This window comes from Barbatula barbatula (assembly GCF_947034865.1).
Source record: "Barbatula barbatula genome assembly, chromosome: 25".
Taxonomy (NCBI): Eukaryota; Metazoa; Chordata; class Actinopteri; order Cypriniformes; family Nemacheilidae; genus Barbatula; species Barbatula barbatula.
Window position 1 is genome coordinate 17635053 of NC_136788.1, and position 70094 is coordinate 17705146.

At 42.0% G+C, this 70094-nt stretch overlaps 5 protein-coding genes and 1 long non-coding RNA gene across 17 annotated transcripts; 3 read left to right on the forward strand and 3 right to left on the reverse strand.

Moving 5' to 3' along the window:
- The first annotated feature begins 8130 nt into the window (after window positions 1-8130).
- adpgk (ADP-dependent glucokinase) lies at window positions 8131-13732 on the forward strand. 5 transcript variants are annotated; one of them, XM_079450161.1, is made up of 9 exons: window positions 8131-8319; window positions 8413-8505; window positions 9194-9448; window positions 9562-9787; window positions 10245-10307; window positions 10442-10562; window positions 10971-11167; window positions 11298-11396; window positions 11470-13732. In XM_079450161.1, the coding sequence occupies exons 3-9, from the start codon at window positions 9216-9218 to the stop codon at window positions 12019-12021; spliced, it is 1491 nt and encodes a 496-aa protein (XP_079306287.1). In that variant the 5' UTR covers window positions 8131-8319; window positions 8413-8505; window positions 9194-9215; the 3' UTR covers window positions 12022-13732. The 5 variants fall into 5 exon arrangements, with proteins under 5 accessions (XP_079306287.1, XP_079306286.1, XP_079306288.1 ...); XM_079450160.1 differs by having other exon boundaries at window positions 8149-8505; XM_079450162.1 differs by having other exon boundaries at window positions 8161-8505; window positions 11473-13732.
- Window positions 13729-19048, reverse strand: bbs4 (Bardet-Biedl syndrome 4). 6 transcript variants are annotated; one of them, XM_079450151.1, is made up of 16 exons: window positions 18942-19048; window positions 18691-18742; window positions 18171-18250; window positions 18006-18069; window positions 17760-17871; window positions 17553-17625; window positions 17338-17391; window positions 17089-17216; window positions 15523-15577; window positions 15315-15383; window positions 15084-15236; window positions 14845-15016; window positions 14693-14762; window positions 14466-14610; window positions 14169-14376; window positions 13729-14085 (listed from the first exon to the last, which is right to left on the reverse strand). In XM_079450151.1, exons 1-16 carry the CDS (start codon window positions 18963-18965, stop codon window positions 13940-13942), a joined length of 1605 nt encoding a protein of 534 aa, XP_079306277.1. In that variant the 5' UTR covers window positions 18966-19048; the 3' UTR covers window positions 13729-13939. The 6 variants fall into 6 exon arrangements, with proteins under 6 accessions (XP_079306277.1, XP_079306281.1, XP_079306278.1 ...); XM_079450155.1 differs by having other exon boundaries at window positions 18151-18250; XM_079450152.1 differs by having other exon boundaries at window positions 18561-18742; window positions 18942-19007.
- Window positions 19049-19149: 101 nt separating this feature from the next.
- Window positions 19150-22324, reverse strand: adck2 (aarF domain containing kinase 2). Its single transcript, XM_079450150.1, has 8 exons — window positions 20999-22324; window positions 20698-20844; window positions 20496-20624; window positions 20334-20429; window positions 20015-20260; window positions 19808-19936; window positions 19666-19719; window positions 19150-19582 (listed from the first exon to the last, which is right to left on the reverse strand). The coding sequence occupies exons 1-8, from the start codon at window positions 21833-21835 to the stop codon at window positions 19442-19444; spliced, it is 1779 nt and encodes a 592-aa protein (XP_079306276.1). The 5' UTR covers window positions 21836-22324; the 3' UTR covers window positions 19150-19441.
- A 1908-nt stretch (window positions 22325-24232) lies between these two features.
- srpk2 (SRSF protein kinase 2) lies at window positions 24233-39305 on the reverse strand. The gene is made up of 15 exons (XM_079450468.1): window positions 39054-39305; window positions 35012-35160; window positions 32938-33046; window positions 32522-32609; window positions 32309-32411; window positions 30673-30779; window positions 30261-30426; window positions 29117-29142; window positions 28733-28979; window positions 27823-28638; window positions 27551-27651; window positions 27360-27467; window positions 27094-27163; window positions 26659-26751; window positions 24233-25779 (listed from the first exon to the last, which is right to left on the reverse strand). The coding sequence occupies exons 1-15, from the start codon at window positions 39089-39091 to the stop codon at window positions 25595-25597; spliced, it is 2406 nt and encodes an 801-aa protein (XP_079306594.1). The 5' UTR covers window positions 39092-39305; the 3' UTR covers window positions 24233-25594.
- Window positions 39306-44164: 4859 nt separating this feature from the next.
- LOC306890790 lies at window positions 44165-45607 on the forward strand. Its single transcript, XR_013786307.1, has 4 exons — window positions 44165-44817; window positions 44901-45054; window positions 45194-45270; window positions 45396-45607. It is a non-coding gene; the product is annotated as an uncharacterized lncRNA (long non-coding RNA).
- A 3056-nt stretch (window positions 45608-48663) lies between these two features.
- pus7 (pseudouridine synthase 7) lies at window positions 48664-59278 on the forward strand. Of its 3 annotated transcripts, none has more exons than XM_079450686.1 (17): window positions 48768-48834; window positions 48992-49077; window positions 49161-49473; window positions 49628-49712; window positions 50041-50154; window positions 50414-50558; window positions 54849-54960; window positions 55074-55151; window positions 55239-55367; window positions 56793-56918; window positions 57007-57068; window positions 57531-57691; window positions 57786-57912; window positions 58244-58345; window positions 58593-58722; window positions 58852-58943; window positions 59023-59278. In XM_079450686.1, exons 3-17 carry the CDS (start codon window positions 49181-49183, stop codon window positions 59157-59159), a joined length of 1893 nt encoding a protein of 630 aa, XP_079306812.1. In that variant the 5' UTR covers window positions 48768-48834; window positions 48992-49077; window positions 49161-49180; the 3' UTR covers window positions 59160-59278. The 3 variants fall into 3 exon arrangements, with proteins under 3 accessions (XP_079306811.1, XP_079306812.1, XP_079306813.1); XM_079450687.1 differs by having other exon boundaries at window positions 49171-49473; XM_079450685.1 differs by having other exon boundaries at window positions 48664-49077; window positions 49171-49473.
- The last annotated feature ends 10816 nt before the right edge of the window (window positions 59279-70094 follow it).

Genomic DNA, 70094 nt, shown 5'->3' on the forward strand with positions numbered 1-70094 from the left:
ATCGATCTCATGATAATGATGCGCATTATACTGCAGTATTGTCGTTGCTTCGAGGGCTGTAACAGGTATAATTTCAAAGACAGAATGTTGTCATATTGAGGTCATACATCAGAAACTCTCTCTCTCTCTCAATCCACTGAGCACAGCAGGACGAGAGACGCAGAATGATCCAAAAACATCCTCAGACAAGCACAGTAACTTCAGACAAAGCTCACAATCCTCCATGAGCGGGGATGCAGGCATCAGATGAAAGAGTCGTTCACTACTCTCACTATCAGTCCCAGCACGATGCTGTGAAGTCGAGGATGAGCCGGGTTCACGCTGAGCTCTCCACTCCCTCATACTGGGCTGAAGAATTCTTCAAGCTTCTCTCTTTTTAAACACTGACATCCAGTCATAAAGTAGGCCACCAACTCTAAAGCGCATTTAAAGACGTGAAATCCAAATGTATTTCTTACACAGTCTTGCTCTCTTTGTGTACTCTCTACCAAACATTGGTCTCCTCTGAAAGGACTTCACATGAAAGCAAATGTTAGGATTTTCACATGTGAAGATGTTCTCCGGGACAGAATCACAGAGAAACTCAGTGACGAGGATGGAAGCTGAAGGCACAAGGATGAAATGAAGAGCGAGGAGAGAAGATGGCTGTGTCAGTTAGCAGCATGTATATTTTAGCGTTGGCGCTGAGCACGCGTGTCTCTACCCTTCAGACGCAGCGGGCGGTCGAGAGATGATGAGGGTTGTTTGTGAAAAGACGAGCATTTAAAATGCCAGACTGACATTAAAGAGCAATGCACATTCTGTCACGAGAAGATTTCATTATAATTGGCCTTCAGAGATGCTGGATTACCCACAATTCCGTCTGTGGGACTGTGCACCCATAAAAGAGGGTTTAACTTGGATTCTCTACATGAAATCGGATTTCCTTCTCCTGTCAATGGGTGTTTTAGGCCAACAAGTAAAGATCCAGAATCATACAGTATAGTTTTCTGGAATGTTGACGCCGCTCTTTTTTTAAGCGAATGGAGACTGAAGCTGTCAGGCGTTCTTCTCTTTGTTCCGCAGAAGAAATTCATGCAGCTTTGGAGTGACGTGAGGGCGAATAAATGATGACAGAATTTCGTTTTTTGGCAGTAAAGCTTTTTTCCACTTGTCTTGTCTTGTTTTATATCCGCACTACTTCAACATGTTGAGTTGCTGCTCACTGGAGGCTTTAGACATTAAGTCATGGTTTTCTGTAAAGCTGCCTTCTTTGAAATAGCTCTGTGAAATATGTATGTGGAAAAAGCACCATGAAAATGACTTGTCACCCAGGTTAAGACTTGTAAGGTGTCTTCTGTTGACAAGAAGGGAAAGAATGAACTCACTTTGTTGGTGTTGCTGTTCTAAATGACTCTGTGATTAAGTTTATTGTCATGAAGAGTCAAAGTTACTCAGAAGAACAGCTGTTTGCTGTAATGTGCGGATGAATATGTTCGGTTTCCAGAGGTGGGGCAAGTCACACATGTTCAAGTCTCAAGTCACAGTGCAAACAAACCAAGCAAGTCCAGTCCAGTCCAGTCCAGTCTAGTCCAGTCGAGCCCTTCTAAAGATCAAGTCAAGTCACTGTACCAAACAGAAACGAGTTTTTAAAAAAATTCTCAGAGATTTACTTAATTATACATTTAAAATGATAATAGTTTAAACACTTGGAATATGAAAAAATATGAAATTAGTATTTTAATCATGAAGCTAGTACGAGGTGGGAAATGACTGTAATAAAGAGTCAGTCACAGAAGGGTTCATTCAACTGATTTGTTCTGAACAGTTGATTAATTCATGAAAAAGCAAGAATGCGTCACACGGTTTCTGTTTTCATCACTTTGTGCTAATAAGAGATTTGACTTCAACACACTTCAGAGATCTTCATTCTATAAAAAAATGTCACGTGTGATGGTGTTGAGATCATTTGTTACGTAAACATTACATAGCTCTTTTCTAGGCACTCAAAGCGCTTTACATTAAAGGGGGAATCTCCTCAACCACCACCAATGTGCATTTACATCCACCTGGATGATTCCACGGCAGCCTTATTGAGTAAGAACACCCATCACACAACAGCTTATTGGTGAAGACCAGACAGAGTTGAGCTAGTCCACTGCAAACATTTACTGATGCTAGCGAACACACTACATTAAGAGTGAAGGGAATGTTGAATATTTTCTCTTACTGGATGTATGTTAAGCTTTCCTGTAGCTCAGTGTTAAGAGCATTGTGTTAACAAGGTTGTGGGTTGGATCCCAGGGGATTGCAGATACCTGTGTAAATGTTGATCAGAAGGTTGCCGGTTGGAATCTCAGTGCCAGCAGGTCATGACTGAAGTGCCCTTGAGCAAGGCACCTTACCCCTGATTGCTCTGCGGTAATGTGCCACTGTAAAATAAAGTCACTTTGGATTAAAGCATCTCCTAAATGTAAATGTAATGTTGAATATGTTATGGGACAGCGCAAAAACATAATACATGGCAGAAACAAACACACACATGCATTCCACAGGAGAAGAACATTACATTTATGCATTTAGCAGATGCTTTTATCCAAAGCGACTTACATTGCATTATACTACACATTTGATTCTATGTGCAATCCCCTGGGATCCAACCCATGACCTTGGCATTGCTAGTGCCAGATCTAACCACTGAGCTATAGTTCTTCAGAGACATCATGTTTTCAGAGTCCTCGCAGGAAAGCTCATTTCTCATGGATCACTATCACAATGTTACTGAGATCAGGATTGAGTGTGTCTGTGTCTTTACCAAACAAGCAGAAATTTCCCTTAATGTTCCTGCACTTGGTCTTTTATGGGTCTAATATCTTTCAAGTTCTATCCCGCCTGTGTTATTGATCCTGTCAGCAAATACACGCTGACGATTGATCTGAGATAGACAGATGCACTTAAGAGAGAGAGAGAGAAATTGCCCAGGGATCTCATACCATCTTATAGAGATTTGTGGAGCTGTACATGTGTATGAATCACTTTGATACTCTGGGCAACTTACTTGATAGCAAACAAAGTGGCAGAAAGATTGTGTCACTCTGGAAACAAAACAGCATTTGATTGATTCATCAACAAATAAAAATGTATACGGGTACTGTGGTAGGCTAACTGAGAGCACTTTAATGCACCAGTGCATTGTTGTTCTTCTGTTGCACAAATTGCTTCTATTGCTTTCACTTTGTAGGTGGCTTTGGATAAAAGCGTCTGCTACTGTAAATGACTAAATGCAAATGTAACTCAACGAACCAACAACAAATCAAACTTCTCAATGTGCGTTCTTAATACATTTTAATCGGTCGCTAAAGCAAAATGTGGTTAAGTTGACATAAGCGCGGCCTATTCATTAAAGATAATGAAACCTGCTGTTGCAATCACATGTTTGATCTAATAAATGTGACAGCGTTTACAACAAATAAAGATTCATTTCATCAAGAAATGTTACATGTAGCACACACTGGGATGCTCTTGTGAGTAAACCGTTCTCAAAGAAACAACCATCTCACTATAATATAAGGATGTATTCAAGAGACAACACACACTCACGTAACTGTGAAATATCATGATGATGAACAGCCACTAAACCCTCTAATGGCTGTAATTAAACATTAACCTCTTTACAATATTCATCTAATGGAATCCATTCAGAAAGAGTTGAAGTCTGTAAATGCTCTCATCATTTCAGAAGCTCTTATTCACAGGAAATCTCTGAAAGCCGACGGCTGACCCGTGACATCCAGACTGAAGTCTATTATATCACTCGGAGAGTAAATTTCCTCCGTGCAGGTCGAGGCGTCTCTGTGGTGTCACGTGGACAATAAAGAAGAAGAAAAGAGGAAAGCGTCTGAGGAGGAGAAAATGAAGAATATGTGACATGTAAATGGAGCAGTAATGCCTAATTTATGGCATATAGACAGAAAAAAACCTGAGAGACAAAACATTGGCTTATACCTGTAAATGAATATTGTGCATCAAAAACAACACATGACAGTGTCCCATTTACAGACTTACTTCAGCTATAACTGCTTATAAGACAAAGTGGTTCAAACAAAGTGGTCCTTTACTAATAAAACAGGACCAAAACAAACAGATCAGAAAGAAAGAAAGAAAGGTTTATTTTAGACTTCTGTTTGATTGTGTTTTCATTTGGTGCATGAGAGCCTGAGGGAGTGAAGAATGACCTGCATAATTAAAGCGACACAAAGGAAGAGAGAGTATTGACTAATTCATGCTGAACTTTCAGAGACATCTCAGATTAAACAGCGTTTGATCATAAAGAATGCAGCATTAAACCTGACAAATGATCTGGAATCAGCTGATTGTGGCAGTTTTCTGTACATCGCTGGAAATCTCTCTAAACAGCAGGATGGGTTTTCTTGTTTGACTGGGTTTAATATTAACGTGAGTCTAAAACTTCAGGAACAAATACACATCTGCATTGTTCCACCACGTCAAACATGCTGTTCTTCCATAAAGAATGAAAATAACCAAACGTCTATGATAATATGATTATATGACTTGTGTTATACAGAAAGAGAATAGACTGATGTGATGTGACTGACACTCATGGACGTCTATAAAGTGTTGCAAAGCCGTCAATAGGACAGATCATCTTTATGTTTCACCCTGAAAGTTTGTCACTGTAATCTGCTGTCACTTCAGTCATCCTGATATTTGAAGAAATATTTACAATATTCCATATACACATGCACACACGAATTCTACTCAAAATGACAGACAAGCAAGAATGAGTGTCGGTGAAACTCTCACATGAGACACAATCCTACCTAACCGGTCTCAATGGGATTTAAATCTCCGGGTCAGGACTCAAAGGCTTTAACTTATTCAAGCAAACAACCTGCAATCAGAGAAAGCAATCTGAGCTTCACCACTGCATTAACCAAACCAATCTGTTATTGAACTGTACACACCGTAATCCCACATCATCTAACACGTCCTCAAATAACCCCCTCCATCAGATGACTTCACACACGCACACACTGATGATCTGCACGTGTCCAGTGATCTTTGTTTGTAGTTCTGCTAACTATACATTCAAAAGAGAGACTTTGAGTGTTCATTGACTACTTTACATTATGAGAAGCTTGTTGCTTGGCAACCTACAATTACCTCTCCAACAATAGCACACATGTCATCCCACAGCTTCACATTTCCTTCCATCCCACCCTACAAATCCGTCATTTGTCACATTTCTTGTTTTACGGTATCACACATGTATCACCTCATCAAACGCACACACACACACACACGCACACACACACACACACACACGCACACACACACACACACACACACACACATAAGGGGTACAGAGGTGCTGCCTTCATTGTGAGTGATGCAACAAACTTAGGTCGCTGTCACACTGTGATGTGGAATTAATAGATCACACAAAGATGATCACACACACACACACACACACAGACACACACACACACACACACACACACACAGAGAAAGGGATGAGTTAATGAACACATATTAAAAATATTCCCCAAAAAACTGTAAACAATATCAATCCCAAACAGTGTTATAGACAGAATCAACACATTTATATTTTATTATAAAATAGACAATTCTGATTATTTTATATTTGAGTCGTGCACACTCTTTGAAGCGCATGATTTTGTGATACGGGTTTAAAATGACACATAATGAGTAAACAGTCTGTATTCTGGCTACACACGGTCCCTTTAAATATTCATTGTGTTTGTGTTGGCTGTTTGTTTGACACCACTGAGCATGATTTAAAGAGTCTTTAAGAGTCATTATGGTCAGATAAATGAGTGTTTGAATGGATCCGGGGGTAAAGAGTGATGTTGAATTATTAATACCTTCATGCTGAGATGGCAGACTTTCTGTGTGTGTGCGCGCGTGTGACTTCTGTATGAAATCGGGTTAAGCCGTTCATCTCCTCCTGCAGATTTGCAGTAATGGTTTTCATCGGGTCTGCTCCTGACTCTTTGATATACCTTTAATCTGCCGTTAGTTCAATTACTAGGAACTCCTCGCGCGTTCCCTCACCATCTTTTTTCTGCACTTATATCAAAGACCTTCAACAGCTTCCTGGACCCTCAGAGAAAAACACATGAAGACGAGACTATTAGTCAGAAACATATCAAGAATACAGAGATCAAAGCCCACACAGAACACCTCTGAGATCTGAAAGATCATGCTGAAATCTTCATTTTCACTTTCTTAATTCTGATAGAACAGCAATGGACCGGCTTAGAGTTTGCATTGTTATACTTTTACATAATGGAAATACAATGAAACTTCAAATAGTAAAACTTCAGTCTTTTTTTCATACAGTATGTGTTTTATGAAAAACAGATAGATCATCACATGAGGATAATAAAGAATTGTGTGAGGTGTACGGCAGCAGACACGATTTACAAATGAGATGCACAACAGAAGCCATTAGAATTCTTCTCTGTCTGGAACTTCCGTCTTTATTTCTCCTGAAACATTTCATGTATTTCTGTGCACTTACTTTAGAAGGACAAATATAAAATGTTAGCTTGAATGCACTTAAAGTCACTGTGGCGAATGAATATTATGAGGCCGAATCAAAGAGATGTTTGCAGCCCATTTTACTGGAATATTATGACATATTTCTCAGAGAAGGGTAAATGAAAAAAAAGAACGAGGAAGAAGGTAGCATATAAACCTACATACTCTGGATAAAAGCGTCTGCTAAATGACCAAATGTAAATGCAAATTTACTCTTTGTCAATAAACGGTTTAGTTTGTCTTCTATAAGGTTAGCAGAGTTCAATGCAGTCAGGATAAATGAAACAATAAATCTCCTTTAGTTACAGGGAAGAAAGATGGTCGCCTGCTGGTCAACAACACAACTCAATCACTCTGTCAGATCTCCACCAGCGCACATCATATCATATCTAACATTTTACATACGTTTGCAATACCAAAAGAATACGCCAGCGGGGTGGACATGGACATTGGCATTAACACTCCTGTCCTTACTGAAGTGAACTAAAGTGAATACATCCAGAGGTGAAGCCAATAACACCCAGAGCGCAGGAGAAATCCCTCATTCTGATGTCATTATTCACTTTATTCCACACAATCAGACAATACGGTTGTGTCATCAGCACAAGCAGCTGATCTGAATGAAAGTTTAATGCTGCTGAGTGTCTTCTCATTTATTTGATAAACTGCACCACTGCCATCCACACATCCAAAATCTATAGCAGGTAAATGAGATTCTGTCTCTGGGGTTTACAACAAACCATAACTGAAAGTTGGAAAGAAAACTTTGTGTTCTACTTGTAATTGTCTATTGACGAATGTTTCATTAAAATACTGTGAGTTTAATTGCTGGAAACAAACCATCACACAAGCATCTATCTATCTAAACATTTCTAGTTTTCTGCTAGTAATGAACTATAATTCATCAAACCCTTTGAACAACTTTCAGTCATTAAACGATCAGGTTTTCAATACTTTAAAGGTTTTTGTGATTAAGCCCACTTCATATTTTAAGGCCTTTCAAGGTCGAGTTCATTTATTTTACACATGAATTAACATTCAGTCATTTAACAGATGCTTTTATCCAAAGTGACTTACAGAGAGTTCGGGGAGAAATAAGCGATATGTCATACAAGAGCAATAATACAATAGATGCTAATACAAAGATACTTGTTTCAACAAAAGCCAGAACACTACCTGTTATTTTCATATTAATTTTAACGATCAAATAAAAAAAACACGATTCTAGAAAGGTTTACTCAAAGTTATCTTTCAAACATTTATTAAATTATTAATAACAAATATTCAACCTTTACAATGAACATGTCAATTATACACATAAAAAGAAAAGGGGAAAAGTTAAATAAAGAAAAGCTGTAAAATTACATTATGAAACAGATATTTTTATTAATGAAGAACAATTTGAACAGAGTGATATAAATAAGAAAAGCTACATAAACGTACACAAGAACGTTTCAAAAGAAAACTTTTACATAAAAAGCTTGTATTTGTTAAATCACTTTATAGTTTTCCTTTCTTTGATATGTTAATTTACTCAAAGTGATCAGAACTTCCTGATCTGAGTCCATCAGACGTGGCGCCGGTAAAGACACTTTCACTCGGGAACAGAACATCCTCTTGCTCACTTTTCCGCTTACGTCACTACGCTCGGCGGAGCGTCTGATTGGTTACCCGCCGGCCGCTTCCGTGATATTCGAGTCTCCCGAAGCCGAAAAGACCATCAATAAGATTTCAGATCATAACCGAAAACATCGCGTACGTTTAAGAATATAAAACAAACAACATAACATTCATTAAGTGAGATGATCCCTCAGATATATGACGCGTTGATTTGATACTTACTGTCAGTTGGCACGTGAAGAGAGTGGAGCGGCTAATCTCTAACAGAGAACCCTTAACTAACAACTGAACCTTCATCTTCAGTCCTTTAGCATCTGTCAGGTTAGTGAACTCTTGTTGTTTACTTGATGTGGATTTATTAGCGTTTGTGTTTGTTGTGTAAACTGATGGTTTGTTTGCTACGTAACGTTAGCTGCCTCGTGTTAGCTCATTGAATGAGCTCGTGCGTGTCTCTTACTCATCTCTCGTGTAAATACAAAACCACTTGAAATGAATCAAATGTTCACGATAATCGCGATCAGCGGTGTTTATTTTATCCGTCGAGTACACGTGACGCTCGTGGATGACCTGCTAGCATCAGTGTGTTGAAGTGACATTATTAGCATCTTCTAAAGCGCTTCCGTTTTCAGACATGATGTTATTTACAGCTGTAGTCATGATCATTATTAATAGCACGTGTGTGTGTGTGTGTGACTCCTGACAGTTCCTGTAACTTCAGCTGCTAACAGACTGAATCTAAATGTCCTCAAACATCAGTAAACTGTCAGTCATTCGTCTTTGTGCTGTTGTGTACTGTGGTATTATGTGTTCGTACAGCGGAAGTCAATGAGGTTCAGTGTTGTTTTTTTGTCAAAGTTCTTCAAAAGATCTTCTTTTGTGTTCTGTGAAAGAAAGAAATTCAGACAGGTTTGACATGATAATAAAAGCATCAACTGCATGAAAAAATGTCAGAATGTGACGTGCAGAACAGAAGCCTGTCATCGTGTGTGTGTGTGTGTGTGTGTCACAGGTGGTGTGTGTGTGTTGTGGTCATGTGGATGAAGGCCCTGCTGGTGGGGTTGTTGGCCTTGGGGGTGGGCTATCTGTACCACACAGATCCAGATCTACCGGCCCGCGTGCTGAATTACGTCAGCGAATCCCTTCCGCAGACTCAGTCTCCCGGCGGCTCCGAGTCTCGCCCACCAGCTCTGGAAGAGGTCATCGCACACGCCTGGCAGACTCTGATCACGGCTCCGTCCCGCCGCTGGAGGAAAGTGGCTGTGGGGTGAGTTTTGACTTGAGCTTTGTCTGTTGTTTTCATTCACTCATTCATTCATCTGACAGGTTTGACTGGATGAACGTCTCAGAGAGATGTTGTTATGGTGTGTTCTCCTTTAGGGTGAACGCTTGTGTAGATGTGGTGGTGTCTGGGGTGGGACTGCTGCAAGCTTTAGCTTTGGAACCGAGTTCTGGAACAGATCACGAGGTTCTTCACAGCAAAGAGGACCTGAAAGAGGCCTTCATCCACTACCTGGGGAAGGGTGCTGCTGCAGAGCGCTTCTTCTCAGATAAAGAGGTTTTTCAACGGATCGCGCGGGCGGCTGCAGAATATCCTGGTGCTCAGGTTTGTGTTGAATGTTTTCATAAGATATTAAAGTGCCCACAAACAGCAATGCAGACGAACACTAGTGTTGGGACTTTGACCTTTGAAAGTGTCCATCCATCATGACCTAAAAACTGACTGAAGCAGAACACCAATCTTCTCATGTGTTGATGTTCAAGTGTGCAAGCTGAATAGTTTTTTCGCGGGTGATTATTATGACACTGATGTCGAGTTTAATTTTGGGATTCGGCTCTTGAGATCACACAGATGTAATTGAAATACTGGAGAGATTTCAGGAGGGAATGGAGTTTCTGTGTCACATGTAATTCTGCATCATCATCATCAGTAATGAACACAATCGTATCAACGGCAGGGTTTCATTGCTGACCTAAATGCCATTTCTTGTGTATTGTAATAACAGCAGACCTCTGACTTAAACTGTGTTCTGATCCGTAATGATGATGCTTCTCTCGTGCAGATTTATGTGGGAGGAAACGCCGCTCTTATTGGTCAGAGACTGGCATCAAACCCTCAGCTGGTGGTGAGTATGCGATGTACCGCACACATACTGGCATCACAGTCAGGCTTTGAGACAGAGAACCATCCAGTTATAAAATGTGCAGTATATTGAGATTCCCAGCCTGAGCTCAAATCTGATTGGCTGTTGATGTTTAGGTCCTGTTGTGCGGTCCGGTGGGGCCCAAACTTCATGAACTGTTGAATGAGCAGATTGTGGTTCCTCCAGAATCTCTTCAGGAGACAGACGAGTATCATCTCATCCTGGAGTATAAGTCAGGTGTGTATCAGAGCATGGTTTGTGTTGTGTGTGTGTCGTGTTGTGTTGTGTGTGTCGGGTTGGGTTGTGTTATGTTATGTTGGGTGTGTCGTGTTGTGTTGGGTGTGTCCAACAGATGCATCCAACTTTATGCGGATATGTGCAGATAGCTTGGCGACATGTTACGTTAAAGTACGGTGAGAGCGATTCAAATTCATACGGAGCAGTCTGCACTTCAATCCTTCTCGTGGTACTTTAATGTCAAACGCCGATGGATTTGTGCAGATCCGCATTAAGTTGAACACTGATAAGCTGGTTCAGGTGGGTTTTATCAGAGTTGGAGCAGATCTCGGCATGTGAATGGATCTTGCAGTCGGGAACCCCTGTTCTAACGACCTCGTCTCTCTGTCTGTCTGTTGCCCTCTACAGGTGAACAGTGGGGTTCATCACGAGCCCCTCAGGCTAACCGCTTCATTCTGTCTCATGACGTCTCAAATGGAGAAATGAGAGCTCTAGAGACATTTGTATCCAGTCTAGAAGAGTTTAATCCAGATCTGGTGGTTCTGTCTGGTCTGCATATGATGGAAGGAATGGGTCGAGATCTCTGGGAAAAACGCCTGCAAGAGGTTTGAAACTCCGTCTACAGCTCTTAAACAAAAAAACGATTTGATTTGACCACCTAAAGGTCATCTTCAAGGGCAGTGTGGTTGGTCTTAGCTTTGTTTCTTACATTAGATGTGTTTGTGTTGTCGGCAGGCGGTGGATGTGATCTCCGATGTCAGGAACGAGGTGCCCATCCACCTGGAGTTGGCCAGTATGACAGACAGAGATTATATGAACCGAATTCTGCAGGAGGTAAATGTGTAGGTTTAACACAGATGTGTGTTTTTACCTGTGTCAGGTAACATCACGGAACCTCTTCTGTTAGCAGGTCATGCCCATCGTGAACTCCATCGGTCTGAACGAACAGGAGCTGTTGTTTTTGACTCAGTCTGGAGGCGGTCCTCACGCTGACCTCACCTCCTGGGACGGGATTCCGGACGTGGGCCGCGTCAGCGACATCCTCCTGTGGGTCCTGGAGCAACACGGTCGGGTGGACCGGGAATCCGAGGCCGATCTGACCAGGATTCACTTCCACACGCTGGCGTATCACATGTTGGTGACGGTGGACGGTCACTGGGCCAATCAAGTGTCAGCGGTGGCCGCTGGGGCACGTGTGGCCAGCGCTCAAGCCTGCGCTTTACAGACGGTGGACGTGTCTAAAGTCGTCCTCAAAGCTCCCTTACACTTCTACAGCTCTTTCACGGAACCCAGAGAACGTCTGACGGTGGATCCGTCGAGCCCGGTGACCGTGTGGCACAGAGGGAACGTGTCCTTCCATCTCACACCAGTGCTGGTGTGCAAACAGCCGCTGAGGACTGTGGGATTGGGAGACGCCATATCGGCAGAGGGGCTTCTATTCTCAGAGGCTCTTCTGTAAGACGTCTGTGTGTAGAAGAAACCTTCTCACTGTTAAATCTTCATCCTGACTGGAGCGGATTGAAGAAACAGACTTATGACATCACAATGAAAACTGGAGTGGAGGATCTCTCTCTCTCTCGTCCTGGAGACTTTGTTGTCACGACTTTTCTCTGAAACTCTTATTGTGAAAGACTGCACTGATCGGAAGCCAGGCATACTCCACCTGATTTATTATTTCTTTTTATGTTGTAAGGCACAAAAGGATTTCTTTTACAGCAATGTCCGGACCCCTTTTATTAGTAATGTTGAGCTCCTGAACTGACAAAAGCAGAAGCCTGTTTTATGTGAGAATTTGAACTGAAGTGGATCCAGCCTCTCAGATGTCATTCAGATAATAAGAGTGCGAACATTCAACATGAAATATGCTTAGAATGAGTAAATAAGGATGTTAGACTATATGAATCTAGAATAAGAGACTACACACTACTCAAGCTTTTGTGTTGCACAGAAATCATGTGTAAATAACAAAATAATCGATGTTATTTAACATTTATTAGTTATGATGATGATAAAGATAAAGTGAGATTATACGGTCTTAAAAATCTGATGTCAGAAGTAGAAGAAATCGCACCTCTACACTCTTTTATTTGCTCTATAAAAGCTGTTAACTGTTGATGGTCTTCAGCTTTATCCAGTGGTGACCGAGTTTGTGTGTGCGTTTAACATCCCATGTAAGACATGATATGTGTTCAGTACAACATTGGTCAGCTCTCACAGAAACACAGTCCGGTCAGTTAACAGTAATCATCTTGCAGCTACTCCGGTGTTAACATTAAGGAACTGTTTTGAAAGAACCTTGTGGAAATATACATCAGTATGTCGTCATCATTACGTCTTGCAAATGTGTTTCAATCGTCATTGAGGTGAAATGATGCTGATACGTTCTGTACACCGATTGAATCTGAAGCGGTCAATAGTTTAGTTTAGACGCACACATAATCGAATTGTGTTAAAGGGTTTATTGTGATCATGTTATTTTAATGACATTTTCTCTCAACTTTATGGATCTAAAATGATCTTCAGGGTGCGGGTGGTGATATTTCATCATGTATTCATATTTTAAATGCTTTGATCTGTTTACATTGGACTGTTGGTGTACGTTATGATTCATTCATATGTTCTGTCCTGTTTTGTAACGTCATACAGAATGAATTTGTCAGTGCGATTGACTGTTTTTCTTCTTGAAGGTCATTAAACTGTAGCCCTGTAGTTGTTTTTGGTGATTTCGGTTCATTCATAACCTCTCCATTGGAGGTGAATTGTTGCTTTAAATAATTTCATGACTATATTCAGAGAAGTCTGTGGTGTTGGGAATCAATAATCCGCCTTCTGTTTTTTTTTCTTTGCTTTAACACAAAGTGCTTTTATAGTTTCTCAGTCTTTGGTTTGACATCTGGAATTCACACTCCAACCATCTTTAGATTGGAAAATGAACAATATTATATGTGGAGGCAGTTTTAAGTGTAATAAATTATAAGAGAAATGTTTGTTCAAAAACTGTCAAGATGTCAGATAGAAACTAGCAGTACAATCATACAAAACACTAGCGTTCATCTTGAAAGTGTTAATGGGTTAAAAGTCCTTGAATCATAATGTTAAGATTGAATATGTTCAGCTCTGTTTCCTAGAACATGGAATATTTTTATACCAATAAAATATTTCTGCTGATTCACTGATGTCATGGCTCAGTTTACTTTCTGTTCGCCGAAAGTATGTTATAATGAAAAGCTTTTATTATTTCACAAACCTTAAGGCATAATACGCTTCCACATTCAAACGTCGAAAAAAATCCACCGCAGGTCATGAAATAAACCTGATGCTTTTATTAACAATCCTCTACATTCACACGTGTGCTTGTGCTTAGGATGATAACTTAACTATTCAGCCGCTGCTTTGACTTTACTCTTCTTCTTTTTGAGTTTTGCTGTTTCGGGCGTTTCATCCACATCATCATCATCATCACCAGGGTCTCGAGGAGGATCTATGGGGGGAGAGGGAACGTTCTCAACGTTTACCTCAGCCTCTGCATGTCAAAAGAAAGAGAGAGACACAGTTCAGATGGATGATTTGTAGTTTAACAGATCTTCAGATCAGTGCCTTTTCTACCTGCGGTGTTCTGAATACTTTTGCTGTAACCTGCGGCTGAAGACATGGCCTGACCTAGAGTCTGGTTTGTGCCCAGGGGCTGCTGGGAGCTGCTGGCTTTATTGGATGAGGACCGTTGAGTGTTTTTACCGTCTTTATCTGCTTTGCTCCAGTACACAGTTTCACCGACCTGTAGAGCCGTCGCCATTTTCTGAGCCATTTCAACCATCTGTGTGTGAAAGAATCAAACCTTTGAAAGATCAGTCAGTCCCTGGGTCAGTTATTCTGACACATTGTTTGGCTTCGTGTGGTCGGTACCTCTGGGTCGAACTCGACGTTGCTGTTATTTTCCACCTGAGCGTTGACTTTCCTCTCCATTTCTTGGTACTGCAGGAGTGCGGCCGTTTTATCGTCCTGGTTATACAAGAACACGGCAAAGTTCAGGTTCACCAGCGGGTCTGACCTGTCAGGGACGACATTCGCTCACTTTATCAACCCTCCTGCATTCGTCAGATTCACATTATCCAGCATAAAGAGAAACATACTCATCCGTCTGAACGGCCTGCTCGTAAGACCGCCGGGCGTTTTCAGCATCGTCCAGGTTGGTCAGGGCGACTGAGTGTCAAAACGCAAACATTAATCCCATGAAATCAAATAAGAATAATATGTGTTTGAGGTACTAAATGTGTGCGTTTACCTGCCAGCAGCATGTAGAGTTCGCTCATGCGCGGCCGCAGATTGACGGCGGCGCTCAGAAAGTGAAACGCTGACGCATACTGCTGCATGGTCAGATGAACCAGACCCAGATTATAGAGAATCTTCCAGTCGAACGGAGAGAGATAGTTGGCCCTCTTCAAACAGCTGATGGCCTGACAGAGAGAGTGGATGAGAAGGAACACTGAAACATGAAAGCAAATCTTTTTCTTTATAACTCACGGCCACATATTTCTTTTTTCCAAAGAAGCACATTCCAATGTTATTCCAGAGCGGTGGACTCTCTGGGACCGCGTGTGCCGCCACACGATATTTATTCATGGCCACGTCATAATCTCCATGTGCCTGCATCATACTGCCGGCTGCCAGGATGGCCTGTGGACACACACACACACACACACACAGTTACTGACACAGCACAACTGACAGATGTTCATAGTGAATGTTTCAAACCTTGAAGTTATTGGGGTCGTATGTCAGAGCGTTCCCGAGGTGCTCAAAGGCTTTTTGATATTTGCAGAGCTGAAACAGAGAAACACGTTCATTAGCGCTGCGCTTTATATTGGGAAAGAAAAGTAAGAATAGACATGAGGTTAATGTGTTCAATGAGAATGGCGTAAGCTTAAAACTGCGCTCATGACACACAACACGTGTTACACACCTGCATGTACAGAAGCCCCAGTGTGCTCAACAGCTCCGTGTTCTCAGGAGAAAACCTACAACACCACCATAACATTGATAGTTTTATAAGTTTGAAGAAATCACAGAATGACGTCTCACACACATTCAACTACTGCATAACTTTCCTGTAATGTTAGAATTCACACACTAAACCCTGAAGTTCATCATGTGTGTGTGTGTGTGTGTGCTATTATTTCAAGTCAGGTTGGAAGGCATGACGAAGCTCTCGCTGTGAGCCAGGTCTCCTCTCGTTCCTGGCAGCCCGCCGCTGCGTCTTCTACTGCAAGTGTGTAACTTATTCATCACCACAGCGGGGGGCTGCACTAATGAGACCATCACACACACACAGCCTGATAACTTCTCCAGCTCTCTGAAATGTAAGCCATAGATACACAGTGTGTGTGTGTGTGTGTGAGATGGGTATTTATCGCTATTTGTCCTCTCAGGGTACAGAGGAAACCAACATCAGTAATAAAGTCTGTAAGATCCTGTGATTCCCATGGAGAAAAACACATCAGTTAGTCTTTTTACTGCTGTATTTTCTTAAGACACTATATAATTGAACCCAAAATGAGAATTGTAGTTGTCTTTCCAAACCTGTGAGACTGTGAAACACAAACAAAATGTTTTCAGTACAACGAAAGAGAACGCAAAATAAAGTCGACATGTTTACACCCTGAAATGTGTTGATGCCACAATAACATGCAACACAAATCTGTTAAATCTGACTGAGCCACGCACGCACACACACTACAGTAACAAGATCTTTTGTGTAATGACGGGATTGATTCTCATTTCGAGTGAACTGTTCCTTTAAGAATAAACACGTACATCTGTTTGATCTATTTCAGCAGGACATCTGTTAGAAAAACAACAAAGAAAAGCACAATGTAGAGAGGAAGAAAGGAGAGCGAGGACGAGCGAGATTGGGTCGGTCAAAGTGAGACAGTAAATCTGATTCATTTGAGCTATGAGCTCGCCACTGATCCCAGCATGCTTTGCTTTCCCGGGCATGCAGAGAGCATCTCTGTCTACCCTTAGATACAGTGTGCTGCTAAACATTTCAGAGAGAGAGTGAGAGACGTTCCCTGTGCATTGTGGGTAAGCCACTACAGAACACACTTCAGATGTAGGTGCGTTTGAACTCGTCGAGTCATAGGCTACGTGACTAGAGCAACACAAACTAAACAAAACACGACTCTGACAGATCTGTGAGGATATTGTGAGGACTGGATTTTTCTAGCTCATATCAACAAAATGAGACGTTTAGAAGAGCATTTACTGAAATTAAACTGCAAGATGAGTTCATTCATAAATCCCAATGAAGCACCAGCACACAGACATCTATAAACACTGACAAAATGACCGTTGAACTGTGTGAACACAATGCTCATCACACACACACACACACCGTACGGACGCTCTTGACCTGAAGAATGAAATGTTTGGCAGGTTTTGAACCTCCACGATAAATAAACTTCAGAATGAACATTTGACTAACTACACGAGTCTGTGTGTATGACTGTAGTTGTGTTTGCAGACATACTCCACAGCGCTCTTGTACACTTCAATGGCTTTCTCAGTGTCGGCCTGCAGTAAGTGCATTTTTCCCAGCATCATGAAGGTCAGATCGTGTTTGTTTTGCTGTAACGCTGCGTTTAATCTCTCTTCTGCCTGCAGATGCACACAAACACACACACCGGCTCCATTACATGAGGAAATCAAATGCATATGAATAAAAATAGAATATTCACGTTTCTACGAGAATGAACACTAAACAATGAACACAACTTACGTTCTTGAAGTCTTTAATGTAGATGTAACAAACACCCAGATTGTGACTGATCTCCTGCAGATAACATCATGACAATTCAAATGCATTCAAAGTTTATTCACTGCTTTCTTATCATCATCATCTTAATTCTGATTCAGCATTTCATTTTACAGAATGTTTACTGTTGGCTGCTGTATATGACACAGAGACACAGATAAGAAAGAGATGAGATTTACCCAGTCCTTCTGATTCAGACGACCGGCTTCATTATAAACCTCAATAGCAGCTTTGTGTTTCCCTAAAAGAAAACTAAAGGACAGAAAACTCATGAGTACACGTGTGTGTGTGTGCGTGTGTGTGTGTGTGTGTGTGTGTGTGTGTGTGTGTGTGTGTGTGTGTGCGTGTGCGTTTGCGTGTGTGCGTGCGTGTGTGTCTTCACTCACAGGGATCGTGCCACTTGCTTCAGGTTGTCTGAGCTTTTGGGATTCAGAATGGCGCAGCTTTGAAACAACTCCAGCGACTCCTGAATCTTCCCTTCTAACCGCATGATCAGAGCTACACACACAAGAATGTAATTGTTTTTGTTTTGGGTTTAATGTTCCTCACAGTAAAGGGTAAAGCATTGGATTCAGGCGGTACTGTATGATTCTGAATGTGAAATGAAAAAGCTCTCCAGTTGGTTAACTGACCCTGAACATACACGGCGTATTCACACATGCCTTGAGTGTCATGCATCTGTTCTTTAATAACGGCCTAAAATCAGAAGAAACACAAATCAACATGTGAAAATACATATTCTTTACGCTTTCAAACGCTGTGTATCATGCTCTCTACCTTATGAATCTATGTTTTACCTTACAGGTGTCATAATCTTTACGGATGTAATGCAGATGAATGAGCCAGTTTCTCCTCTCCAGGATGGGAAGTTCAGGAGCTGCACATCGAGAGAAATGAACTGTGTTAAGATTCATATAAGCAACAAACAATGATTCTAGAGCTTTTCCCATAACTAACTGATAATGTTTGCGTAACGCATGGACATCAAAACTAATGTTTGCTCTTCTCTTATATATTCTAAACCTAACGCTGCATTTTCAGCATGGCCTAAGTGTGTGAAGGCTTGGTTCATACATTCATTCTTTCAGAAGCTGTCCGTCCGAGTATGAACCGAAGCACTCGATTCATAATCACAAAGTCTGAACTGAACCCAGTTTGTGTTTTGGCTGTAGAGAGAATCCACTAACATCTCATAAAGCTCATGTCAATCCTTTCTATTCCTGGAGCGGATCATAATCCTCTTCACAGACACAACAGCGCCACCTGCCGGATAAACACGATACTTCTAGAAACAGCAGATTATTGATATATTTGGACCTTTCTTTGGTCGAGGTTTCTTGACGTCTGCGGTCACAGGAATCTGCTCATCCTACAATGAGAAAAACATCACATCACATCTGACAGAGCGCTCGAGCTCCAACAGTTATTTCTTCAGAATGCTGAACGCACACGACATCTGTTCTGTTGTCATATTGTACTGTTGATAGTGTTTACATGATCATATGACACACCAAATCTTTCTTTATTAATACTTCAGATCTTTCGTCGATATAAACACAATTTCTCACCGTTTTTGTCGTATCGTCCGCCATCGTTCGTCTCTCCTCCTCACTTCCGGTGACGCTTCCGTCACCAGGGCAACGCTCGGCCGTCTTCGACCACGTGAGCTAACTACGGATCACTGCTGCAGATTAAACTGACTTTAAATAAAGGTCTGCATTAAATAGAGACGTTTCTCAGCAAGCGCATTAACACATTATTAAATCATCAGGAATCTAAAACAAACTTTTTATTAAGACATGGATTGTTACAGACAATTTTAATAACCCTTTACAATGAACACAAATAAACAACAAATAGACGCGTGTTTATAAACAAGGTGTGATGCCTGATTTTGGGACAGAAACTTTTTTTCTGTAAACATTAATTCAGTCCAAACTCAGCATCACGTCACGTTTCGTGAAAGGTAGTGAAGGAAAGCTATATTCTTTATAACATTGTGAGGTCAAAATGATCCAAAGTACAAACATTCAGCTGATAAAGTAAAGAAAACATTGAAGGTGTCACATCAGAGGAGAGACGTGCTCTTCTTCAGCAGAATGGCTTTGGCCATCTCCAGAATGTCCAGGTGAGGATCCAGTGACCTTCCCAAACCTTCCAGAACCATGATGGCAAACACCATTGATGCAAAATTACTCTCCAACTTCACCTGCCAGAGGACACACAGAACACACATGGATGATTTGACATGAAAAAACCTTTCTTCACTCGGATGATATGTGAAGTTCTCACCTTGTGACGGATCAGTAAACCAAAAACTTGAGACAGCAGCTCGGCTACCCGAATCTACAAAGCGGTTTCACAAACAGAATGAGTTTCAAGCACACGTGTTACGTCCAAACATCAGTGTTACAGCGAGGGTTCCAGTTCAAACCTTCCCCAGAGAGAGAGTGTCGCTCAGAGCACCGTCCACTAGTTCAGCCATTTCTTTCTTGAAGCGCGTCACATCCTGACACTCGCTGGCGCGCGCGTGATGAAGAATGAGCTCTGCCACCCGCTCGCCCTGACACCACAAACAACAAATGACTTGGAACCAAGGTAAAGCGCCGAGCTCACAGATTTATTTGCTAGAGCGTCTCACCCGTTTCAGAACAACAGCAGTGAACACGGCTCTGAAGTTACGCCGATCCTCCTCGCTGAGCTGAGCCACAATACCGGCGTCTAACAGCACCAGCTGCAGCGGCGGACCACTCGACCTCACGCTGACCACCACCGTGTCCCACAGATCAGTGAGGGTGACCCTGTCCTGCGGCTCCTGTCCTCCGCCCATCTGGACCAGAATGTTCCCGGGATGGAGGTCGCCGTGGACAAAGTTATCTACAAACACCTGCAGCGAGCACCACATGCAAATGTCTCTCAAAGCATCACCACAAACCATAGGCACCTTAAATCTCACCAACCATTTTCAGAAGCAGATCTACACCCATCCTAGCGATTCTCCGCTTCACAGCCGCTGGCACCTCGGGCCTCAGATACTTCGAGATGGGTTCACTTTCCTGCAAAAACCCAAGCGCCTTTAGAAAGAGCAATGAGTTAGGGAGCCATCGCAAGAGTCACCTCACCTCGTACGTTTCTACCAAGACGCCCTGCGTGACGAATGGCCGGAGCGGTGTGGGAAATTTCACATAGTCCAGATCTTGGAAGTTCTTCTGAAACTTTTCCATGTTTTGGGCCTCGAAGCGGAGATCGATCTGCAAACAGGAGCACGCTTGTAGTCCGCTGTTGGCGTTCGTGAATGTTAAACATCGTGAAGGTGTTTTTCACCTGTTTGGTCATGAGCTTCTCGAACTCCTGAACCATCTCAGGCAGACTGAGCCACTTGATGCCTGGCAAACAGTCGAGGAACAAACTTCCAGCTTTCATCAACATCAGATCGATCTGCACTTGTCTTCTGACTCCAGGATGAAGAACCTGATGACAGAAACAAGACCACAACACAAGCTAAAAAAGATCACAACATATCACACAGGACACACGAGAGCCGGTTTGGTTGTTGCTCCGAGGTGGTTATAAACCAGATCAAAGGATTATTTCCAAACCTTGATTTTGAAAAACAAAACCTAACCTTTATAGCCACAGGTATCAGACGCTCCTCTTCTCTCTGGCCGGTTGTTCTGTCCACAGTTTCTTCTTCTTCATCCCTGTTCGTCTCCCAAAGATCGCTCAACGCTCCTCTAAGACCAGGGATCTCCCAGGCCTCCATGACATTGTTCTTTTCCATATCCTCCAGCAGCTGTCGGAATGCTGGATCATCCACCTTCCCCACCCTGGCCTTGGCACGGTACACCTGTGCCACGCAGCCCGAGCCGACGGGATCCTTACTGTCGAATACAAACGTCTGCCTCCAGCCTTCACCAAACGCTCTCCGCAGACACTCTTTGGTGTGAGCCCATGCATGAGGCTTGACCCGGACGTGGAGCCTAGAGAAACGATCGCAGAAGTCCTGCGAGAAGATGTCCCGTCTGGTGCTGGCCCACTGACCCAGCTTGATAAACGTGGGTCCGGAGGTCTCTGTGACCCAAAGCAGGGCGTCCAACCAATGCGACGCCCATGGGCGAGTCAGAGGATACAGAAGCAGAAGGGGGCCGAACTTCAGAAGAAGCACCAAAGCACGCAGGCCCAGACGCAAGAGGAAAACCAACCTGTGGACCTGAAGCCGGGCCACAGATTTTCTCTCTGGGGTCCGGCGCTGCTGACACAGTGCCCGTGGGCCGGTGCTGTACAACACGCTGCCTGCGCTCCAACACAACAGCCCCACTTTGGAGACTTTGGAGAGCTGAAAAAACTTGGAGTTGCTGAGAAACCTTCTGCTGACCGGCAGTCGAACGGACACAGACAGCATGTGCACAGCACACCGGAAGTTCTGGAAAAGATGCTTTGTGCACAATGCAGACATTCTCATTTAATATTGACGTGTGTTTATTTGCATATGTAGACTCTATGTATAGTTATGACTTGCCATAGTTTAACAGTATGAAATAATAGCGTGACCGCGCGTGCTGATGTTCGCGTTGTGTTCAATGTTCTTCAATCACTCGCATGACTGTCAACTAACATTTAACGCGTCATCACTTTGTACTATTATGAAATTACGATGTTTTTTTACTGCAATATCCACGTAAATCGCAGGTGTTGACGTGTCAGACACAAATACAAGCAGCATATTCATTTACAATCATTAATGTTACTGATTCACATTCGCGTAAAAACGCAATAAAACTCTTCACTTCATTTTTACCACAGATGTCCACACTCATGCTGTTTAACTTCAAGATTTCATTAGCAGTTTATTTCAATTCATTCTAATGTTTGTGATGAAATGTTGCTCGGGTCCGGCGGATAGATCGCTCCGTATGATTCTGAATCTCTAACATCAGTTCCGCTCGATATCGGGAGAAAATATCTCTTTATTTGTCTTTTTGTGGTCGAGAAAATGATTATTATAGGACTATCATTGATGATTATTTTGTGTTAATGTACGGAGTTTGTTTGCATTGGAAATATTCACTACATTATTCATCATATATCATAGGCTACTTTTATGGGTACGGATGTACATCTTGAGTAAAACTAAGAACGTCCAAGATATTTAATATATAGCTACTTAATTATTAAAGGCAACACGCAAATGTATTTCTGAAATGAAGTGAAGGTTTATAACACTGTGATTCAAAGTACAAACATTCAGCTGATAAAGTAAAGCAACTCAAGTAAAGTCAAATGTAGGCTACAGTCCTTGAAGTGTTGCATTCCGTTCGTTCCCTACATGAGATCATCTAAGCATGATGGTTCAAACACATGTAGAACTCTTCAAAAACTGCTCGCACACGCTAAACAATATTGTGTAAACTACTAACTGAAATTATTGTTTTAAACTGGTTGAACAAACCAAAATGAATACAAAATATGATCTTGCCTCGACCATCTCCAAAGAAATGCATGTTGAGTAAAACATCATTAATGTCGATTCTCTTATTCTCCCAAACAAATGGGCTTTTACTTCGGGACAACAGTAACCTCTTAAAACCACTAACACAACCCTAAACCTCTTTAAATGTCAAACCAACTGAATATTATTAAACATTATTGACCCTGCGCTCCATTCTGAAGTGAACATCCCTCAGCCCTATTCTTCCTTTAAAGAGCTCTCGATGTGTTAACTCTAGCCAGAAAACCACTGTTTTCTCTTAATGTGACTTAATTCACTTGGCAAAAGAAGCAATAAAAACAATGTTATGTTCTCTTTATTTGAAGTGAGGTTTTGTGTGTATACATGTATATCCTGTTTGGAACGCACCCTAAATCACACGCAAGAATTTATTTTCAGCTTTTCTAACGCGTGACACACAACACCTGAGTTAGAACTTGTTAACAAGTGTTAAATGGTTCGGGAGGAGTCTTGAAATTTTCCATTGGTGTGGAAAAATTGTTATCTAGCCATCTGCTTGGAGTTACTGCAACTTAAATATTGTTGTAAACTAATAAACACAGAGCAATGAATTATTTCTTAATCATGCATGATTTCATCCAAATGGGTATAAGTTTCATTTCTTGAACTAACATGCCAACAGACTCTTTATAACCTGTGTGAGTGGTCCTGAAGTACATGGACTTATTTTACATTTCAGTGTTTTTATTGCTGTTAAAACTCACAGACTCTCATCTGTGTCGCATTCTTATACTGTGACTTAAAGGTAAACTCCACACAAACATTCTGCCATCGTTCACTCACCCTCAGATTGTTCCTAACCTTTATACATTTCATTGTTCTGATAAACACAAAGGAAGTTTTTGTAAGAATGTCAGTAACCAAACATATCTCATCCTTCAGATCACACCGGGTGAGCTCTCTGAATATTTGTGTGTTGATCGTTCAAAAATTTCAGGTTAGACTTCATCTTGTTGTCCTGTGTTGAGAAATTATTTGTACCCAAAATCAAGTTTAATATTACAGCTGCATATTATTATTATTATTTCACCAGTGATTTCTTTGGACAGGGCGTGTTTTCTGTCAAATGAGATTCTAACATAATTTAGGGTAGTAAAATGTAAAAGAACAAGTGTTGACTTTTGGTTTAGTTGTGATGGACACAATTGTGTCTGTTCTTTGTGTGACAGTATACAGCCAAATATTAATATCCTAACCCTATGCATTGAAAATCATGTCAGTTTGTGGGACGTTTTCTAATGAACTTAACAGGTTTCACCTCATGTACTATTATGTACGTGTTTGGTTTAAAATCCTAAATAATATAAATGCTGCTGAAGACAAATACACAATCAGAACAGTAGAAATGTTGAGTGAATGCGATCCATTCATTTAAAACTTTATTAAATCTTTTGATGAGACGCAGTGGTGTTGACGCTGGGAAGAACAGTCTGCATGAGACAAATCCAGAGCTTTCTGTGCAAAAAAATCATCGTCATAAATCACTATTATTGCAAAAATGTTTGATCAGATTTGTCAGTGTAACAGAGCAGCACTAACCGATATTTTCTAGGGACAGAGGTGAAGTAAATAATAATAAATAAATCAAAATCACCAAAGAAATAAAACACCTTTAAATAGACGAAACACTATCACTGTATCACAACTAAAACTTTGCCACTGTCACAACATCATAGAATGTTTGTTTTCTTTTTTAATGAATGTAAATATTTTTAAAAATATTTCACCGTCTACTTTTATTTTTATTGCGAAAATAGGCAACTGGACTAACTGTGATGTCGATGATGTGTTTTGAACATTCAGTCCACCTGCAGCGGTCGCTATGGCGACGACTGAACATCATGCTCTTGCGCTCAAGCAGTTGAGAGTTTTTGGACAGTTTTTTCCTGAACAAACACAAGAAGCGGCCGTCCTGTCAGAAAGTGCAGATCATTGTGAGCGTGTCAGTGACGGATCACTTCTGTAGAATCAGGAATGTTGAATCGGACGGATCGTTGGAGCTACAAACCAAACCAAACCAAACCAAACCCCGCACATGATCTGAAGCTGTCAGAGTCTTCTACCACAGCGAGCAGCAGAAAAAGAGTTTTGCATTGAAAGTTTTGCTGTAGATATTCAGACGCAGCTGTTGTCGTTTGTGCGGAGGTTTGTAAACAGGTCTGTCGAAGAACCTTCCATGATTTCACCTTTGCTGATTGGGGTGGGGCTAGCGAAAGGGGCGGAGCTGCATTCCAAGGGACTCAGGTGGGCTTCTCGCATGTCAGTGATTGGACAAACAACAACTCGCAAACACGCACACAGCTGATCATAATTCATGGTCGTGTCAGTCAGAGACATTTCAGATTAAATAAATGATCAAACGGGTCTATAGATGATCTTGTATTACCAAACGTTTGACAGCATCAAATCTAGACTATTCGAAGAGAATGTTTCATGACAGGTTTGTATGTTACAAACCCCAAACCAAGTCACACCTTCATTTCATTTAACATCTTTCCAGAAAACACAAGCGTCCAAACGAACCAATGAAATGATGACCTTATCTTTCACACTCCTGTCGCTTCAGTGTTCTGTGGAACGAGGACATATACAGTGAGCCCACCCGTGACGCTCTCACAGCCCCTCCCTCTTCTGTCCTTCCTCCCCCAGTGGACAACAGACTTCAGTTCAGGACACATCCACAGGGAGGCGTCCGTGAGTCCGAGAGAATCGCTACGAGTTAAGCCAGGGGTGGTTGAGGCATTCGGAAGCCGAGGCGCGTTTCTCTGGAACCATCTCCAGCATGGGCAGGAGGAAATGCGTGAAGTGACCGGCGTCCTCGGCCAACCAACCGTACTTCTCCAACAGCACGTCAAACAGAGACCACGGCTTGAGTTTGGTGATGTGCCTCAGCTCACCTGCACACGCACACACAGAGAGAGAACACTTCACACTGTACCACACTTCAGTTTGATAATTCCTATATAAAATATGTAAATGTGCTTTCAAGAATGATTATATGATGTAAATGAAAATAAATTGCGGGTCAACACACTTGTAGTGAAAACTACAGAGTTTCTATTATGTTCAAAAGCTCCAAATTAAGATGACATGATACAGTAATATGACCGTTGACGTAATTCAGTGATTTGTATCAATCTTTGCTGTTTTTGTCCCGAACAATACATATACACAAACACACAAACACGCATGTACGCACACACACACACACACACACACACACACACAGCGCTATGATGGTTTAATGCTTTATTTGAATAAGGTTCATGTTTAACTGAAATCAGATTGATACTCATAGCATCACGTTTACCGAACCGAAGGAAAACATGAAGCATTATCTGTGACCAGAACATCACCGGCAGGAACGGTTTTGATCTTTTGAGGCGTATATCTGCTGAGGATAAGGGTTACGGGTACAGTACCTTTCTTAGAGAAGAAATCACGGCTGTATTTTCCTGCTTCAATGATCTTTTGAGGAATTTTTCCCAGTAACTCCCAGATCAGAGCGATGTGGTCTGATCACCACGCACACACACACACACACACACACACATACACGTACACAACATCAGTTATTCATGCAGACGTGAAGGGGGACAGACGGACGGCGACACCATGACAGTCACACACAGATTAGAGTTGTTCAGGATCACAGCAGCCCGATTCAGAAGGACACTTGAATTTGATTCAATAACTGAAAGATTCTGTCTGTGTGTGCGTTTGTGTGTGTGTGACACAGCGTTTCCATCCGTCCAGCCCCGTGTCACTAGCACTACCTCTCCGATTGAAGAACTCTCGAGAATATTTTCCAGAAAGAGCAAAGTGTCGAGGAATACAGCCAAGAAGCTCTATGATGTGAGCAATATGATCTACAGCAGAAAGAGAGAGAGAGAGAGAGAGAGAGAGAGGTCATGAAGGTAGAAGAGAAAAAGAGAGGCGGAAGAAGAAGAAAGAGAAGTTTGAGTTTTCTTCACAAACAAGCTGCTGTTGCCGTCTCAACCTTTCTGACATAGACACATGTGTAAATAACACACACGGCACTCAGAAACACTTGACTGGACAATGGCAGCGTATGTTTGTGTATAGTTTAGCACCCTGTCCCAAACACAAAGTCTGTCTTTTGAAAGGTCAAATCAAGGGCATTCAGATCACTCACATATACAGTGCACAGTATTTACATTCAGATAGTTTGTGTACTACTGACATCTCACCTTCATCACGAGAGTAATCTTCACCCGAGTGAGGTTCAAACAGATAGTCACCTGTTGCCAACTCAAACGCCTACAGGAGAAAACAGAAGATCAGATTCTGATAGAACACTTTCCAATGTTTCCATATATGACATTGACACATACAACAGACGTGTTCACTTGATCAGCATGTGTTCTTCCAGCTGAGCTACGCAACACTTTAACTTTCCTTCTGTTTACTGTACAGTAAATAGTAAATGTTTCTATCTAATGTTCCCGGGCCTCACCATGCAGGCGGTGCTCCAGATATCAGCAGGTGTGCTGTAACCCGCTCCGATCAGAACCTCCACCGAACGATACTGACGGGTCTGGATGTCCTCTGTGAAGTGTTTGTGCTGCAAATCAACAATGACTTGGTGATGTCACGTGGTGTTTTGTGGAGTATTACATACTAGTGTTGTGTGTGTCATCCTCTTACCACCCAACATGCATTGCCAAGATCAGCGATTTTAACTCGCAGGATGTCTGCGTTTCGTGGATCTAAAGGATTCACCAGCAGATCGGCCGATCGGAGCCTCGCTGAAAAGAGCAAGACACAAACACAGATGTGTGTGTGTGTGTGTGTGTGGTCCTGATAAACTAAACGTCCACACAGATGATGAAAAGAGCTTATAAATCATTTCTTTACAAATGTAGAGTATAAAATGTGTGTGTTAAACAATAGTGAACAGTAAAGGTGCGTGTGTTGACCTTTGGGCGTCTCTCCTGTACTCGATGACGATACGGTTCGGCTGCGGTCAGAAGTGACGGTGAGGGCCTGAGCTTCATCTCGCTCACAATCGTTCGGTTGAGGATCCAGGGGCAGCTCGGGGAAGCGTGGCGTGGTGCCGCGGTGTCGCGAGCCGTTGGTGAGTCTGGTCTTTTCTCCATTAAAAAGTTCATACGATGCGTCAGAAGCGTCGCGGTCGGTCGTGCTGATCTCAGATTCCACCAGCGGGCAGGGCAAGGGTGATGACAAACACACGGGCGGCCGCGCAGGATATGACCGACGATCCGTTTCCTGCTTACCCGTGATCATGTGACCATTGATTTTGGAGGCGTCGTCACGATCCTTGCTGGAATGGTCCTGACCTTCATCTTCTGCCTCCTCCTCCTCCTCTTCCTCCTCCTCCTCCTCATCATCATCATCGTCATCTTCTTCTTCTTCTACTTCTTCATGTTCATGCTCCTCTTCGTCTTTTATCTCTTTCGTCTCTTTTTCTTCTTCTGGTTCCTGCTCTTTCGGCCTCTGCGGCGTGTTCAGCTCGGGCTCTGACTTCTGTGAGGCTGTGGACTCCTCTTCATCCGTTTCCTCTTCCTCTCTCGTTTCTTCCTTTTCATCTGGCTCTATTGATTCTTTGGGCTTTTCCGCCTCGTGCTGTTTCTCTGGAACCTGCTGCTCTTCAGGTGGAGCGTCTGCGTGTGTCTCTACTGCGTGTGATGCTTCTTCACTTTCACAGTCTTCAGAGGGGGGGATGTCACAGTCGTCTTCATTCTCCTGGACATCCTGATGATCCGCCTCAGCACCTGACAAACACCGACAGACAGAGTTTGTACTGGACCACTTGATTGATATTTTTGAATCCTTTCTGCTAATAGAAAGACGAGAAGAAGAACTCACATGTGTGGTTGGTGAGTCTGACAGGCCGCTCTTTCTGTGCTTCCACTTGCTCTACCTCGTCAGCATCTTCTTCATCATCTTCATCATCCTCACTGTCCCCCAGCGCCAGGGCGGGGTTTGGAGCTTTCTGTTTCTCTGCCTCCCGCTCTAGAGCTTCTATCTCCAGCATCCGTCTCTCCAGGAGCTCCGCCTGACGCTTCTGCTTCTTCTTCAACTTCTTCTTTTTATTTCTGGAGATCTTTCCCACCTGACGGACACACACACACACACACACACACACACATGTGCGTGTTCACTATAAAAGAGGAAATCTGATCTGAACTGGATTTCATGGGTTTAACATCTGTGTAAATCACTATATAGAGTACTGTAGATGTCACTCACCTGTTTGAGTTGAGGAGCTGTGCTGACTGCAAATAAACACAAAGATATATATCTATATATTCATTTAGCCCACACGTTTATCTAAAGCAACAACAAGCAAGAATTATGAGAAGTCCAAGTTACCCTTAATTTGTAATACAATGTTCAGATAGTATAAGCCAACACACAGAGAATTTAAATATCCACACTGTAGATATTATATATATATATATATATATATATAAAGAGTTTTGGTTCCTTTTGTAGACATGTTTTTATAATGTTAACATGTTTTTATTATGTTTTATTGTGCTAGTAAGCTGTATTTGTATTGTTATTATGGCTCAAATTAAGATTAGATTCAACTTTATTGTCATTACACATATACAAGTACAGTGTAACGAAATGTAGTTTAGGTCTAACCAGAAGTGCAGTTAGCAAGTGCAGGATATACAGTTAGAATAAATACAGAATACAATATGAGAGAATATAATACAGTGGGCATGGATTATAAAAATATTTTGCAGTAGGAATGTTCTATGAAAATATGACAGTAGGTATATACTATGAACAATATATACAGATGACTATATACTATGAACATTAATGTAATATAAATTAAAACAAACCAACTGCAGATTGAATGATATTAATTGGCATGCACAATAAAAAACATGATTTAGAACAAAATTGAGTTATCTCGTTTTGGGACCAAACTCTTCAAATATGTAATTAAGATGTTATTATAAAGTCATAAGGTCTGTCAGAAGAGGTGAGTTTTTTTGAGTGTGTGTGTTGTGAAAAAACTGAACAGAACATTAGCACAAGGAGCCTCTGACCCATCCATATGTGTTTTAGGTTTTCTCAGAAACACCAACGAGCAGTGACCGCTGACTTCACTGACCCCAACCAGCCGACACAGACATGAACATTCTGTGTAAAATACATCCAGAAATATGAGGCGTCTGCAGCTCAAACAAACTAAACGGATGATCGCTGCAGCAGTTCAGGATTCTGTCTTTCTTCACTAAAGTTTCATTTTTGACAACCAGAGACGCACGCAAATGTAAACTTATGGCACACACGGCCCAGAGACATCGTTCAGAATGACATTTGGTTCACATCAGCAGCAGCACACGAGAGAGTTGAAATACAAAAGAATTACCGGCAGATCCAGACGGAGGTGGCGCTCCTGCTTTCTGCCACTCTGTGGCCTCCACGGCCATCCTCCGAATGAAGGTATCGTCCACGCACATGAGAATATTCTCTGGTTTAATGTCTGTGTGGATGATCTTACATTTACTGTGCAGATAATCCAACCCCTGCAGAACCTGACATCAAAACCTCTTTTATTATTATCATTCACACGTGAAGAAATGAGACATTTAATAATTGATTACATCTAAATCCCAACACACATTAAACATTAAACAAGACACACATGCCTTCTCGCTTTTCTGTGAAGCATCTTGCTTTTAGCTCCTCCCACAGTGAAATCCCATTGGTTAAAAGTCCTGCTTCCCCGGAGAAGTCTAATGTGTGTCTGTGTGTGTGTGTGTGTGTGTGTGTGTGTTTACCTGTCTGATGATACTCTTGACGCATGATAACGGCAAACCCTGATAATTAGACTTTATAATCCACTTGAGTAAATGATGACCAAGTACTTCAAACACCATACACACATCTGACAGACAGAGTCAAGGAAACATATGACACACACACACACGCACGCATACCAACACACACGCACGCACCCATGCACGCACGCATATCCACACACACAACCACACCCATGCACGCACGCATATCCACACACACGCATGCACACACCCATGCACGCACGCATATCCACACACACAAACACACCCATGCACACACGCATATCCACACGCACCCACCCATGCACGCACACATATCCACACACACGCACGCACCCATGCACGCACGCATATCCACACGCACCCATGCACGCACGCGTATCCACACACACAAACACACCCATGCACGCACGCATATCCACACACACAAACACAACCATGCACACACGTAAATCCACACACACGCACGCACCCATGCACGCACGCATATCCACACACACAAACACACCCATGCACGCACGTACATCCACACACACGCACGCACCCATGCACGCAGGCATATCCACACGCACGCACCCATGCACGCACGCATATCCACACACACGCACGCACCCATGCACGCACGCATATCCACACACACGCACGCACCCATGCACGCACGCATATCCACACACACAAATACACCCATGCACGCACGTATATCCACACACACGCACGCACCCATGCATGCACGCATATCCACACACACAAACACACCCATGCACGCACGCATATCCACACACACAAACACAACCATGCACACACGTAAATCAACACACACGCACGCACCCATGCACGCACGCATATCCACACACACAAACACACCCATGCACGCACGTACATCCACACACACGCACGCACCCATGCACGCAGGCATATCCACACGCACGCACCCATGCACGCACGCATATCCACACACACGCACGCACCCATGCACGCACGCATATCCACACACACGCACGCACCCATGCACGCACGCATATCCACACACACAAATACACCCATGCACGCACGTATATCCACACACGCACGCACCCATGCATGCACGCATATCCACACACACTAACAAACCCATGCACGCACGTATATCCACACACACGCACGCACCCATGCACGCACGCATATCCACACACACAAACACACCCATGCACGCACGCACACACACACACGTTTGCTTTCCACGCTGTAAACCCTGAGCTTTGCAAGTCATTTTATTTTACATTTTGTCAAGTGGGTTAACCTAACTCTAAGCCTTATAAAAATAGGTTGAAACTTAAGTTTCTTTGGTTTCAATTAATGAATCGAAAATAATGTGAATTTAAAAACGTAAAATAGTAAAATGACTTATGAAGACAAGCTGCTTGTAAAAGATTTACAGCATGGGTTATGAGGAATTTCCATAGAAACCATTCTAAATGTATATAATGTACAAACGGTATAGTGAAGTCTAACCCAACCTCTCACAGAAACCCTTCTGCATTTTTACAGAAACATGGTGAAACATTTTATCACTGATTGATACAAACAATGATGCTGATCTCAGCTCCTTTCTGCAGACACACACACACACACACACACACTGTAAGGATATGAATCCCGTTCACTCCTGAGATCTTGAAGTCATCTATGAGCTGAACAACCATGTCCTTATTAGGGTCATCAGGATCTGTCTCACGCACCTGAGAGACACAGAGAGCGAGGTGTACTCGTGATGTGCTAATAACTAATGAAAACTCGAAGTGCTCAGTGTTTGACAGAGAAATAACCCATCGGTTGGATAAATACTCACACATCTGAGGAGTTTGATTTCATCCAGGGCTGTCTCTGTGTAGTGTTGTGCACTCTTCACAACCTTCATAGCAACAAAACGCTTCCCTCTGTAACACACGCACACAGATCAACAAACACATTCATATCACATATGAACACACACACACAACGGTGTGACACTGTGTGTGTGTCCATATGGGCTTTTTGGCTTTCTACTGACCCACATGGCAAATATAACACAACAGCCTGTGGATAAAACTGCACACACACACTCATAAACAATTCTGTCCGTCTATCGCAGATGTGTGTGTGTGTGTGTGTGTGCAACTCTAGCCTGTGACACTGACACCCGCTGCTATCATATGCAGTCAGTGTTTGTGGGTATCGAGTGTGTATCGAGGTGTCGTCTTGTATGCTGTCGTCATGGTTACTCACTGAATATCCCAGCACAACCACACGGTGGAAAAATGACCCCAGCCCAGTTTGCGGATCACATGGTATCTTCCATTAAAAAGATCTCCAATCTTCACCGGATGATATCCACCTGCAGAACAACAAAACCCTTAAACCATACTAACCCAACATCATCTAGACCGAACTGAACTGAACAAGAGCACAAACTAGAGCACGTAAATGCTTGAATCAGATTCAAAAACACCTCGCGCACATGCAGTGGTGTGTACCCTCACGTCTGGAATATCACACAATACAGGCTGTAAGAACCCAATTCATACTGGACAACGAGGAAATGAGGTGCTGATCATCCATAATATATCTTTCAACAATTTGGTTTTTATTATGTCATCCAGAGATTTGGGGCCCGATTTTTGCTAGTTTATCGACTAGTAAAATGGTCTTCGCGCCCTTCATATGATCTAAAGGTGTTGTCCCTATTGTCTTTTAATCATTCGTGGGTGTTTCTTGGGTGTAATGTGCAGTAGACCAATCACAGCCTCATCTCCCATTCCCTTTAAGAGCCAGCTGCATTCGAGTCATGACAGATTCGCTATTAACACGGTGGATTGTGCAAGTGGAAAAACCGAACACTTCACTAGCAAGAGGTTAAAGCGCACGAGCAGGCCACAAGGACAAGTCGGATTTTTATCTTCATGTACACAATAATTTTTATATTGTTATTCTTTCTTTTGTAATATTTGGCATCTTTGTGTGCTGCTGCGCGTTCCTCTGTGTGTAGTAAGCAGAATGCACGCTCATTCTATAGGCGCATATTACTAACATGCTCTTTAAATAACCCAATATTGTGGCATTGACTTCAGAGCAAGTTTCAGTCGGTCAGTTCCTCAAAAATGCAACGCGCCAATAATGTGCCTGAACACACCTCGAAACTGCGCAGGGTGTATGATAGAGTCCAAAGTGTGAACTCAGCATGGAGGTTTTGCTTGGTGTTAATGGGTCATTCTCTCGAAACAATTTAAACATCATGGCAGTAAAGATTTGAATTATAAAGCATGCAATTCAGTAACACATAAAAATCCTAATAAAGATTATTGTGCTCTTTACCTTGGACAAAACACTTTTGACATAGGAATGAATTATTTCTGTATTTTATTGCTTTTCTGCTGAAATTCTCATTGCTGTAACCCGTCCCAATTTGTCTGAGTGCATTCTTAAAATTTAAACATTTCAGAAAAAACAGTCGGATGTTCTTCGAGTTGTTCCATAATGACATAAAAAAGTAAATAAGATTGACAGAACATTCATGTATAATAAAAATGAAGAAACACATCTACTAGTACCTTTCAAATGGCTTTTTCCATTCTCTTTACCGATACAGGTAGTTCTCTGCATTGTAAAATGATAGATGTATCATTTTCTATTAAAGTATTACATCTTTTTTTAGGAAAATATGTTCTTAAATGGTTTCAGTAATGACAATTTTAAAGGCCTTATTTTGTAAAAAGCTAAAAAGTTCAAAATTGTGATAAACTGTCAGTAAAGGTTTTGAAATGAATGCCTTTTAACATGTCTTGCCTTGTTCTAAAAGAATTTGTTTTTATTTAAGAAATTCATGTATGACATCTTGAAAACAAGATTCCGTGACAACACCTTAACCCACATACATATTATATTATTGTCAATAATTTTGTTGTCTTAAAACTGTTTTCCTTCATTCAGATTTTGAGTTTAATTTATTGACCAAACAAGAACACAAAATAATCAGAAGAGGAATCAACATATTTTCCATAATAAGCGTGTAGTGTAGTGAAAATCTCATTTTCTGAAAGCCCTAGTACATAATCTATATGAATGTAAAGGATCACATGATACTTTTGTAGTCTCCAATGGGATGGATAATGAAGGATGTGAGTAAACTTAAGCAAGCTTGACATCACGTGAATGTGTCCTTACTGAGAAATCTCTGCAACAACAACAGTGGCAGGTTTTCTGTGGGTAACTTTGTTTTTGTGCAATGATGGTGAGCTCTGCCCACACTGATAAACCTCACAGCTTCATATTATATTGACTTTCAGCGAGAGATGTGCGGTACCTTTGCAGTAGTCCGCTGGGTCCTCCTGCTCCTCGTCATCAGAGCCCAAAATCTCCTCGTCAGGTTCTGGGGGGACCACAGGCTCGGGTGGGGGGGGAGGAGGAGGAGGAGGAGGGGGGGGCGCTGAGGGAACCTTCTGTGTGTCGGGCCTACGAGAACGGTCACAAACACACACACGCACACACACAAACACACACTAGTGAATATGGCTGCAGTCAGTCACAGCAGCACAAAGATCACCTTCATCCTGTTGCCATAGAAACTAGACACAGAAGTCTACACACACACACACGAGCTGTAGGGACCTTCTAGCAGAAACATGAAGACTTTTCATTTGTGATGTGGGTTAGTAAAAGTAGAACGTTGAATTGCTGATACACACGGCACTCGCTTGAAATATAAATCTGTCACAGATACGAGAGAGAGAGAGAGATCAGATCCGTAGAAATCATCTTGCGACGACGCTCATGAGTTATTCATGAAACATTCGTATGTTTGGTGTGTGGTGAAACGTAACCATGTCAAAATACAAACGGAATGTATGTATAACAGTAAAACATGAACATTTATAAGTATGGGTTATATAATCATAAGTGAAGAAATTAAAATACCACACAGATAAATATAAATTGAATCAATTTAAGAATGTTTGATATTTTGTGTTTTCGTGTTTAAAATACATTTCAAGATCAGTATTTCAGGAGTAATACAGTATAAGAGATGTTTTGTAGACTTATTCCCGTCTTATGAATATAAACATTAAGAATGCACGATAAATTATCGCTCATATCTGTATCGGCCGATAATAAAAATTTAGGACGATATATAATAGCCGATAAATAATAATTAATTTCCTCTGTTAAACTTCTTCAGCTGCTCACAGTTGAAATCCAGCACAGTTCTGTCTTTCTGTCGTGATCATTCACTTAAATTACTGATGTAGATCGAGTATTTATGAATGTGTGAATTATAGGAACAAAATCACATTGTGTGAATCAGACTGCTGTCTGAATGCTTTCTGTCTTGAGTTCTGTTCCACTCGTGGCTGTTCAGAACACTTCTCTGGGTTGCTCTGGAAGAACATCTATCATTTGTTTGTTTAATAAAAAATATACCAGAAAGGTTTGAAGGTTAACTCGAAAACTTTTCATGTACACGAGCTTAAACGTGATGTTACATTACGCACATGTCTTAAACTTTTTTTGTATCAAAGCAGCTTTACATTAAATCACAAAAAATAGGAAAATTTTTACTTGTAACTTTTAAATGTTTAATTCAATAATTAAAATATTTCCTGAGTTAAAAAACGATCTTTAGACATTTGGCTATGAATGACTCTCAGACTGCAGCTACTGTTTATATCACCTTCCACATCACTCAAATCATCAGATGTCTAGAAATAAAGACACAATAAAACAGGAAAACAATGAACGTATTACAGTCTATAACAATTTCTTACAAATTCTTCTTATTAAGGTGTTTTACTAGAACACTTTTGCCGGCATCCACACAAGAAAGCTGGATGACCGTCTCCACACGAAACATACATTTCATCTTCTGTAAATCTGAGAGGTTAGATGTTTATCTGTATCAGCTCAAGTCATTTACACACACACATCACACCACTCACAGACATTCATAACCTGGGCGTTACATTCTGTGTTGAGAATTCATAAAGTCCCCCTGATCCTTGGGTTTTCATGTTTCATGTCACACAACAAAACTAAACCATCACACAAACCTTTCCACTAGTTTACATTTTCAAAAAATATCATCGAGTTTGAGTTAAAAACTCTCTTTTATCATGAGGACCAAACAATGTCCCCATAAAGTAAAAAATGACTTCTATTACTCTGTTTGTGGAAACATTTGGTTCTCTCAAACAACCCCCGCACACACACACACACACACACACACACACACACACACACACACACACACACACACACACAAACACACAAACACACACACACACACACAAACACACAAACACACTCTTTCTCTCACCTGCGTGTGGCTCTGTGTCGCAGTCTCAGAGAACTAAGGGCTAAACCAAATGTTCTGCTCCCTTCTGAGTAACTCACATTCATCATGACGACGAAGATTTAAAAACCTCCTGTCTGTGTTTCCTTCTGCATCTCGAACACTCCTGCTTTACTCTCTCTCTCTCTCTCTCTGTCTCTCTGACACGCTCTAAAAGAGCTCTGTGGCTCACTCAAAGAATGAGAAGGATGCCAAGAATCTCATGATCAATTCACACCAGCTCAACAATTGCACTCATGCAAACACACACACACACACTTCAATATCTTTCTGTCTGTCTGACATGATTAGCTACTCTTTAAACATTTAAATACAATATTATTGTAAAAAAGAACAAAAGCAGTTTATTTACATTTACAATGAAAGGCCAATATTGTGCAAGTAGACTAAAGACCCAGTACACTGAGCTACACACGTCTACTTTTATAAAGAACTTACAGAACTTACATATAGAAATGAATGTTAGTATTATTGGGTGTCGCAGGCCAGTTTTTAGCTGTTTCTTGTAGATTGCTAAAGAAAGGTTCAGCTGCTTTGCTAGAGGCCAAAGGCAGATCCTTTATGTAAAATTCCAAACCCAAAGCCTGCCATCAAGACTGCATACTGTACCATCTGCTGCTCATCGTGACAGAACGTGATGGAGAAACAGTAGAAGAACGCAAAAGCTGGGGGTCAAAGGTCACTCTCAAGGCATTAGACTTGAGTTAGGGTCTTGCTGTTGGATTCAGATGGCTCACCACCTAAGCACGATAAAACGGTTTTCTAGATAAACGTGAAGGCATTGGCCGAGATGCTGCACGTGTGATATTTCCTTTCAAACCTATTCACAATACAACAGGACGTCACGTGGAGGAAAAAGAAAGTTTCTATCCATATGTGGAGATCACTGCACAACCCTCTCACTTCTAAAAAACACACAGTCAATCGGTGTCAGACATATTGTTTTGATATCATCTGTGTCTGCTTCAACAAGAGATCTTTTCTGAAATCCAGCCACAACCAAACCTAACCCAACTACAGGTTCTCTTTCTTACAAAAGTGTGTCATTCTCACAACATCATTTTGGTTTTAGTTTTTGTCTTTAGTTTTTGAAAAACATTCATTTCAGATCCAAAAAATGTTGAGCGTGTAAATGAAATGTTGTCTTTTTCACAAAGAGAACACAAGTGTTTCCTGAGGAGACTAGTGTTGATTTTGACACACACACACACACACACACACACGTCTGAACATCTCTAGACTGCACAGAACAGTGTTAGGGTTCATCAAGAACATCAGAGATCTACATGCTTTAACCTACTTTAGAATTCTCCGTCTTTATCCGTCCATCCATCCATCTGCTTACTCTGTGTATCTAGATCTTTCTGTTTACATCTCCTAGTCTTCGGCAGATATCTTTACAGCGCATTCAAAACAAAAACACCATAAAGCCAAATCCCTCGTCCGTTAGTTTATCTGAAGAGTCATGCTGTGCAGGACCTGCGTGACTCTGAAATATTCAATTGGAGTTGATTCTGAGCATCATCACATTCTCTGAAAACTCCACAGATATCCTTCACAGAGAAATGACAATGAACCCATTCCTCCTCTGATGACCTAAAGAAGCGTTCCGAGATGACATTCATCGCAGTATGTAACACGCATGTCTTACAAAAGCAAAGCTCACAATCCACATCAAATCAATAGATGGAGGTTTCGTATATCACGCAAACCTGTGTTTGTTCCCAAGCTTTTATAGAAGAGCATGCAGAATGAAAACAACACTGTCTGTCTGTCTGTCTGTCTGTCTGTAGGTGCAGGTGGAGGTTTCTGTTTGCATTTTCTATCAGGCCAACACACACACACACACACACACACACACACACACAAAAAGACACAGCATTACACTTACGATACATACAGAAAGAGAGACGGAGGAGGATAAAATGGATGACAGTAGGATGGCCAGACAGGTGTGTGAAGACACTGACTCGTGTCATATACTGATGAGACACGGTACCTTTCCGGAGAAGAAGATTTTTCCGAGTTGACGGACATGGGCAAGCCGCTCGCTCCCGAAAGAAGAACGGAGCAGACGGAGAAATGAATAAAAGCTCAGTCTTATCTTCTCTCTCTCTGTGTGTGCTGGCAGCCGGGGGTGGGGGGGTTCGTCCTCAGAGGTGCAGAAAGGATGGAGAGAGAGAGAGAGAGAGAGAGAGAGCACACAGACAGCTCTGAGGTGAGAGATGAAGACAGAGTCTGTCTCACATCTGTTTTTCTGTCTGATTGATTTGTCTTTAGCGTTGGTTTTCCACTCGCTGTCGTTTCCTGAATGATGAAGAAAACAAAACGCCTGCAGCTCCCACACACACACACACACACACACACACACACACGTCTCTCTCTCTCTCTGCAGCACAATAACAGATCTGTGCGGGTGATACCACCGTTCAGGGCGGGCGGGGGGGTTGTGAGCTAGAGCCACTGGAAACATGAATCTCTGTCTCACGCTCCGTCTGTCTCAGCTCCCCTCTCACAGTTCAGCGCTCCCTCTCTCCTCTCGTCTCGTTACGACATCCTGTATCTCAGGGCAACGCTGCTCTCTCTCTCTCTCTCTCTCTCTCTCATTGCTCCTTCTGCTTCTCAAGCTTCTTCTTTTGGTCAGTCTGTCTCTCACAGCAGATGGGTTTGCACACAGACAGGCAGATGAAATAACTGTATCTCTCTTATCTTTAACACTTTCTCTTTGTATTTGTCTTACTCTGGTAACACCTGTCTTTCTTTCTCTAACTGTCTTAAGCTCTCTCTGTGTGTCTCTCTCTCTGGAGGCGTGTCTTACTCTCTTCTGTGATCTGTGTCTCTGCTCTGATATTTTAGGTCTCAGAATTGAGGCTGTTGAAGCTGCTATCTTTACACGGCCTACTTCCATGTGCACACAAACACACAGACACGCACACGCTTGCACACGCACACACACACGCACACACACACACACACACACACACACACACCGCACACACACACGTGCACATGTCCTTTCTTGAAACTGACAGCTTCTGTAAGTCATATGTTCATCAAAGAGCATGTATGTGTGTGCGTGTGTGTTTGTCAGAGCATTTTCACACTCTTCTCTTGCTAATCACAGATCTGATGGTTGCTATGGTGACGTGCCAGTTAGGTCCAGCTTGTTGTGTTGTACGTCACAGGAAGCACAGTGAATCCTTCATCATCTCAGTGTGTGTGTGTGTTCTCAGATGATGGGACAGATGCTCCAGTATGAATAAATCAATGATTGTGAATGTGTGTGTACTTGTATCATTTTTACAATGTATATGTAGAGATTGCGTCAGACTTTTTCCATTGTCCGTCAAGGTGATGTTAAATGCTAATTATCATGTTTGTGACATCATCGATATGTACATGTTTACTCTCTGAACTGAATGTGTTTAAATACAACCGAATACCCAATAAAGTTGAAGTCGTTCACATAATACATTTTTCTGCTGCCAGACATAAAATAATAATTACAGACAAATGTCTCTAATCATATGTCCGGTCAGTAGTTTTATAATCGTTCATTCATTCACTTCATGTCACTGACGGAAAGTTTAGGTTTAGCCGAAATGACGCGATTCTCTGTCGCGCTCTGAAGAGGAAATGCGGCGGTCTGATTAAGTGACAGATGCCTGCAGGATCAGATCCAGAAACAAATTTATCGCTGTGTTATTGTGAAAAGATTTTCAGTTCGTATTGAAACTATGGCGAAACAAATCAGACGTTTCCACACGCGTCCGAGTCTCCTGACCTCAGGTTTATGGGTAATGAATGGGAAACATGCGTCATTTCCTCCGGTCACTTGCGATCATTGTTCTGATGAAAGGAAATTATTGGATGCTACCAGCTTGACATAAAGAGGAATTTCAAACTGCCCTCAAAATGACGGATGGCCTTCAGATCTTTCCGTCTCTGGTAAAATAATCTGTCAATAACGGAGAATTTTCGGTAACGTGACCTCTATGATCATTGTGGGTTTGTGTATTTTTATTGAGTTGTAATCATTTAAATGTTGTCTGATTGATCTTGCATCACGTCTGCAGTCTAGGTCTCTGGTGAATATATTGTTGTGTGATTTCTGATATCGAAATGCTAAACTTTCCCCAAAGCATTAAGCTAACTGTAATTTTATATTTCTACGCCTATGGCTTGTGACTCATCAAGCATACATCTGCTGTTGAAAACCAATGATTCAACTATATTGTGTGTGTGTGTATATAAACAGTGTGGATGTGTGTGTCAGTCAACAGCAGTAAAAGTCATCAACCTCTTTGTCCTCAGGACATTCAACTCATTTCAATGTAAACTCCTGTTATTTAAACTTCCTAGCATCAAATATCTTCTTCTGTCATCACTCTTAGGCATGTGCAAAATAACATTTCAACCGTTAACAACAAGTTTGTGATTTATTAAATCCATTTACACTCTGCATGCCCTTAAACATGTCCATACACACAATCCCTACATTCAAGATGTGCATAATGTGAACAGAAAAAAACAATCATTCATCCATTCTCCAAACCCACATTTGTGATTCAAACTTCATGTGCTCGGTGTTATTTTTCAAAACTATAATGTGAAATGAAGTCAAATCATTCAATGAAAGGTTCACCCAAAAATGAAAATTATGTCATCAATTACACCTTATATACACACAGAAAAAAAATGGTTCTTCACCGGTTCTTCACCGGTTCTTCGGGATGATTGAGGTGCTATATAGCACCGCTACTGTATAAAGAACCAGTTAAGCACCTGTATGGTTCTTCAGTGGTTCTTCATTGGTTCTTTGGGGTTGTTAAGGTGCTATATAGCACCACTGCCGTACAAGTAAACCGTTAACCCCTCAGTATATAGTTATTTAGGATCTCAACTCTCTCTTAGTCTCTTTAGTTGGGGAAAGGATTGAAAACAACATAAACAACAAGATAATTCTGGGATGTGAGAGCTGTTAGTTGTAGCTTAAATTATGTGGAAGGAGAAAGGAGGATGAGAGAAAGCTAAAACATGGTGAACGGCTGTAGTCTTTGAATGAATGTAAATGGATAAGACACTTCACATGGGTGTGCGAAGTCACAGAAATTATATCACAAACTCAATTTTTGGGCTATTGCCTTTTTCTCATATATTAACTTTGCTTTGTTTTATTTAGTGAAATATTATATATGAATGTTTTGTGATTTAAGCTTATATAATGACCTTTCTGTTGGAAACTGCATTCAAGTAGACTACTAATTTCCAATGTCTTTAGTGTGTCACATACTGGGTGAAAAGCAAAATATAATAAATTATAAATAGGCAATATTCAGATAGATTATCAAAAGCATTCTCAATATTCTCAATAACTATAGTCTTGATATTAGACAAAATACAACAATGGTTATGTGTCCTGCCCACAAAAATGAGTTGGAAGTGTTTTTTATCACACCATTGTTTTAAATTATATCTTACATATATAGTTACATTTCATTTATAAAAGGTTTAGACCGTACCATCTTTAATCTTATTTACATAGATTATAAAATCCCACCATGAACAAGAATTTAAATCGCTAAAAACCTGAGGACCTGCTAAGAACTACCTTTGACCAGAGCACGTCACGTAACCTAGCAACCATTCGCCAATCAGGTGGACGCACCATGCAAGCGCGAGTTTAAAGCTTCCTGAGGAGAAAACTTCATCGTTGGACGCGGATTCAGACGGAAAAGAAGCAAATATATATCGAGGTGAGTAACAGTGCCACAGAAATAGGATCTTTAGTAAATGTATTCTACAGGCGACATTTTTCATTTGTATTTGTAAACGTAACTTTAACTTATAGCGTTTTGTGACAGAGCCAAACCAACCGCGTAAGGTAACGCTAAATTGCAGATTTAGTTTTCTTTAATATGCGATTACCATCCCATTCACGCTCAAAAAACACCAACAAAGTCGAACCAGCTGTAATTGCTAGTTTTAAACAAAAAAACGAACCAACCGACAAAGCTCGAGACACATAACGTTAACGTTAACCTCGAGACTAAAAAAACAGGGTTCATTTAACGTAACAGAGATAAGTTTACAAACAGTAAAGTGTAACGAAATATCCTTGGTTTCATAATTACGTGTATATTTTGTGTATCTGTATTTACAGTAAGCGATTCATTGCAAGTGTTAATGAATTGGATTTAAGACATTTAATGGCCTTGTGGTCATTTAACTGATTTACAGTAACTGTTCAGTTTAAATTGTGTTAAACTAATGTTCTAGCAGATATGAGTAATTCAGGTTTTCATGTAGGCATAATAGCAGATAATGTTATAGGCTAACATTCACCTTTATTTTATCTTTCTCTTTAGACTATGACAGACTTTAGGAGTTGGACTTCTGTTCAAGTTTGCCAGTGGCTAAAAGATATCGAATTGGGGGAATTCTGTGAAACTTTTTTGGGTAAGGTTCAAGTATTCTGCAATTGATGTACCAGTGCCCTAATTGCCATGTAAGAACATTCACTTACAACAAATACCTCAGACACCTGCAGTATTTCCATGAAAGTGAGCCACATTTCTTTGTTGTATGTGGACACAGTGGCTGCCTAAAAAGGTACAAAAGAGTAAGTTCTTTACGTATCCATGTTTTTCGGACTCATAAAATCCCAAAGTGTGCCAAGAAAATATCCCCCACACCATAACACCACCATCAGCCTGAACCGTTGATACAAGTCAGGATGGATCCATGCTTTCATGACGTTGACGCCAAATTCTGACCCTACCATCCAAATGTCACAGCAGAAATCGAGACTCATCAGACCAGGCAACGTTTTTCCAATCTTCTATTGTCCAATATTGGTGAGCCTGTGCGAATTGTAGCCTCCGTTTCCTGTTCTTAGCTGTCAGGAGTGGCACCCGGTGTGGTCTTCTGCTGCTGTAGCCCATCCGCCTCAAGGTTCGACGTGTTGTGCATTCAGAGATGCTCTTCTGCATACCTTTGTTGTAACGAGTGGTTATTTCAGTTACTGTTGCATTTCTATCAGCTCGAACCAGTCTGGCCATTCTCCTCTGACCTCTGGAATCAACAAGGCATTTTCTCCCACAGAACTGACGCTCACTGGATATTTTCTCTTTTTCGGACCCTTCTCTGTAAACCCTAGAGATGGTTGTGTGTGAAAATCCCAGTAGATCAGCAGTTTCTGAAATACTCAGACCAGCCCGTCTGGCACCAACAACCATGCCACGTTCAAAGTCACTTAAATCACCTTTCTGCCTGATTCTGACGCTCGGTTTGAACTGCAGCAGATCGTCTTAACCATGTCTACATGCCTAAATGCATTAAGTTGCTGCCATGTGATTGGCTGATTAGAAATGTGCGTTTACGAGCAGTTGGACAGGTGTACATAATAAAGTGGCCGGTGAGTTTAGTATTGTGCCTTATTTAAACATAACATGGCATAGTTGACTGGAACAGGTTATAATGTCATTGATCACTTTAGTATTGACACTTATTTGTTACATTTTATTGACAACCCTCATTTATGACAATTTAACTTCCCTTAATAGGTAGATGCCGGAGAAGATGAACGAAGCATCAAGGAACATCTGTGAGCAATGAAGGTGGAAACTGAGAAGCTTCGACCAAATATAGAGCTCAGAAAAGAAAAGTTGGCACTGATTAAATGCTACCAAAGAAATTTTATGTCCAACCACAGCACAGAGGAGGCTCTCTGTGAGTTCACGTGTTTTAGACTGGCCAAAATAGTAAATACAGTAGTATATTAATTGGCTCCTTTAATTGAGTTATGGCTATATTTTAATACGCGTCTTTTTTACTTAATCGGAAGCTACTTTGGACTTTGAGAGACCACACATCTGTTGATGTGGACCAACGACTTCTTGCGCAGCTGTCTGTAATGGCACCTCGAGTCCTTGAAGAGTCCCCTGAAAAAGAGATTCAGGCGCAAAATTGAGGACTGTGTAAATGGCAGACTAAAAAAGGTAATTCAATCTGCACTGCTTAGATAGTCTCCCTGCATGTTTCTGTCTGCACAGTAATGAATGTTTAAAAAACTAAACAAGTATTTGGTGAAAGCATCCACCATGTTATGTCAACCTAATGAGGTTATTGTATTTAAAGGCCTACTGTTGGAAGCAGCTATTTTGCTCTTACCTGCACTGTTCAAGGAGGACCCAGGGTTGCTGTTTGAGGTTGAGGTAAGCCATGAACATTTGATTACAGTTTGAAGAACTTATTGCACATTTTTTACATTGAAAACACTGAAATGGAACATTTACACAAGTAGTAAACTTAGTTAGTTATTTACATTCACACTCCACAGAAGTCATCTGCATTGGTTTGGTTCCGATCGGTCGAAAAACCAAGGACTAGTTCGCAAAAGTAGGTTTTTTACATCATCAGCGATAACTCGCAAACCGTTTGCTGGACAGAAGTGGTTCCAGAGGCAAGTTTCCTGTAGCTCAGTGGTAAGAAATAAATTGTATCCTGTATTTATTCTAACTGTATATCCTGCACCTGCTAATTGCACTTCTGGTTAGACCTAAACTACATTTTGTTACACTGTACTTGTATATGTGTAATGACAATAAAGTTGAATCTAATCTAATTTTGTATTGCCTCTGTTTATTCCCTTTATTTAAGCATAGATTTTATTTGCTGCTTAAATGCATAAATTTAAAGGTTTTTAAATCTATGGTGTTTTGATACGATTGAAAAATGTTTTTTAATAAGTGTCATTTATTAAAGCATTTCAACTTGTCTATGGTAGTATCTGGCATTAAAATGAGCCCTACTAGATAAATTAAAACAATATACGACACCTGTTATGGTTCTACCTAGCACCTTTTGATAAATGCTATAACGCTTCTTTATAAGTAGGTGCCATATAGAAGTTCTCCTATGATTATGATCCAGAGAACCATTGTTGGTTCTGTTGAGCACCATTAAGCATAAAGTGCTATATGGCACCTTTAATGGTTCTACATAGCACCATTTGATAAAGGTGCCATATAGCACCATTTAAAATAGGTGCTATATAGCACTAAAAATGGTTCCCCTATGATTACGAGCCAAAGAACCACTTTTAGTGCTATATAGCACCATTTGTTTTTTGTGTGTACACTGGATGTGCTGCAGCGCAACAAGAGACAATAGAACACATTAGAACACATTATAATTGAATATTACATGGCACGGTGCAGCACAACAATCCCATTAGAACAAGCCGTGTGTTGCGTTGTGTCCGGTGTAGACACGGTGTAACTCATCAATGACATTCCTCCAAATATCTTCCTTTGTGTTTATCAGAACAAAGAAATGTATACAGGTATGAAACAATCTGAATAAACGATAATGTTAATTTTTGGATGAAGTATAACTTTAATGAGCAATAAATGATCTTCAGATAAAGAGATTTGAGTTGATAGGATATGAGAGATATTCACCAGATTTACAAAGGGAAACGACACAGGAGTCAAATAATGTCATCTAATAGCTATTCATTTCAGATATTAGCAGCACATTCTACATCCACAATCCTCGCTCTGCTCTTACTCTTACGCTCAAATAACATTTCTCCATCGTTTGAGTCTTTGTGTGTGTTTTTTCAAACGTCAAGTGTATTGATCTTATACTGCATTATTTTCTGCAGATCATGGGTTTGAGCATTAGCAGCGCAAAAAGTTGTGAGTTCGATTCCAAGGGGACACACAACAGATTAGAAATGTTTACTCTGAATGCACCGCAAGTCACCTAAAATGTGTAAATGTAAGTGGCAATTTACAAAGGATTCAATTAAATAATCTTAAATCATTTGACATGATTCAATTATTCAATGAATGATGCACACAAAAATGAGAGTTTATCTGACAGTTAATTTTAATAATTGCCATAGCCCAAAAACAGATCGTTGATCTAATCGCAATAAGACATTTTGTTTATTAGACAATTGACAGGCCTAGTCATTGCCAGTATGTTGAACATTTGTAGCTGATGAAGTGTCTGTCATGTCCTGTTGATCATATCATTATATCACAGAAGTGCATTGAAGACTTTCTCTCATATTTGCAGAATAGAGATCTAAAATACTCCTGTGACCCTCAACAACTCCTGACAAGAACCCGTGAAGAGCGCAGACGCTCGGCGCCACCTGCTGGCCTGAAGCAGCACTGACTGTTGTGTGTGTCCATGAGACAATCTCATCTTCTACATAGTGTGTTTTTGCCAAGACGAGAAAGAATTCCTGGTACTAATCTTCACACTGACACAAACACACCAGTAATGAGTTAAGGGTTAGTCAAATCAAGTTATTGTTGGAGTTTTTGTGGCCCGAACAAAAAGTAAAAGTGGATCATGAATGTAGAAAAGCAAGAGGAAAGAGCACACATTTTAATGATTTTACATCAACTAAAACTTTCAAATATTTATATACATGACAGTCCATCCAATCTTTCATGCACAACTCAGTTTTCAACAAATTCCAACAAAACATCAACCCTAACCCACCTAATATATGTACTGCTTGTTTGCATTCAATGCTAAAATGTAGGTCAATATTAGTTAAAGGAATAGTTCACCTGCAAAATGTCATCATTTACTCACCCTGTTGTTATTGTAAACCTGCGTGATTTTTATAAAAGTTGGTAACCAAGAAACGTTTGTCTGCTACTGTATGGATACAAACACAATGCAGGTCTATGGGTCCAGCATTTTTCTGTTACCAACATGTTTAAAATATCTTCTTTTGTGTTCTGCAGAAGAAAGAAAGTCGTACAGGTTCATAATGACAAGAGGGTGTGTGAATAATAATAACAATAATAATGAAGGTGAACTACTCACAACTTGTCATTCCAGGTGTTTTTACTGCAATAGTTTGTATTTCCACCTAAAGCACGTCACACATTCATTGCTATATTCATCATCATTATTAGTGCAGCTCATTCTGGTGGAGTAATACTGTATCACATCATCTTAGTGTACACACAGAAACACACACATCCAGGATCATGGAAATAATTCACTGTCGAGACTGAGTATTATCAAAGAACCTCACTGACTGAGAAAGGTGTCAAAACATTTCACATAACAGCATTCTTCAGATAGGGTTAGGTAATATGAGATTGTGTTGTTTTATTTTAACATCTTACCCAGCATGCTGTTAGCTGAGATCTAACCCTAACCCACAGGAATAGCAGTGATGCTTTCACTGCACACTAGATGTCATTGGGTGGCCACATTTCACTATAAATCATGACAGTCATAAATCACAAACGAGTCTCCACTAATGTTACCAACTCTAACCCAAAACCAGTCAAATAAACCACATCAGCATCACATACATACGTCACATGATGAGACAATTCAGCATATTCTGCTCCATCGCGGTCAATCTATCGAGGCTCGCCTCCGCGTGACCGCGCACAGAAGATCTCGGCTCTTCATGGCTCATGAATATTAACAAGGAATAGATGAAATAGGCCAATCAGAGAACGCAGACCAAAGCGAGCGTTATTAAGTAAGTTGCTAGGTAATTAACTTACATTCGTTTCTCTACGACATCGCTTATAATGACAAAGAATTGATGAATAAACATAATGATGATGACGAGACATAAATCCTATGAAGTGAATAGGCTAACGTTACACTGTTCATGTTTATTCTTTGTATAAAACACCACAATAGCGTTTATCGTATCAGCGAGAAAGGTTGTAAAGACATGCGTCTGTGGGCGTGGCTTAATCCGTATTCGTTTCCGGGGTCAGGTATGTGGTAAACGTGCGTGAATGTTTGGACTGACACGTGCATTCTGCGCGCGGCAAGTTCGTGTTGTGGTTCAACCTGTCGGGTTTGTGTTGCTGTAGATTCTTTGAGTTCAGTTCATTAGGGTTCAGTTTTCAATCGGAGTCAATCTAAACGCAGTTTGGACTTTTCCGGCCAGAGAGACATTTTCGGAGATCCGGCTGACACACGGTCACTCACGCACTCTTGCGGCTGTCATTAAACGCGTAAGTACGTCAACGTTTTAAAGAAGAACAAGCAAACGCTGTGAACAGAAGCTTGGATTTTTGAACGCCTTTAAAAACTTCAGCTCTTAACAGTTCCGTGCTAATGGAGGAGACCGCGGGTTCACCTCCGGTTCTGATCGGCGAGAAACGGTGCGGTACACTCGAGGATCCAGAACCCGCAGCCAAAAGGGTTAGAGTTGAGCACGAGGAAGAGGAGAGCAAAGCAATAGATGAGGAGGAGGAGGAGGATGATGAGGAGGAGGAGGAGAAGTGTGATGAAGAGGAGAAGGGAGATCATTTTGCTGATATGATGAAGCATGGCCTCAGTGAGTCAGATGTTGGCATTCACAAGTTTATCAGCGATCATGAAGGATTCTCTGGCATCTTAAAGGAAAGGTGCGTGCGTGCATGTTCATGTGTGCTATTGATCCTTGATCAGTTGTCAAAGAGAATCATATAAGGATCCCAGGAAAGGATGAGTAGTTCCTGACAGAATGTTTATTCTTTGGAGGAGGTACCCTTTAATAAAATGCATCTTTCTTTGATTTAGGTACTCAGACTTTGTGGTCCATGAGATTAATAAAGATGGAAAGATTGTTGCTTTGGACGACCTGTCAGTTCCTGCTGATGTTGAGGTGAAATCTGTTTGTTGTTTGTAGCTGTTTACCTTCATTAGAACTCATGTGGCTCATTTGTGTTGTAAGAAGTTCACAACAGCACTTCTTATTGGTAAAAGATGCCAGTACATAGTTTAATAACACAGAAAGCGTTTTATTTATAGAGAACATTAGATGATGTCAACGACACTGGTCCAGAAGAACTTGCTGTTTCAGTTCTTTAACACTATGCAACTGTTTGAACAAAATACAATCAAACAGAATGTTTATAACCAACTTAAAATGATAAAAGCAATTATCTTGAAGTTCAGTTTTAGTAAATCAAATGGGAATGTGTGTGATGCAGGAAAGGTCCACAGACTGTGACAACACTGACTATCCCGTCCTGACAGAAGAGCAGAAACTACAGCTGACCGAACTACAACTCTTCAAAAACAAAGAGGGAAATGTGGCCATCGAGGCAAGTAAAGTTTCATCCAACAGCATCGCGAAACATAATGTGTAATGTTGCTATAGATACACATCATCATCTTCTGAAGGCGTTTTTCATTTCATTTATTTTACTTATTGCTTTCATACTGCTCGAAACATTGCGCTGCATATTCTATGGTTGGGTTTATCCATGGAGTATTGTTTACACACAAACGGTAAATGCAGGCCGATTAGTTTGTGAAACTTTTAATTTCTGTGGTAACTTGAAAGATGATTGAATATTTCAGGTGCTGGAAGACTCGAAGGAAAAGCGCACTCACTTGCATAAAGCGGTGAAGACTCTGTTTCCAGGCCTGGAGACCAAAACTGAAGAGCGAGAGGGAAAGAGATTCATCGTTGCGTATCATGCAGCTGGAGAGAAAGCTCTGTCAGGTACTGATCCACTAATCCATGATCCATTATTATGGGTATTTAGTGTCTGTAGCTCGTCTGTTCTAAATAGAATTAGTATGTCCCAAACATAGACACTTTAAACCATGGATGCAGTGTCCGTGACGTCACCCGTAGGTTTGTGAAGCCGAAAGTGTACTGGGGCTGCCGTTGCTATCTTGCCTGCGTGTCACACCCGGTTAATCGAAAATGGGCAAAAAGGCAGGAGGTGGTTGGAGCTGAGGTGCCCGGTTGGTGTAACCACCTGCATTTACGTTTATACATTTGGCAGACGCTTTTATCTAAAGCAACTTACATTGCATTGTATTATACATTTGTTTCTGACTATGTGCAATCCCCTGTGATCAAAGCCACAACCATCGCCTGATCTAACCCTACCGTATATGGACCAACATGTTTATCTGCTGTAGAGCTCAATGAGATTCTGATCTATTTTGGAGAGGGTCTCTAGCGGCCAGTCAATGAATAGCAGTTTAAATCTCTTCGTGTTGGTTTCACGCGAGAGGACGGAAGGTTGCCGCTAGTTCCTAAATCATAGTATGAAAGGAGTATTCTCAAAGTTTTGTGAAAGATTGCGAATAACGATAATGCAGGTAAATGTCAGTGAAAATATGCTAGGTAACGTTTATTTAGCAATAATAAATAGGAAATGTTTTTCTTAATTTCTCCAGTACCGACAGCAGAACCGTTAACGTCAGAGCTAATCGATACTTCGGTCTTTTACAATTTAGCCCTGGAACCGATAAAGTACCGGATTTCGGTACCCATCCCTAGTAAGTATACAGTAACATGGCATATAAAATAATGAATGAATACAAACTTAAATGCAAGGAAGAGCTGAATTTTGATGTTCGTGACAGTTAGGGGTCACAGTGTCGTCTTGGCAACAACGGCCACTTCGTTTTGCGTTGGTATGTCCTAGTTTTGCTTTGCACTAAAATGTATATACTTTCCCATAACAAAAACAGTACATACTTTAAAGGCACAGTATAAGTTAGTGAATTTGGACGCAGCATGTGTACTTGTAAAAGCATGTAAAAAGCATGCTGTACATCAGCATGGGTGCATGGAACTATTTATGATCTGACAGGACATTTAATTCTTGATGTTGTCTAGTCGCTGGTCATGTGATTGTTTTTTTTGACACTGTAAATGTAAAAAGACCGCTGACTGTTCCAAGAGAGCTACGTTCAGCGGGATTCTGTCACGCTCCAGGCAATTACCTGTCCTGCTTCCGCACGCATCATTCCCAATGTGTTTTGTTTTCGTCTGCAACATTCACGATTTGTTCTGACGCAGCAAAAGCTTGCAGGTTACCCAAACGTTTCAGTCCGCTGGGTTCGACATGCAAATCTTTTAATATTATAGGCTTTTTTTGTGCTTATTCTTTGATAAAACATGACAGAAACATAATTATTAGGAAATGTTTCTTATATTGGCTGATGTGTCACTGAGGAGCTGTGTTTGTAAGTCCGCTATTATAAATTATTTTTATGATAAAATGAATGACGTCATTGACAAGTCGATGCAACTTTTATCACATAGTAGTCGACTTAAAACATCTGGGGTCATTCAACCCCTAGTGCACGGTAAAAGCGCTTGGTTTTAAGTTACATCTTTAAGGTGTGCATTCTCTATTACGTGTATAAATTTGAAGTAGGCCGGTTTCTTTAAAGTTACAGTTTGCAGGTTTGGCCTCTTTGTTGTCATTTCAGTTTGAAACAAAATTGCAGTGATATGTGTAGTTATTATCTTTATGTGGATTGTGCTTTGCACTGCTGCTGTGTGCGGATGATCTGTACATGGATGTGACAGTAACACATGGCCGTCTCTACACCAGATGCAACGCAAAACATTACTACTAATATAGAATGAAATGTAGCTCGTCAGTTTTCGCGTCGCACCTGGTGTAGATAGACACTCAAGAAAAATACAGCCTGCCTCACGTCCTACAAGTCATGTATCTGAAAATGTCATCTGAACGAGTAATTGATCTCCTGCTTTTGTTTCGACTAAATGAAAACATGATTTTCTAAAAAAACAGTAATGATGTGACTTACCTGTTCAGCGCATTATGCCATCCCTGCAATCCTCTCGATATGAACTCTTGGTTTAGCACGATGGTGTCACTTTCTCTTGTCGGCTCACCAGAGCTCGAGGTTACTTTGCAAACTTCCTCTCAAAGCACCACAGCATCCACACACATGATAAACTAGCTGCTTTCTCTCCTTTTGTGTTTACAGATGTGAATTAATGACACAAACAGTTGAAACCGCGAAAATAATCTATTATTATTAGCTTACCGTTGGGAATCAGGGTAAGATCAGACAGTCGTTCAGAACACTGATTCGTCTGTTTTTACCACAAAAAGTTGGGGATTGAAACTTTAAATGAGAGCCGTGCATTATTTTCTTTGTGTAAACAAATAGGTGACTGAAACTGTCTGAATAACACCTGTCCGTAGATGTTTCTGTGATGTCTTTCAGGACGTTTGTCATCATGAAAATCAGTTGTGATCGGTGTATTGATGGAGAGAGGTGGTGTCTGCTAAACATGCTTTCTGTCAGTCAGTGGCGTTCTGAGCTCATTGATGGAATGACCTCTGGTTGTCTGCAGAAGCTTTATTGTGCATGAGCGTACAAGATAAACACGATCTGTTCTTCTTCAGCTTCCTAAAACAGACGGAACTGTTTCAGTGTCACAAATGAAATGAAGTTGTCTTGAGCATGACGTTCATCTGAGCATGTGAAGCCTTCAGCTGTGTTTTTGCACTGGCTTATGTCTTGAGTAACATTCTTTTGTTCCTTTAACGCTCCTCTCTTTCTGTGGACAGAGGTCAGAAGCTCAGCAGGTAAGATGTCTCTGTTGCCACGGCACAAACAGACAGAAAATCGGCTTTAGATTTTTGTTTTTCTTTTCCTGCCACTTGGTGAAGGAACGTCATTTTTCAGAAGAGTTAAGATTTTGATTAGCCAGAGTAAAGCGTAATTTGGAAGTATGTATTATTTATTGGCTATTAATACCTTTATTAGGATAGGACAGTGAAGAACTGACAGGAAAGCTCTGGACAGAGGCTATGCGATTCAGGATATGAAGTCAGGTCACCATGAGCACAGTATATGTTGGTGAACTAAGCACGAGACTACAAGCCCACAAGACATGTTTCATTTTACACTGATGCTCTAAACTTGTTTTATTTGATCATCGTTTGTGAATTAACAGAAATGTTCTCTCGCAATCTTTTTCTCAATCTGTCTCGCTGTGAGATGATTTTAAACACTATTCAAGGACTCGACCGCTATCTTGTGTGCTTATTAGCTGCTCTTTCTTCATTATTCCATCAATGTCATCCACATTTTTAAGAAATAAATCTTAACCCATATATAGTACCCTAAGAACAGAATAGACTACTATTATTTGAGGCACTTTCTTGCAGGATTTCACTGAACATATCAGACAACGAGGGTGCATGTCCCTCATCTGGTGCAGAGAGAGGTGTCTTTTTTTTTCTCCGCTCTGATCTCCTGCGCTTTGCGCTTCTACGTCTGCACGCGGGTTCTCCGCATACATCGCGACCCGGATGGCGATGACCTACTTGCGATGCGATTGACGCGAATCGCGCAAGTTGAAAAATCTGAAAATTCGCATTGCATTAACCAATCAGGAGCTTGCTCTAGTAGTGCTGTGAGCGAGCGGAAGAAGCCCCTCCCATGACACGAATTTGCGTCTGTAATGAAAAAGCGAGTAAACTCAGTGTTCAAGTGTCCAACTACATGCGAATAGCTCGATTTACTGCGTTTGGTGTGAACACTCTATAAGAGTATATACGAGATTTACTGAAATACGTCCACACCGCAGACTTGTCGCTTCAGACAAGCACGTGCAGGTTGCGGTTTCTGTTTGCATCATCACAACATTTCAGCTTTTTTTTCGGTGATAAAAGTCTTTCGGGCATTTTCGGCCGAAAATTTTCAGTGGCGGAATATTCAGTGCATCCCTAGTGTAAATAACAGTGAATTCATTCTCTTGTTCAGACGAGACGACAGTTGAAAGTATGAGCTCTTGTATATCACGTCATGATGTCACCGGTTTAGTGAGCTCCATTGATCCATCAAATAAAAGGTTTTCAGTTTTAAAACTGATTTTGTGTATTCTTGTTTTTTTCCAGCGCTCACGTTTGAAATGTAAAGCATTATGCAGGAATGTTTAGGAATTCTCTGCCCATTTAATGACGCTTGATTTTAATGTTTGTTTGTTTTTTTCCTGTCGTAGCACCTCGAAAACTTTCCTGGCCAAAGAATCGTGGAAGTTTCTGCCATTTTGTCCTCTATAAAGAGAACAAGGACACCATGGATGCCATCAACGTTCTGTCCAAGTTCCTCAGGTCTGTCTGTTACGGCTGTGTGCTGATGAAAGTGGAGGAAGTCAGTGGTCCGAGTGTTGAATGCTAACGTGTGATTCAACTTCTGTCAGTTTTCATCCTGTTGTTCTCCGTAGGGTCCGACCCAATATGTTCTCGTACATGGGCACTAAAGACAAAAGGGCAGTCACGGTGCAGGAAATTGCAGTTCTGAAGTAAGTAAATCCAGCTCTGTGCTTCTCTCTCTCCTCAAGTCAAGATGATATTGGTGAGAAAATTTGTTTTGGCTGTGCTCTCGTCAGGATCAGCGCTGAACGATTAGCACATCTGAACAAGTGCCTCATGAATCTGAAACTGGGAAATTTCTGCTACAAGAATCGTCCATTAAAACTGGGAGAACTGCAGGGAAACCACTTCACTGTCATTATCAGGTGTGTCTGTCCTAACCCTTGCTGACACTTCACTTCATACTGTATGTTGTGTTGTAACAACACTTTGTCAAAATGAGTTTGGATCAGCTGAAATGGGAAGATACTGTATGGGCAAAACAAGCTGTTCATTGGTCCAGCCAGCATAACAACATTAGATAGTTTATCCAAATGAGGGTTGTAGTCAAACCAATCCGCTTGTTAAGTGGTGACGTGAGTGTGAGGGACCGAGAAGCCAAGCACAAGGAACACAAGCTTTGTACAAAAAAAATGGGTCTTTATTTGAACCCAAGAATCAAAAATAACTTTACACATAAATTTCTTACAACAAAATAATCTAACCAAACAGAAAATGAGATCAAAGCGGTTAGCCAAAACCAAACAAACACAACTTAAACTGACCTGCTCAAATGAACAAAGCAACAGTTTATAAAGGAAAGGATGGGCCCATTACAAATTAAGAGGGGGAACAATTTAACTTTACACACACAACATATAACCCTACATATATCAAAATGAAATCAAAACAGAGATGTATGGTAAATAAAGTAAAGGAAGCTACATGTAAACAAATATCATAAATGTACAACTAACTAAATCACTAAATAAATACATTAAGGTTCCTTCCTCCTCCCCGGGCAACTCCCAGTGAATGGTACGTCCGGACGGAACCAAAAAGCTAAATACGGTGTTCCTGCCGGACTCTAGTTTTCCGTCACACCATGTCTGAAGTTGATCACCGGTAAATTAAACTCAAAATAGAAACAGATATAAATAACAGATACAACGCAACTAATTTGTGTGCACTTCAAATCAGTAACAATGTATTGTAAATGTAAACCTAACAATACATGATGAATGAATGAATGAATGAATATGTGGTGTTTCATGTGGTTACTATGCTATCATACTGAAACAAATGAAAATGAATAAAAGTTCAGAATAAAGCTTACTCTGAAATGAATGTCCTTCGTGTAAATGTATGCATGTGTGTGCGTGTTTTGGATACATCCATATTACCGCTCGTGTGCGGCCACCACTCGGGCCGTCACAGTGACGAATACAGTTTTTGGGTCCAAGCATCTATTTATTTCAGCAGGGTTACATCTTAAACTGTTTATGAGCACTGTTTACTCGTATTGCATATATAAGTGAAACATGTATTAACTCAACAGAATCTCAGACAAACTTCTATTTCCCACAATGACAGAGCCAACCAAGGAGATATTTGAATTCTTCAAGCTTCTGTTGTTTGTCTTCAGAAGTCTTTTGGGTTTCTCTCATGATGGTTGTTTCTGCTTTTTGGACCATAGCGTATATGACGTGTTAGATAAATGGCTGGATTGTAATATCAGTGAAGCTTGTATTGTCTGCTCTGATGAATATGAACAAACGTGAGTGTGTGTGATGTGTGCCGTATCCCCACAGGAACGTCTCGGGCTCACAGGAGCAGGTGGAGCGTGCCATGACCTCACTGAGAGACACAGGCTTTATCAACTACTACGGCATGCAGCGTTTTGGGACCACGGCCATCCCCACGTATCAGATCGGCAGGTGAGAGCGCAGCCGATCACCCCACAAAATGTCACGTGTGTGTCACATGCACCAAGAGTAATGGTTTGATTTCTGCTATAATTCACAGGGCAATATTACAGAACAACTGGAAGGAGGTTGTGGATCTCATCCTGAAACCTCGTCCTGGAGGTCAGACACATTGCTCTCATCACGAGTGGCATTTTGCAACATAACCGATCACTTAAGCATTTAAAGAAGAGCGAGATTGACATTTACATTTAGTCATTTAGCAGACGCTTTTATCCAAGGAGAAATTTACAGAGAGTTCGGGAGCAATACGCGATATGTCATAAAAGAGCAATAATACATTAGGTGCTAAAACATGACATTGACATGAGATCCACCCTAACCTTGATTTGTTTAAACCAGTACATGTATATACAGGACACTGTATTCATTCATCATTCATTCATCCCTAACCATTATTTGAACGGGACTTTTAAAGCTTTATACGCTATTGAGCTAGTGTCATTTTCATTTTGAGTGTGTTGTTTCTGACCATTCTAACTGTCATTTGTCCAAGATGATGATATAATATTGAATATAAAGAGTTTATTGAAGTTGGTGTATAAATGTCTCCTGGATGTCCAGCGGAGAAAAGTTATCTGGTGAAATGCAGAGAAGAGTGGGCACGTTCTCAAGACCCAGAAGCTGCTCTGAAGAAACTTCCGGTCAAACGGTGTGTAGAGGGTCAGTTACTGAGGGGTCTGGTGAAGTACGGCACAAACAACTTCATCACAGCGTTTGGACTAGTGAGGAGACGAATCTCGCACACACACACACACACAACTGAATGTCTCTCTGTTCTGCTTGCTCATTTTCTCCTTCGTCTGTCTTGTCTTTTAGATCCCTCGTAACAACCGCTTGATGTACATCCACAGTTATCAGAGTTACGTGTGGAACTCAATGGTCAGCAAACGTGTAGAAGAGTTCGGTCTGAAGGCAGTGGGGGGAGATTTGATACTCAAGGGGGGTTAGTGTGTATCATAGTGTGCTGTACATGAAGTGTGTGTGTGTCAGCTGTATATGATGTGTGTGTGTGTCAGCTGTACATGAAGTGTGTGTGTGTCAGCTGTATATGATGTGTGTGTGTGTCAGCTGTACATGAAGTGTGTGTGTGTGTGTCAGCTGTATATGATGTGTGTGTGTGTGTCAGCTGTACATGAAGTGTGTGTGTATGTGTGTGTGTCAGCTGTACATGAAGTGTGTGTCAGCTGTATATGATGTGTGTGTGTGTGTGTGTCAGCTGTATATGATGTGTGTGTGTGTGTGTCAGCTACATGAAAAGTGTTGCGTTGTTTCAGGCAGTGCTCACGTGTTGTCAGAGGATGAAGCAGAGAAACACTCCATTCATGATGTGGTGATGCCACTTCCCGGGTTTGATGTCATCTACCCCACTCACAGCGGTCAGTGATGTTCATCTGTCCACTTTCACATCAAACAGAATGAGCGCAATTAAATGTGACTCTACTTTTAAATCTTTACCTTCTGAGCAATGTCACACAAAGAAACCAAAAGTCCTTGTGCATTCTTGCAACTGCATTTAGAAGTTAGTGAAGTGTTGCATTATGGGAAATCTTGGCTTGTTTCTCAGTAGTAGGTTTTCTTTGGCCTGTTTACAGTGTAAATTTATTTTAGTTTTGTGTTTGACAGTGGGTCAGTGCTACAGAGAGATGCTGAGTGCCGATAATCTGGACATCAGTAACATGAGACACAAAGTTCGTGATTATTCTCTCGCCGGCGCTTACAGAAGAGTCGTCATACGGCCCAGCGACGTCAGCTGGTGAATAACAACTTCATTCATCTGTGTTTGGTCTACAGCACTGACACAACTTATCTCAGTTTATTAGGCATACCTACGTTGTATTTATTATTATTACTTCTCCACATGTCTGTATTTCTTCCTTTAAAGGGAGTTGATTTATTATGACGATCCACGCGTGCCTCTCGTTCACACAGATGTGGAGAAACTAGAAAACAGACCGGCTCCAGTTTACCTCAAAGGTCTGCTGCATCTGTATTATTGAATTGATGTGTTTGTTGTGTGTATCTGTGGCTCATGATTGTGTGTTCTTGTATACAGAGGGGAAATATCGAGTGCTTAAGATGGAATTTTCACTGCCGTCCTCTACATATGCCACCATGGCCATCAGAGAGGTTCTGAAGATGGACACCAGCATAAAAAATCAGACTCGGCTCAACACCACCTGGTTTAATTGACCGATCACATTAACCATCGCAACACTTGCGTGTTTTTATTATTATTTCTCCACATGTCTTTGATGAGCTAAAAATGAACTGTTTTGCAGGACTGAAAATAAAATGAACAGTAGGAGGTGCTCTGTCTATGATTAGATTTATTTTAATAAAATGTAAAAAATTACTTTTCTCTAAAGTAACAGCGGAGGCAGAACTGTAATTATGCCGTTGCCATGCGCTTTTGCTGCTGTTTCACATAGTGCCTAGGGAGAGCGTTCAGTTCAGTTCATACTTGTGTGTAGGACACTGACGCGTAGTGGTCATTGCCTGTCGACGCAGATGTATAAGTTAAAACCGGTACGTAGCCTCGATGTGGAGGTCCTAGTACGCACAACTACAAACTGAGCTTTAGCAGCGCATGCCCATTGTCCTTTCACACCTGCAGCCTGGGTACCACAGTACAACCATGCAATTTCGTTTTAAGTTATTTTAATACACCAATGAGCGTTTTTTATGTAGATTGCATAACTATGATTTGTTATATATGCCTGTTTCATGCTATTTTAGATCTTGGTTATATGAGAGGCAGGTTGCAGTAACAACGTAACACAGGTTTTGTACATCACATTCAGAGCTTTTTATTTTCTTGTATTTTTACCTTGTAGGGCTAAATGCTTTTGATAAAAGTAAACCATTAAAAAGAAATACAGCAACTTTGTGAATTTGCGATGCGTTTTCTCAGTTTAATTTCAGCAATAACAGGCCCAATCATACTTCGTTGTGAAGAAGGATTATGCCAATTGAATGTTGTTTTTGAAACACAAAAATGCTTATTGACTGTAAACTTCTGCTAAATATTATTTTGTCTGTATTCTGCCTATTGGTTGATGTCTCTAACTTGCATTAACGCATTGCTGTAATTAGGGTGGCCATTTCCATAACACCAAAAAGGAGGACACTGCGGCATTTAGTGAGGCAAGAATAACTGCATCTGGTGTACTCGCAAATACAATACAATTGTGTCTATCATATCTATGGTATCATGATACAGTGATTCTGAAATAGCCTACTCTATTCATTGCCAGTCAATTTGATCTACAACATATCTTGATGTAGACCTGTGTGTGTTTGTTCACAGTATTTGTATTTATTCAAGACAGTCCTGTATGACTGGTGATGCTTATCTGCATGATAGACCTTACAAAGCTCTGTAGCGGAGATTTTCCATCCTGAGGTGATGTTGCCTCCCGAAAATAAGACCTAAGGGACAGTGCTGGAGTGGTAATCTGGCATACCGGGCAAATGCCCGGTGGGCCGACGCACTTGGGGGCCGATATAATATAATATTATATTTTTTTAATCGGCCGACGACCTGCCCATAAAGCAGGGACAGCGGCCCATTGGTTCATTTTCCATACTGACACTGGGCTGGCCCAATCATCTCTTAACAGACTCTACCCCCCCCCAGTGTCTCGTGTCAGATGCAGTCAGTGTCTTATAGAGTGTTCACACCAAACGCAGTAAATCGTGCTATTAGCGTCATGGACATTTTGCTTTTACTCGCTTCATTCGCGTCATGGAGGGGCTTCTGTCAGGCGGCGCCCGTCTTATTGCGAAATGGCGGACATGGATTTAGTTGAGAGGATAGCTGCGCATTATGTGCTATGGAAGGCTGAAGAACGACGTAGACTCGTTCGGCGCCATGTCTGGGTCCATCAAATCCTTCAGAGGCGCAGTCCTTCATTGTTGTTTCGGATTCCTGCCTCCGCTCGCTATGTCATAATCACGCCCCACGCAAGCTCCTGGTTCGTAAACGCGGCACGAATTTTCGCCAAAGTTCAGATTTTTCAACTCGCGCAAACTATGGGAAGCCAAATAATCAAAAAATTGGACGAGACAGCGGGTATTACAGAGCTCGCGCCGTGCTGACATGTCATCTGCGCGATTCAAAAATTTTCCTAAGTGGAAAAGTGCAAATTCGTTCACCCAGAAAGCCTTTTTCTACACGTTTCAGGCCATTTGGAGTCGATCTGTATAGTTTTCGAGAGACACTTTTTGTAAAAGGTGTTGTCAAGGGGTTGTACTTGGCTGAAAACACGCTCTAAACAGACGAACTTGGAGTCGACGTAACTCGGGCCGCGAAGATCGTAGAACCTAGAGCCAGGTGTCATTCGAAAGGGGAGGTCCAGGCCTTTCCAACGACACCGAGCACGCGTCGCTGCGACCTTCCTAAGCCGAGCTAGACCCCCGAACAGAAAGGCGTCTGAAAAGCGTATCTCTGGCCAGGAAGGTCGCAGCAGGACGAGGTCGGACGCGTCTCGAAGGACTCGCCGAGACCTTTCCAACGACACCAAGCACTCGTCGCTGCGACCTTCCTAGGCCGAGATATTTTTTCTAGAGCCGTTTCTGTTTGGCTCCCCCTATCCGTCACGGAAGGTCGTACCGCGTCGGTCGACGGCTCGTTGGAAAGGTGTCATCCAGACCTTTCCGACAACACCCGTCTCGCGTTTCTAGTCCATTCCTACACGGAGTTATAACGTTTGTCCGCCAGGCGGCGCTATTTTTTGAATAAGTGGGCATAACTCTGCGTAGGAAGGTCGTAGAGATACGAACGTAGGCTCGTCGGAAAGGTCTCGCCCACGCCTTTCGAACGGAACGCGGTCCGACAATTGTTTCCGAGCCTTTCGATGAGATGTGTTGCAATTCGTGTCCATTGCAGAGGGTTCCTGACCTTAGGTTTAGAGTTTGGTTGGGGTGGGGGTTAGATGAATTTTGCCTAATTGTCCAACGACCAGAAGGTGCCTGACCTTAGGGTAAGAGTTTGGTTCGGATGGGGGATAGATCAGATATGAGAATAGGGTTACCAGAGTAGGTTGTAGGGCAAAAAGGTTAGGGTTAGGGGCAAAAAATCCAAGATCTAGGGCCCTGAGGCCCCAGAAATGGCTGTGCACTGGCCCACCCTCTACTGACCACCTAAGGTCACCCGAGGCCAAGAGGAGAAAACGATGCCGCACACGAGTGTCCCCACAATTCCTGTAATATTTTATTTGTGTATGTAAATGCTGACCAAATTGTGTTGTGTTATGTTATATTCCATATATGTGTGTGTGTGTGTGTGTATATAGAAGCAACCCAACAACCTTTATGCATCAGCGACCGGCCAAAACTTGGTCTTTTAAATGGCGTGTTGACCAGGATTGGATTCCAGGAGGTGAGGTAAGTGTTTGAAAGGTAAGTAGGCTCATTGTTATTTTTGTTTTAGGTTTAAGATGCCCAGGGTTACTAATGTTAGGTGTAAGGAGTGGGGTTATGGTGAGGTCTTAGGCGTAATACACAAGGGGGTCCTGATATTAGGTGTTAGGAGAGGGTTAGGAAAGGGGATAAGGGTGTGCCCTCAGGTGTGATACACGAGGGGATAGTGACATTAGGTGTTAGGGATGAGGTGTGGGTGGCCATCAAATGTTATAACACACCCAAATGGGAGGAGCAGTGTGAGGGGAAAGATTGTTTAAGCCTCGTTCAGGCCTCTAGGGTAAACCGTGTCCAGGCGTTTAATCCAGACGCTCTCGGCTCTAAGTCTCTCCCTTAGAGACCATGCTGGATTTGACTGGAGACCGGTTACCCTGAATGCAGGCAGACCGTGGGTCAGGAAATGTTGAACCAGATGTCTACGTTTATCAATCTTGTGCAAAATGTTATGTGCATGTTGATAAGCTCTGACTCTGAGTTCATTCTTCGTCTGACCCACGTATTGTCTGCGACATCTAGTGCAGAAGACTAGATAAATACAGTTAATGGTTTCATGTGTCAGAGGTCGGGAAATCTTGAAGATTTTTTTGTTGTACCTGCTCATAACCCATTGTTTCTGTACGAAATACTTGCAACGGCCTACTCGGCCCGACGGGGTTGGAGTACGAAGCTTGCTACAGACGAGTCTGTCCTGTAGATTGTCGTTGCGTTTGTACGCTGCAATGGGTCTGTGGTGCTGCAGGAATTTTGTAGGTCCAAGGAACTTCAAGAAATTTTCTTTGATAGCCGAATTGAGTGAGACACATTGTTTTGAGTAGAGGGCCGTGAGTGGGATGATTTTATGTCTGTTTTGTAATGCAATCCCCGGTGTATTCCTTGGCTTGTCAAATGTTTTTAATATTTTCCGAAGGAACGATCTGCTGTAACCACGGTTTCTGAGGGCCCGGAAGAGGATGTTCGTGGCCTCAAGAAAGGACGAAGGCTGCGAGCAGATCCTTTTGAATCTGAGGAGTTGCGATTTGATGATACCCTTAAAGGTGTGTTTTGGGTGGAAACTGTTTTTGTGTAGCAACGAATGTGTGTCTGTGTCTTTAAAGTAGACTCTAAAGTCCAATCGACCCGTCTCCAGAAACTCGGGCCCCTTGTATGAGACCACATCTAAAAAGTTGACCTCTGACCTGTCCAAACTGTATTTTACACTGATGGATTCCTGATGTGAATTCAGGTGTGCAATAAAAGCGAGAAAATCATCCTCAGTGTGGGTCCAAACACCCCAGATGTCATCCAAGAACCTGAAATAAGCAAACGGTTTTAGGGCACATGCTGAAAGAGCCGTTTGTTCCCAGTCTGCCATGAAAATGTTTGCATACGAGGGCGCAAACTTCTTGCCCATGGCCGTACCCTTGACCTGAAGATAAAATTTGGAGTCGAATTCAAAATCATTTTTGGTCAAATTTATTTCTAGGAGTTTTAACAGATGTTCGTCTGGTCTGTGAGAATCCGGGTATTTGAGCATGAATTTTTTCACTGCTTCAAGGCCGGTCGGGGTGTCAATGTTAGTGTACAGACTGTCAATGTCAATCGTGAAAAGAAATGAATTTTGTGGGACTTTGAGTTTACGAATTTTTGAAATAAAATCGTACGTGTCTTTCAGGTAGCTTGGATGTCTGGTGGAGAGAGGATTGAGAAAGTGTTCTATATACTCTGCCGTGAAATATGTCTCGCTGTTGCAGTCGGAAACGATTGGTCTGCCCGGTGGGACCTCAAAAGGTACGCTCCACTTTTCTGGCTCCTTATGAATCTTTGGCAACAGGTAAAGTCTCCTGGGCCGGGGTGGTCCTTCCCCCGTGAGGTAATCTTTTTGTTTAGAGCCTATGATTTTTCTAGAACACATATCTTCCAGAATGTCCTCTATCTCCTTGATGGTGTCAGTGTAAATGGGCCCCTCGAGTGGACGGTAATGTTCCGCAACCGAAAGTTGTCTCAGTCCTTCCGCAATGTATTGCGCTCTGTCTAAAATGACTGTGGCGTTACCTTTGTCAGCTGGTTTGATAACTATGTCAGTGTTGTTGCCTAGCTCTCTGAGGGCTTTCTTTTCACCAACGGTCAAATTGTGTGTCGCCCCCAAACCCCAATGTAATTTTTTGAACGCAAAATTGTCAGCTCTAATAGTCTTCTCAATTTCTTTAGGTAGGCTAGACAACGAGGGTTCCCAACCGGAGGGGTGAGTAAACGGTATCTTAGTTTTATTGTTCTTCTTGCCCTCAAAAAACGCCTCCAGTTTAAGTCTGCGGTGATATGCCTGCATGTCCGCTAACAATTCCTTCTTTTTGCAGCTCGACGGGGTGGGGATATAAGAAAGGCCTTTTTTAAGGACTGAGTTTTGGTCGTCTGTTAGCACGAAGGACTTTGATAAGTTGACGACGAGCTTATGTGTACCACGATTTGGGTTGACGGGAATTAGGAGTTTAAATGGGAGAGCCAATGTGTTTGGATAGCTCTTGCCGTGGCCGGTTTCCAATGGATACCGTCCGTTTCCACCTGGAAATGTGTGGAAGCCAGCAGAGGGATGAAGGTCAGATTCTGTTTGATGAAGTCATTCATGCTTTCTAACATTTCCTGCTCTGGCGGCGGCAATGCTCTCGAGAAATTGATTAGAGGGACCAAAATAGCTGTTTTTGGTAAAATGTCTTCCGCTTTTTTGTAGGCCTTCTGGATTTCTGTTATAGCCGTATCACTGTACCTCTGGCTCCGGTTGTTCAAACCGAATGAGAGTATTAATTTCTCTGGCGTTGTGTCCCATGTTCCCTTTTCCAACAGGCCGATTGCGTGACAAAACTTCGCCCCAGGGTAGCTGTCCATCTGGAGATCAGGGTCATCAGATTCGGGGAACCTGGAGACGTTCGAGTCCCCAATGATGAGCCATCTTTTTCTACAGGTAAGGCTCCAATGCGTTTTGTCCGTGTTAGTGTGACGAAATGGCATGTTAGGAGCCTTGGAGGGTGGGCTGCTGATCATTTGGGGCTCAATATTAGTGTTGTCCGTCAGTAACGGTATTATCGGAGATAGCGCAGGTAGTGCGACCCCATGTTCCCCACGCTCTAAGCCCACTCCATAGCCCTGCTGTGGGACCGGGTCCTCAAGGAGGTCGTATTCCTGGAGGATCTCTGTAAGCGGGGACGGTGAGTCGTCTGAGAAAATACCGCTATGTCGGGAATCCTCCGAGGGAGCAATCGGGGTTGACATTTGTGGAATAGGGGCCCATCCAACATCCTGGTCTACCGCCGGAGGGTTAGGTGAGGTAGGGTTATCCTCAGGTGGGGCCTCTAAAACAGAGATTAACGGCTCTGGCGTTTCGGGGCGGGGGTTAGGTTAGGGTTAGGGTTAGGGTTAGGGTTAGGGTTAGGTTAGGGTTAGGGTTAGGGTTAGGGTTAGGTTAGGGTGAGGTTAGGGTTAGGTTAGGGGCAAAAAATCCAAGATCTAGGGCCCTGAGGCCCCAGAAATGGCTGTGCACTGGCCCACCCTCTACTGACCACCCAAGGTCACCCGAGGCCAAGAGGAGAAAACGATGCCGCACACGAGTGTCCCCACAATTCCTGTAATATTTTATTTGTGTATGTAAATGCTGACCAAATTGTGTTGTGTTATGTTATATTCCATAAATGTGTGTGTGTGTGTGTATATAGAGGCAAACCAACAACCTTTATGCATCAGCGACCGGCCAAAACTTGGTCTTTTAAATGGCGTGTTGACCAGGATTGGATTCCAGGAGGTGAGGTAAGTGTTTGAAAGGTAAGTAGGCTCCTTGTTATTTTGTTTTAGGTTTGAGATGCCCAGGGTTACTAATGTTAGGTGTGAGGAGTGGGGTTGTGGTGAGGTCTTAGGCGTAATACACAAGGGGGTCCTGATATTAGGTGTTAGGAGAGGGTTAGGAAAGGGGATAAGGGTGTGCCCTCAGGTGTCATACACGAGGGGATAGTGACATTAGGTGTTAGGGATGAGGTGTGGGTGGCCATCAAATGTTATCACACACCCAAATGAGAGGAGCAGTGTGAGGGGAAAGATTGTTTAAGCCTCGTTCAGGCCTCTAGGGTAAACCGTGTCCAGGCGTTTAATCCAGACGCTCTCGGCTCTAAGTCTCTCCCTTAGAGACCATGCTGGATTTGACTGGAGACCGGTTACCCTGAATGCAGGCAGACCGTGGGTCAGGAAATGTTGAACCAGATGTCTACGTTTATCAATCTTGTGCAAAATGTTATGTGCATGTTGATAAGCTCTGACTCTGAGTTCATTCTTCGTCTGACCCACGTATTGTCTGCGACATCTAGTGCAGAAGACTAGATAAATACAGTTGGTGGTTTCATGTGTCAGAGGTCGGGAAATCTTGAAGATTTTTTTGTTGTACCTGCTCATAACCCATTGTTTCTGTACGAAATACTTGCAACGGCCTACTCGGCCCGACGGGGTTGGAGTACGAAGCTTGCTACAGACGAGCCTGTCCTGTAGATTGTCGTTGCGTTTGTACGCTGCAATGGGTCTGTGGTGCTGCAGGAATTTTGTAGGTCCAAGGAACTTCAAGAAATTTTCTTTGATAGCCGAATTGAGTGAGACACATTGTTTTGAATAGAGGGCCGTGAGTGGGATGATTTTATGTCTGTTTTGTAATGCAATCCCCGGTGTATTCCTTGGCTTGTCAAATGTTTTTAATATTTTCCGAAGGAACGATCTGCTGTAACCACGGTTTCTGAGGGCCCGGAAGAGGATGTTCGTGGCCTCAAGAAAGGACGAAGGCTGCGAGCAGATCCTTTTGAATCTGAGGAGTTGCGATTTGATGATACCCTTAAAGGTGTGTTTTGGGTGGAAACTGTTTTTGTGTAGCAACGAATGTGTGTCTGTGTCTTTAAAGTAGACTCTAAAGTCCAATCGACCCGTCTCCAGAAACTCGGGCCCCTTGTATGAGACCACATCTAAAAAGTTGACCTCTGACCTGTCCAAACTGTATTTTACACTGATGGATTCCTGATGTGAATTCAGGTGTGCAATAAAAGCGAGAAAATCATCCTCAGTGTGGGTCCAAACACCCCAGATGTCATCCAAGAACCTGAAATAAGCAAACGGTTTTAGGGCACATGCTGAAAGAGCCGTTTGTTCCCAGTCTGCCATGAAAATGTTTGCATACGAGGGCGCAAACTTCTTGCCCATGGCCGTACCCTTGACCTGAAGATAAAATTTGGAGTCAAATTCAAAATCATTTTTGGTCAAATTTATTTCTAGGAGTTTTAACAGATGTTCGTCTGGTCTGTGAGAATCAGGGTATTTGAGCATGAATTTTTTCACTGCTTCAAGGCCGGTCGGGGTGTCAATATTAGTGTACAGACTGTCAATGTCAATCGTGAAAAGAAATGAATTTTGTGGAACTGTGAGTTTACAAATTTTTGAAATAAAATCGTACGTGTCTTTCAGGTAGCTTGGATGTCTGGTGGAGAGAGGATTGAGAAAGTGTTCTATATATTCTGCCGTGAAATATGTCTCGCTGTTGCAGTCGGAAACGATTGGTCTGCCCGGTGGGACCTCAAAAGGTACGCTCCACTTTTCTGGCTCCTTATGAATTTTTGGCAACAGGTAAAGTCTCCTGGGCCGGGGTGGTCCTTCCCCCGTGAGGTAATCTTTTTGTTTAGAGCTTATGATTTTTCTAGAACACATATCTTCCAAAATATCCTCTATCTCCTTGATAGTGTCGGTGTAAATAGGCCTCTCGAGTGGACGGTAATGTTCCTCGACCGAAAGTTGCCTCAGTCCTTCCGCAATGTATTGCGCTCTGTCTAAAATAACCGTGGCGTTACCTTTGTCAGCTGGTTTAATAACTATGCCGGTGTTATTGCCTAGCTCTCTGAGGGCTTTCTTTTCACCAGAGGTCAAATTGTGAGTAGCCCCCAAACCCCAATGTAATTTTTTGAACGCAAAATTGTCAGCTCTAATTGTTTTTTCGATTTCTTTAGGTAGGCTGGACAACGATGGTTCCCAACCGGAGGGGTGAGTAAACGGTATCTTAGGTTTGTTGTGCTTCTTGCCCTCAAAAAATGCCTCCAGTTTAAGTCTGCGGTGATATGCCTGCATGTCCGCTAACAATTCCTTCTTTTTGCAACTCGAAGGGGTGGGGATATAAGAAAGGCCTTTCTTAAGGACTGAGTTTTGGTCGTCTGTTAGCACGAGGGACTTTGATAAGTTGACGATGAGCTTATGTGTACCACGATTTGGGTTGACGGGAATTAGGAGTTTAAATGGGAGAGCCAATGTGTTTGGAGAGCCCTTGCCGTGGCAGGTTTCCAATGGATACCGTCCGTTTCAACCTGGAAATGTGTGGAAGCCAGCAGAGGGATGAAGGGCAGATTCTGTTTGATGAAGTCATTCATGCTTTCCAACATTTCCTGCTCTGGTGGCGGCAATGCTCTCGAGAAATTGATCAGCGGGACCAAAATATCTGTTGCTGGTAAAATGTCTTCCGCTTTTTTGTAGGCCTTCTGGATTTCTGTTATAGCCGTATCAATGTACCTCTGGCTCCGGTTGTTCAAACCGAATGAGAGTATTAATTTCTGTGGCACTATGGGCCATTTACCCCTTTCCAACAGGCCGATTGCGTGACAAAACTTCGCCCCAGGGTAGCTGTCCATCTGGAGATCAGGGTCATCAGATTCGGGGAACCTGGAGACGTTCGAGTCCCCAATGATGAGCCATCTTTTTCTACAGGTAAGGCTCCAATGCGTTTTGTCCGTGTTAGTGTGACGAAATGGCATGTTAGGAGCCTTGGAGGGTGGGCTGCTGATCATTTGGGGCTCAATATTAGTGTTGTCCCCCAGTAACGGTATTATCGGAGATAGCGCAGGTAGTGCGACCCCATGTTCCCCACGCTCTAAGCCCACTCCATAGCCCTGCTGTGGGACCGGGTCCTCAAGGAGGTCGTATTCCTGGAGGATCTCTGTAAGCGGGGACGGTGAGTCGTCTGAGAAAATACCGCTATGCCGGGAATCCTCCGAGGGAGCAATCGGGGTTGACATTTGTGGAATAGGGGCCCATCCAACATCCTGGTCTACCGCCGGAGGGTTAGGTGAGGTAGGGTTATCCTCAGGTGGGGCCTCTAAAACAGAGATTAACGGCTCTGGCGTTTCGGGGCGGCTCTGGGGTGGCGGAATCGCTAGAGAGGGTTCGGTTCGAGGTCCTAGGTGGCGGCTCTTTTGTAATTTCTTCCTTTGTTCGCAGGGTTGAGGCGCTCCAGCCTGTATGGGCTGAAGGGACTCAGGCAGGTCCTGGGGAGGAGCTTCCTCCTCAAAAGACCAATCTCCTCTGCATGGAGGAGTGGCCACTTTACCCTGTTCAATGAACATTGGAGAGGTTTGTATTTCCATGTCTCTACGATTTATTATTTGTTGTAAGGGAGCGGCGTTAGCAGGAGTATCGGACGGTAGAGGCTTCAGGGCCTGTATGGGTGTTTGACTGGAGGACGAAGCGGTGGCCCGACTAGAGGAGGCGCCAATGACGACAGCCGCATAAGTACGAGAGGTTTCTGTCCCTGTGGATACTGTCGGGGTAACCCGTGTCGTCGTACTACTGCCAGTAACAGTTTTTTCTGCTGTAATTAGGGCCTTGGCTTGTTGAAAAGTTTCTTGGCTGATCCTACCGCTGTAATTCCGGTCAGCCCAATGTGAAGCC

What these genes read in the sequence shown, in the direction of transcription:
- adpgk (XM_079450158.1), top strand. Translation starts at nt 9,129, where the DNA reads ATGTCAGAATGTGACGTGCAGAACAGAAGCCTGTCATCGTGTGTGTGT. An exon ending in CATCAAACCCTCAGCTGGTG is followed by an intron (nt 10,308 to 10,441) that starts GTGAGTATGCGA and finishes GTTGATGTTTAG; the next exon opens with GTCCTGTTGTGCGGTCCGGT. An exon ending in CATCCTGGAGTATAAGTCAG is followed by an intron (nt 10,563 to 10,970) that starts GTGTGTATCAGA and finishes TGCCCTCTACAG; the next exon opens with GTGAACAGTGGGGTTCATCA.
- bbs4 (XM_079450151.1), bottom strand. Translation starts at nt 18,965, where the DNA reads ATGGCGGACGATACGACAAAAACG. An exon ending in GTCTGAATCAGAAGGACTGG is followed by an intron (nt 17,392 to 17,552) that starts GTAAATCTCATC and finishes TGTTATCTGCAG; the next exon opens with GAGATCAGTCACAATCTGGG. An exon ending in AAGTATTCAGAACACCGCAG is followed by an intron (nt 14,086 to 14,168) that starts GTAGAAAAGGCA and finishes TTTGACATGCAG; the next exon opens with AGGCTGAGGTAAACGTTGAG.
- adck2 (XM_079450150.1), bottom strand. Translation starts at nt 21,835, where the DNA reads ATGAGAATGTCTGCATTGTGCACAAAGCATCTTTTCCAGAACTTCCGG. An exon ending in TGATACCTGTGGCTATAAAG is followed by an intron (nt 20,845 to 20,998) that starts GTTAGGTTTTGT and finishes TTCTGTCATCAG; the next exon opens with GTTCTTCATCCTGGAGTCAG. An exon ending in GTTTACTGATCCGTCACAAG is followed by an intron (nt 19,583 to 19,665) that starts GTGAGAACTTCA and finishes GTCCTCTGGCAG; the next exon opens with GTGAAGTTGGAGAGTAATTT.
- srpk2 (XM_079450468.1), bottom strand. Translation starts at nt 39,091, where the DNA reads ATGTCCGTCAACTCGGAAAAATCTTCTTCTCCGGAAAG. An exon ending in AAATCAAACTCCTCAGATGT is followed by an intron (nt 32,412 to 32,521) that starts GTGAGTATTTAT and finishes TGTGTCTCTCAG; the next exon opens with GTGCGTGAGACAGATCCTGA. An exon ending in CAGCTCCTCAACTCAAACAG is followed by an intron (nt 28,980 to 29,116) that starts GTGAGTGACATC and finishes TGTGTCCGTCAG; the next exon opens with GTGGGAAAGATCTCCAGAAA.
- pus7 (XM_079450685.1), top strand. Translation starts at nt 49,181, where the DNA reads ATGGAGGAGACCGCGGGTTCACCTCCGGTTCTGATCGGCGAGAAACGG. An exon ending in CAGGAAATTGCAGTTCTGAA is followed by an intron (nt 55,152 to 55,238) that starts GTAAGTAAATCC and finishes TGCTCTCGTCAG; the next exon opens with GATCAGCGCTGAACGATTAG. An exon ending in CGGCCCAGCGACGTCAGCTG is followed by an intron (nt 58,723 to 58,851) that starts GTGAATAACAAC and finishes CTTCCTTTAAAG; the next exon opens with GGAGTTGATTTATTATGACG.